Source organism: Semicossyphus pulcher, unplaced genomic scaffold (assembly GCF_022749685.1).
Source record: "Semicossyphus pulcher isolate SPU_LCO1_2020_fin unplaced genomic scaffold, fSemPul1.0.p SCAF_24, whole genome shotgun sequence".
NCBI lineage: Eukaryota > Metazoa > Chordata > Actinopteri > Labriformes > Labridae > Semicossyphus > Semicossyphus pulcher.
The window spans coordinates 12,128,666-12,200,754 of record NW_027211698.1 but is presented as its reverse complement, the minus strand read 5'-3'; the positions used below and the strand labels follow the sequence as shown (position 1 = coordinate 12,200,754).

Here is a 72,089-nt window from a genome sequence, read left to right as displayed (position 1 = left end):
TGATTGGCCGCCCCAAAATTCTAAACTACGATTGGCTATTTGCCTCGTCAGAGGCGGGACTTAAAAATCAACTATTTGGTCTGTGATGCAACAGGATGCTCGTAGCTTTCTTAGCATTTTAATGTGGCGCATTTCCTTGTGTTTGGACTTTAAATCTTCTTTTTAGAAGCTTAGAAGATATATATGTTGCTACTCTAAAAATATACACAGGAACATCTTATAGATACTTAAATGTCAGTAGTCAAAGTAGATATAAGTGGAGATAACGAACTCAGAGTGTCTCCTCATACAGAGTACCACATGATGTAAAAAGGATGCTGCGTCACGCTCGCGGAAAACACTTTGTTTCTAGCGTATTAAATGAATCTGACTTGACCCCTGATGTAGTTTACAACTACATGCAAGACTTTGCAACACTATGCGTTAAATATCTTCCATTACAGTCGCATATTTATGTCCACGTGTGAGCAGAAAGGAGACGCAGATGCTACGAGAGAGACGTGCAGCTGGCGGTGCAGCCGGTGATGCTGTTATTCTTATATTCTTATATCACTAAATTAAGCTATGTAGACATTAAATTAAATTAAATGTAAGACCAGTATTTTAATGAGCTATATAAATAGAATATTAGCAGTGGAATAAAATATAAAACACTGCTGTGGTATTGTTTTGCAATTATGCGCTGAAGAGTCACGATCTTCAACAGATTCCTTCTAGACACGTTTACTTCAGCTTCACTGAGCTTCACCGTTTAATCACCCTGTTACTTCAGCTCGTGTGTGTGTGTGTGTGTGTGTGTGTGTGTGTTTTCAATACCCTAACAACCCTATTACTTGCCGTGTTTGTACCTTAAACTTCTTCCTCGGTTAAACGGGAGCACGGCTCGGGCTTCAGATCGGCCCCCCCGGGGCGATTCCCTTACGTGCTCAGTTAAAGGGGCGGGCGGGAAAACTCTGTAATTCAATTTCAATTAAAGGAGAGGAGAGGAGGACGCTTTAATTGATCGTGGCAGAGCTGTGTGTGTCCTACTTTCTCCTTGCTCGATGACACTCTTGTCGTTCATGATAATATTTCAAAAAGTGTTTAAACACACAACCAAAAGTTAACGATCAGATAAAAAAGGTTATTTTTTTAATTAAATAAAACAAGTCAAACAAACTAAATCAAACTGTTTGTCTAAGCTACTTCCCCGTCCAGAGCTTATTCTAATGTGCCAAAGGCTATCATTATAATACTCCATGCAAATATGGCAGCGTTATTACACCGAGCAGAGTTTGATCCCCAAAGTGATGGCGACTCTCCTGAAAGTCGGCCTGCTGCATTGTGTACAAAACGACACGGGTCAGTGATTAGATGCCGGGAAAAAAAGGCGGCACAGAAGTGCTTTTTACTAAGTTTGTTTTTGCTCTTTTTATCCTTTGTTTGTTTGCATTATTTGTGTTGGGGTTTTTTTTCTCTTTCTGCAGCTCCCTCGTCCCTCGCCGGGGCCGCGTTTTTTGGCTCGGCTACAAGGCGTTAATGAAAGCGTTTCGAGCAAACATGTTGATTTTTTGTTTCCATGGGGATCCAGGAGGCCTGACAATGTCACAGAGGCTTCGGCCAACAGGCTGGTGGAAAACACGGCTGCATTTTCCCCTCTTTTATTCATCCCTCTATTCTATGCTTTCTCTTACTCTCTTCTGTCTTTGCCTTTCCGGTTTCTTCCCCCTTATCCTTCTTTTTAAGCTCCGTTTGTCTCTCTTTCTCCGCCACTTTTCTGACCCTCTCCATTCTCCCCGCCGCCTTTCTTCCTTTGTTGCCGTCTGTGTGTGAAGAGCTGTGATAAATAAAGACAAACACAGCAGTATATGTGTTAGTGTGTGTGTGTGTGTTTAAGAGCAAACGCCAGCTCTCTGATAGCATTGTTAGCCTCTCCACCTCTCCTCACTCCGCTGCACATCCAGCGACAGCCTTTCTTCCCCCTCCTCTCTCTCTCTCCGAGCATCCAGGACCCGAGCCAGGAAGGCGGCTTCGGGGCCAAGTCGGGGCCAGGACGGAGGCTTCATTGTGGGGATGTTAAGGGGGCGTCGGCGCTGGAGGATGAGGACAAGGGGATCCAGGCCAAAGCTCCAGACCCAAGACCCTGATGTGGCTTGCCAAGCGGCCCACTAAAGGGCCTCCGTGGCTGGGCACGACATCAGGGCAAGAGGGGCGGTGGAGGCTGGAGGTCTCAGCAGCAGTAATGGCAGTGGCTAGATTAAGACCTTCTCTTAGAGTCAGCACAATGGAGGAGGTCTACACACACACACACACACTGCGTCTATTCAGCTCCGTCCATCAGAGGCAGAGAAAGCATGAATAAATACATGAGCAGCGTAGAGCTCCATAGGACTGATAAAAAGGAAGAAAACACACATGAATTACAGGAACTGAAAGAAATAATGGTAAATTGAAAAAAAGGGAACAGATGAATAATTTTGATGGTTTTGTACTTCAGTGATTGTGATGGGAGGGGAGAAAAGGAAGAGGGGAAAAGGAGGGGGATGAATTATGAAAGTCCTCCAAGGCCCTGCGCTCAGGAAACGGAATAATTAGGAAAAGTTAAAGAGACAAGTTTGGAAATTAACAGCACAAATGAGCTTTGAGAGGCCTCGAGTCATTATGGATACATTAAGTGGTATCGTGACAGCATTGGATAGTGGTGGGAAGAAATATCGATATGGCAATATATCGCGCAGAATCACTGTATCGTGATATGATAGCTATCGTGGGCCGTGTATCGTGTAATGTATCGTATCGTGTAACGTATCGTATCGTGTATCGTGTAACATATCGTATCGTGTATCTTGTATCGTATCGCGTATCGTGTATCGTATCGTTTATCGTGTAACATGTAACATATCGTATTGTGTATCGTATTGTGTATCGTATCGTGTATCGTATTGTGTATCGTATCGTGTATTGCGTATCGTGTATCATGTAACGTATTGTGCATCGTGTACCGTGTATTGTGTATCGTATTGTGTATTGTGTAACATATCATATCGTGTACCGTGTATTGTGTAACGTATCGTGTAACATATCGTATCGTGTATCATGTAACCTATTGTGTAATGTTTTTCGTGTAACATATCGTGGCGTGAATCATGTATTGTACCATATCGTATCGTGTATCATGTATCTTGTAACGTATCGTAACATGTATTGTATCAGATCGTATCGTATCGCATTATGTCATATCATATCGTATCATATCGTATCGTATATCATATTGTGTATCGTATCGTATCGTGAGTTACCCTGGGATTCCCATCCCTAATATTGTCCTGGTTGTAACAGCACCAAGTTACCACTTTCATTTAAAGATGCTCGGACAACAAAATGTAAATCAAATCACAGAGTGCAGCTGCCTCACTATTACAACAACGAGCATTGATTCTACAACATTTACGACTACAGCTGATACATCTGTTTCTACTTCTACCACAGCTCCTCCTCAACATCTACCACCATCACCACCTCCGACGTCTCCTTCAACTTCACTACTGTTAGCAGTGACACATTTACAACTGCAGCAACAATTCTTACCTCCAAAACTACTAGACTGGAAAAAGGCTTCTACAAAACATATTGACTGACGTTTGTTTGCCTTGTTATTGGTCTACATATGGATTGCAGCTCTGTCCAGTACCTGCGTGTAGCTCAAACCCCTAACGCCACATGAAGATGCATATTTCGACGCATATTTCGACGCATATTTCGACGCATATTTCCACGTATTGAGCTTTGGTCTTCTGGCATCTTAAGGTCTGTTTGGGATTTAAAAGTTTTCCAGCACTACTTAAAGAAAAGAACTCTTCCCAATTTGTTCTGCGGCATCTTTTTACACTATATTTCAAGCATTAAGAGAGCGGCAGGAGCTGAGAACAGCAAAGCAAAGAGAGAAGATGACGAGCATCAGAGTTCACTTAGTATAAATAAACGTACGGTGCCGCCCGCTGTGTCGCTTCATCGAGCGCTGTTGCTCTTCCTTTGTGGCAGCTAATGTCCATGCTTTTGGCCACACAGGAGAGTAGAGGAGCCGAGATACCTGGTAATGTCTGCAATAAGACCTTTTTACCACCTCTTACCTCTTCACCTGTACTACATGCTACTTCTGTAGTCAAAGTGTGTGTGCGTGCGTGCCGGCGCGCATGTGTGTGCGTTTGCGTCACAGCTCTCAGAAAGGACCCTGGGACCCTCCTCGACAGCGAGAGCTTTTAGCTCTTCTTCGCTAATGTCCTGAATAATGGCATCTTGATGGAGAGAGAGGAGGAAGAGAGAAAGGGGGGAGAAAGGGAGAGAATGAAAAAGAGTGCAGAGGGAGGAGGGGGGAGAGAAAGACAGAGAGAGAAACCTCTGCATTCATGTGTCTTTACCTCCAGACCTCCATCAGTAGCAGGACTATCATTATTCCCTCTCTCTGCCTTTCTATTTTCATTATTCCCTTTTTGTCTCCTTTTTTCAGCATGATGGGGATCCACTGAGATTTTACCCGCTCCTGCTAAAAAAGTGCGCGTGTGGACGTGTCCGTCCGCACGCAAGGAGTCCTCGGTGACATGGCAGCCTTTTAGCAAAGTGAACTTTAGATGACATTATTGGGAGGAGAGGTACGTGTGGTTTTCAGGAACATTAGCCGGAGCTCGTACGCGAGTCCTTCAAGATAAGGCTTCTTTAATGGCTGGTAGAAGTTGGCTTCAACTCCAGTTAGGAAAGTTTTCTTTTCAAGTCAGTTTCTTTACCCAACATGTGTGTAAGATTTCCAGACTCTTTGCTCCAACTCAACCAAACTCCAGTCAGAAATGTATTCGTTTTACGCTGCATACTTAGTTTTTCCTCTGAACACATATTAAAGATTTGTTTCTGCTAGATGTCGGCTCCAACTCGACCAAACTCCAGTCAAAAAATCAGCATCAGAATCGGTGTTTATTGCCAAGTAGGTTTACACATACAAGGGATTTGTTTTGGTGGTGTTGGTGCAGAACAATTAACACAGACTAGAATAAAAATAAGTGAAAGACTTAAAAAGAATAAGATCAAAAACAGGCAATAAGAGTAAAAATATAAAAAGCAATATGTATAATACAAAATATGTACAACAGGTGTGAATTTAAAACGTAATTTTGACAGGCAAAGTCAGTTTCTTTACCCCACACATATATTTGGTCTACATGTTTGCTCCAATTCCAAACCAACCAAACCCCAGTCAAAAAAGTGTCAAATTGAACATATTTTAATGTCGATATTTCCGGACTTTATGAACCAAAGACAAAAGTATTAAAGTCTCTCAATATTTCTGCTACAAGTTGGCTCCAACTCCACCAAACTCCATTCAAAAAATGTTAAGTCGATATGGATTACTTTCCCCCCGCTACACCTCTTTTTGATTGTAACATTCCTGCTAGATACTGGCGCCAAACTCACCAAACCCCAGTCAAAAAGTGTCAAATTTAAGTTTCACTTCCAAACATATTTTAATGTCGATATTTCCGGACTTTATGAAACCAAACACAAAAGTGAAAAGCTTTGAAGTTTTCTGTTGTTTTTTTACCTCCATAGATATTTAATATTCCTGCTAGACACTGGCTCCAACTCCAAACCCACCAAACTCTAATTTTAGTTGAGATGGAAAGTAATTATTTGTTCACTCCAACACTAATTTAAATGGCAATATTTCCGCTATCTTTTGGCTCTAACTCCACCAAACTCCGGCCAAACTGTTTGAAGTTTTAACTTAATATGGAAAGTTCGCTTTTATTTCTCTATGTCAATATTCTGCTCTTTGTAATGTCTCTTAAGCGTGATTTGAAACAGCCATGTTGGTTGCAAGTCGCTCTTACAACCTCATCTTCAACCTGACTTCCTCTATCTTTACATGACGTTTGTTCGGCAGCTCTAAACTGAGCCACCGCACCGAAACGGTTCTTAAGAGGTGTGGAGCTGACGTCATTGCTGCCTCGAGCGTGTCTTCTTCGGTCTTTGGTTGAAACAGAAAAGTGGAACTGGGATAAGACCGTTTAAGACTGACGAGATAAAACCAGTTCCTGTTTTTGAGCCACAAAAGGAATCCAGCTCTGCCATATGTGAACATGTGGTTCATGACACGCTGAGCAGCAGAGGCTGGGCGACAAATGTCAGATACAAAATGACAAACGTGTTTCAGAGCGATCGCAGGTGTAGTTTCCTTCCTTTCTCTCGTGTCCCTGCAGCTGAACGCGAGGTGTATTCAGCTGCTGGATTGTCACTGGGTTAAATCCTATAATATAAGGAGTGGGTTTGTTAATCAGAAGCCTTGCAGTGTGAGGTAACTGTCGCAGAGTTCAGGGTGAATAACCGTGACCGAAACAGAAACACTTTCTCGATCTCTCACAGGCTCTTTGTGTGTGCGTGTCTCATTCACTGCTGTGTGCGCTGATGGGGGTCATCGCCACATCGGGCAGGTAAACACAGGGAGGTCAGCCAGTTAAACATTAATACGATTATTTTCCTCTTATGTCTGAAAACAGCTGCTGCAAATAAGCTCAACATCTGTCCTGTAAGTGAAATGAGACAGGTGTTATGTGCGCTTTATTTTGAAATTCAAAATCACCCTGCAATGTGTACAGGAATTTTTCTAATCTTTATATTTCCTGGGGAATTTTTGCAGCAGTTATGCAGCTTGTTTCGCTTTTTTTTTTAATGTTAATTTTCTCCTTTCGTTTGGCTTTTATTGTCTTCTCCAAACGTGCGCACGCTCTCCTCCTGCACGCACGGGAAGTTACCAAACTACAAAACGGCATCACCCAGGGCACCCCTCGCTCAAATAGGTCACAGCTTTAAACGCGCGTTGTTAAATTAAAAAAAGAAAAACTTAAAGTTGCCATGTCTGTGCCAAATAATTGGCGCGGGATCATTAGACAAACGGGGCCTTTTTTTTTGCGTGCAAACGTGTGCAGCACGGAACACATCTGTCTCCTCGGGGGGAATATTTATCAGACGTTTTTCTGCTGTTTTAATATTTATCTGTAATAGAGATGTGGCTGCATGGCACGGCACGGCACGGCACGGCTGCAGAGCGCTTGGAATTATGCTGTAACTTCGTGTAAATGCCGATTGTTCCCGTGCGTAATTAAGTTAAGAGGAGGGATGCGGGATAAGTGGCGCTGCTGATGCGCAGCTCTCGTGCTGCTGGCTTCAGAGAGGGGTCCGCTGATGTTTAATGCGGAACAACACCGCAGGAATTCTGCGTCTGTTTGGAATGACCTCGTTAGAATCAGGAGGAACTCGATGATATAAGGAACTGGTTTAATTCCAAGAGCTCGCGCTTTTATTTATAGTAGGGAATAAAGCTGAAGTGGCCCGCACACACGCACGTGCATTCCTCTGCATGAACACACACTGCATTTACTTTAACAGTCGGTCTAATTCGCTTTAAAATGTTAGAAAAAAGTCGCATAAAAAAGGTGAAAATTATTTATTATTATTACTTTTTCATCTCTTTTTTTCTACTTCCTATTCTGCCTCCTCCTCCTCCCTCACAAACACTCACAATGTTTTTATTCTATACAGAGAATTTTATTTACACTTCCCTCCGTATATACATTATTCTAACAAACCTGCCGGTGCACTCATCAATTTAATTTTACATATCCGTTGAGCGCGTGTGCGTCTACACACGCAGCGTCTTTTCTCGACCTGCGCTCTCATTATAAAGAGCGGTGAATCAGACTCATTAGCGAGCCCTGATAGTGAAGGAACGCGCGTGTTCACTCAGCATAACAATGCAACAGAAGTACACAAACCAAACCTGCAATTTTACACAATTATTCCTATTTTAAAGATCAGATTATTTCGTGGATTATTTTACGCAATAAATCTATATTTAGAGCCGAGTTCATTCTGAGCGTGAAGCAGCCTGTTTCATAAAAAGGCCTCGGTGTGTTTGTCTTCTAAATTCCGCTTCAGCGTGGAGATATAGTTTGCGTATTCCTGTGTTTTTATTTGGATCTCTCTGAAAAAGGAGGACAGCGGTCTGGATTGATGGAAACGGGGTCACCTGGTTCTGCTGAAGTGTCCGTGAGCAGAACGCGGAATCAGCCGCGTGGGTCGCGTGACCTCTGATCTGTAGAGGAGATGAGAGTTCCCCGATCACAGGCGGGAACATTTATTACCTTTATTTTCTGCGTTTTGGGCAACTTTCCCTGATTGACAAGGGGGGGCTCTGCGCATAGACGCAAGGGTGTTTCCAATTACGCACAAACAATTAGAGCTGCGTAAAGACGCAAAGTGTATTTTTGTTGGAGTCTCAGAGCAGAAGAATAAAAAGAAGCCTGCGTTTATTAAAGGACTTAATTAGAGGACTGAGTGCGTGCTGATGCAGAGCGCCTGTACTTTAACATACAGAATAAAAGCATGCAACCTGCATGACATTTAAAGGTGTTTTATTGAAGCGAACAGGTTGGAGGGAAAGTGTTAAATTAGCTGTTTTAATCTGTTAAAATGATGATGTGTTTGGATCACAAATTGGGGGAGAACCTCCCTTTAAAAATCAATTAAAAGAATAAAATAAAAACATGCTTAAGCACAGAAAAAGGACGGCTGTTAAAGCTCTTTACATCCGGTTAAACTTAAACTAGAAGTTTGGTCTAGAAAGCGTTTTGAAGTTTCTCCGCTAAAGAGAAAACCTGACTTTCAGTTTACCCTCCGCTTCATCCTCTGCTCCTCTCTCCTCCCTCTCCCTCTCCGCTCTGCCCGCGCGCTGTTTTCGGGGGAGCTCCTTATAAATAAAATCCAGCGTCCCCGGCTCCTCTTCCTTATTGGTCAGGTGGAGCCGTTACCTCACTCCGGGGCGCGTGACGCAGCGTCTTCACGTATCCTTCATGCGCGTCTCTTCTTGTTTCTTATTGAGAGTCTTGCCGTCGGTCAGAGGGAGAAAAGCGGGATTCGCGGCGAGCCGAAGAGTGTGCCGGACGGACCGGGTGCGCTCGATACTAAACACTTCCCATCCCGGGAGGAGAGCGGCGCACAAGAGCAGCCTCTCTCTCGCTCGCGTTTCTCTGTCTCTCTCTCTCACACACTTTCTCTATGTGTCTCTGCCTCGCACACACACACGAACGCCCGCGCGCACGCACGCTCTGCATACGTCTCCACTTTGCCGGAGTAAATTACGGCATTGATCTTAACGGCGAGCGCGGATCTGTCTCTTGTGCTCGTGCTTTCTTCGACGGAGCGACTTGGAGAAACGCTCGACAGAGAAGTGAGTAGAGACACTTTTATTATTATTATTATTACCACTCGTGGGCTTTTACATGTTATGTGTGTGTGTGTGTGAGAGTGAGTGTGAGCGTGTGTGTGTATGTGTGTGTGTTCGCAGTAACTTTACTTTCACTGTTAGTTCATGGAGACGGTCCATCCTCGTCACACATCGCGGATCCGGATGGTTTTTACTCGTTACTTTCTGCGCGTTCGTCTCGGACTGCTTCTGAGTTCTTCCGACTAAAAACACCTCCCACTGAAGTCTGTTTTAAATTAAGACACTGTTTAGATCGCTGTTTGTGGCTATTCCAGAGTTCGGCTTGCGTGGATTTACGCACACGCCGTAGCTTTTGGATTTTGTGGTAGATTTTAAAACGGTTTAATCGTCTTATTTAGGCATAAAAAAGGGCGCAGGCAGTAAAAGAAAGACAACTCCTCTTGCTTCCACATCAAATAAATCGTTCAACTCTATTATATTGTTTATCCTCAAGTAATAAGGCATTCAGCCTTGTTTTCAAAGAGGCTACTGACCCTTCAATATCGCTACAACAACAAGTCTCTTTCCATTGGCCCCTGAGCTTCAAGAAAACTTTAGCGATTAAAGAATAAAAGGTGAAAATGTTCGCAGCGCGTGCTGGCGGTGATCTCCTGTTTGCTTTTTTTTTTAGACTACATGACAAACACCTCTCTCTGTATCTGCCGTCCAAAAACGCCGTGCGTAAAACTCTGGACAGCGGTGCTCCGCGCTCAGAAGTAATGATCCACTTCACGCTGAAGCTGTCAAAAATATACACGTTATGTGGTTCCTCTTGGAGGCGCAGGAGGAAGCAGAAGGTGTGCTTGTTACATTCCCTTTAAATCACTTTCAGCTTATTTTACCTTAAAGGTATTTGGAGTTTAAGTTGAATTACTCTGCACATCACACACACACACTTACACACCTATTAAACGGAAATATGCCATTTAGAGTTACTTCCTATTTCACTTCTCAATTGCAGCGAAACACCTTCCTGCTCGTTTTAATTCAGATTAAAACCCAAGCGTGTGTTCTGAAACAGAAACCACACACACGCTCTCACATCTCCTTTCAGCTCACCTTTCTCAAACACCATTAAAGCAAAGGGTTTTCTAACTTCCTGTCTATTTAAAACAGCTCATAATGCAGTGTAAGTCTAAGATAATTATTGTCCTGATTGTTCTCCTCCTGTTTGCTTGTCCCCTCGCACACAAACTTCAAAATAACCACGCACCCGAGCTCTTTGGACCCTCTAATCTAAACTGTTTGTCTCGCTCTCTCTCTACCTCCCCTCTGTGTGTGTGTGTGTGTGTGTGCGTGAGGAACCAATAATGCAAACACAGAGCGCAATGTGTGTATGCATGTACCGTATGCGAGAGTGTGTGTGTGTATCTGGGTCACTGCCGGGCCGAGTGTTTTGTTTTTTTGCCCTGACCACCGCTCGTCTGCAGCGCTGAAACTCGGGAGTCACATTTGAACTCAACCTTCTCCCCCTGCTTGGAAACTATTTCATTTGGTAATGGCCTCGCTGGAACACAACACCGCCTGCTTTTGTCTGTATGAGCATCGTCATGTTTTTTGTGTCTCACATTTAAACTCTGGAATTAAAACTGCTCGGCTCTTGTGATCACAGGCACAGTTTGTTGTCGGACGCAGCTTTTAATTTGTGAAATATTTCCATAGCCTTGACCCTGAAATCGTTTGCAAAACAGATGCAAACGTGTAACATGGAAACGCTGACGTGTGCGAGGGCAGGTATTCTCTTGAATCACTTCCCTGTTTAAAAATGAGGCTTATTTTTAGGGCTGCTTCTTACCGACGTGTTTTATTATGTCTTGATTTGATGCCTAAATTATTGAAAAGCTGTGCAGGAAAATCAGGTTTGTTTCTTTAAGGATTTGGAGTTTGTATTCTTCAACTTCAGCAGAGAAAGTTGCTTGTACCGCCTCCACAGGTGTCCCTCTTTACATTTGCCACATAATAAGATTTGTAATGAGTGAGGAAGGAAAAAGAAACCGAGCGTGGAGAGCTTCTAAAAAACGCCAGTATTGAAATAAAATACTCTTCAATATTCGCCGCTTTTAAAAAATGTACTTCTTAGGACGAACAAAAGCAGAGAAGAGTGAAATCCCTCTGACAGTAAGAGCCGATTCTCCAGAGCTCCTCACAAGATGCAGAAATCAAGGTTACCCCCTCAGGGGGTGAAAAGGGAATTATTTTGGTTAGCCCAGGCAGGTGTTGCTTCTCTGTGGGGATATCTCCTTGAACTATTTTTAAGTGTGTGTTTTTTTTTCTTCCTCTAACAGAGGTTCTGTTGGCGTTTTGTCAAGAAAACGCGCTTTGTTTGAATTTGGCTCACAGCGTGGTCGATGAAGTCGGTTGTTTGGTTGGATGTTTGTGACGGTGGACAAGTGGTGATTCTAATATGTGTGTGTGAAAAGTCTTAAATGTGCTGCGGATAGTTTTCCTGAGATTACTACATTTATTGTCCTTGTTGGTAAAATCCTCAAAACACTTATAAGTGAATTTATTTTAATTAAAGTGTCAAAATATTTTTAAGAGTAATTAAATAAAGCTTCAATAATAGGACACAAAAATTCTCTCTTGAAAAAGGCCTCTTTTTGGGAACACAAATTAAAATGCTGTAATTTTTTCGTGTGTGTGTCTTCACTCTCTAGGTAACCCTCTCATCCTGCGTGTCTGCGAGGACCCCTGGTCATGTCCGTTTAGCTCCCCTGCGTGATGCCTGATCATGACAACACCACCCTCTTAACCAGACAGACCAAGCGCAGACGTGTTGACATTGGGGTGAAAAGGACGGTGGGCAGCGCGATATTCGGCCGCGCCAGGGAGACCCTACTCGACAGCATGAACCAATCGCACGGCATCGATCAGGACGGAGACTGCTCGCTGGTCGGCCACGGCCACGGCGGCGCCAACGTTGACGGGGAGAAGTCGAACGTTTTGAGGAAGTTGCTGAAGAGGGCCAACTCGTACGAAGACGCCATAATGCCTTTTCATGGTCCGACCATCATCTCTCAGCTGCTGAAGAATAATATTGGGAAGAACGGAGGAAGCGACTCTGGCTTCCAGGTAAACCCAAACACACTCAGTTACTGGTTTTAATCACCTTTTAGCCGCCATTTCATTCAATCATCCTAGCACCTGCATTTGACTCGTCCAGCCGACCAAACAAGCCACTGAATAGTCTTCTATCCTCATCAATCGATCATTTAAAGTGTTAATTATTGATTAATTAGGTCTTCCTGTCCTCAATTGCAGGGTAGCGGAGCTCTCTCCAGTGGAGGCTCAGAGATCCAGGCTGAAGACGCTTGTAGCAACTCCTCTCACGACCGGGACAGCCCCTCTGACTGCCTCTCTCCCGGGCCTCCTCTTCCCCCTCCACCTTCCTCCTCCTCCTTTGGTCGGCCGCCTCCTCCTTCAGGCCTCAACTCCCACGCTCCCTCTCAGCAGCCTCTCTCCCTCTCCTCCTTTGACTTGGACAGGCTGACGGACGAGCACCTTCGCGCCAAGCGTGCCCGTGTGGAAAACATCATCCGCGGCATGAGTCACTCGCCGCTGGTCCGGCCGAACGCCGGCGACCACAACCAAGAAAGCAACCGCGAGAACGAGAACAGCAGCAACAACAGCAGCAGCAGTAATGACCACCGAGGAGACGGCAACAGCCACAACAACAGCAGCCACAACCATCGCCGGAGCGACGGGCCTTCTTCCCTCCTGAGCTCTCCTGGTTCGCGGGGCGGTGTGGTCAGCGTTGGCGAGGTTTACCGGGAGAATAAGAGGAAGCAGCGTCTGCCACAGCAGCAACACAGCTTCACCCAGCTGGTTTGTTCAAGGCAGGAGCAGAGGCAGGAAGAGAGACGGCAGCTTAAACTGCAACTGGAGGACATGCAGGTTGGTATCAGATGACATTAGGCACACTATGAGAGCCTGGTTCAGTTCAACCGACTCGAGAATAACAGACATACCATCCTATTCCTTTAATCTGTACCTAGAGTAAAACAAAAGCTGCATACAACATATTTTAACATTGTCCTCTTTTGTTTAGAAACAGCTGCGTCAACTCCAGGAAAAGTTCTATCAAATCTACGATTCAGAGACTGAGGAAGAGGAAGAGAACGGCGAGAATGGAGGGCCGGACCGAGGTAGAGAAAGAGAGGAAGACGGCAACTTATCAGAGGACAGTATCCGCTCTGACGGCCTGGAGGAGAGGCACCGAGACAGAGGACGGCATAGCCACGACGACCTGTCAGAACTTGACCCAGGCCTGTTCCTGGACCGGGCACGAGCCCTCCTCCGAGAACAAGCCCTCATAGACGGAGAACTGGAGGAGGACGTGGATGGCAGGGAGGAGGAGGAGAGGAACAGAGAAAGGGCGATGAAGAGGAGAGGAGATGGGGGAAGAGGAGGAGGAAGGCAGTTAGCAGAGACGCTGAAACAGGAGCTGAACTGTGCCGTGTCGCAAGTCGTCGATACAGTCGTCAAAGGCTTCTCCTCGCCCAAGCAGGCTGTCAGTCACCATCATGGCTGCCACAGTAGCACACCAGCTGCACCCTCCTCTTCCTCCAACTCGTCCTCTTCCTGTCCTCCACCTTTCGGTCCCCTCCCCTCCCTCACCCCGGACTCACGCTTTGGTGGTGGTGCCCTGGCCCTCAGTCTGAACGGTGACGGCAGCCCTACCCCGAACTACCACTCCTCCAACCAGAGGCTGCACTGCTTCGGTGATGTAATTGTCCCGAGCCCACTGGATTCGTTCGGTGGCCTGAGCGGCAGGCTGAGTGGTGTGCCTACACCCAACGACCAAACAGAGGCGCTGCCGCTGGTGGTGCGTAAGAGCAGTGGAGGAGGTGGAGAAAACACCAACCCTTCACTTCCTCCTCCTCCTCACCATCCATCCCTCCATCCTTCTCCCCTCACTGCCTCGCTCGGGTTCAGCCCTCCATCGTTTCGCCACCCATTCCCTCTTCCCCTTATGGGTTACCCCTTTCAGAACCCCCTGGCGTCACACGGAGGACCCGGTTATCCTCCAGGGCCCAAGGACCACCATCGGTCCTCCCCAGATTCCATGGACATGACCCGGGAAACGGTCAGCCTCAGAACCAAAATGGCGTCCCTAGGAGGGGGGCATCTCAGTCACCACCACCACCACCACCACCACAGGCAGAGCTCGCCGAGCCAACATGGGCCAGAGGGTCTGTCGCTGTCCCTCATCAAGTCTGAGTGTGGGGACCTGCAGGACATGTCCGACATATCGCCCTACTCAGGCAACACTGTATCCTTGCAACTGTGTGGTTTTGTACCTTTGTGTGTGTGTGTGTGTGTGAGTGTTTAAACCTTCAGAATGACACTAACCTCACCATACAACATTTTAGTCTTGGGTTCGGTTTGTTACAACTCCATTATACGTACCATTCAGCTTACTCAGGCGGTTATAGCGCGCGCTAGGTACGCTCAAGTTTATGCGCGTGCAGTTGCGCTCACGTCAAAAGAAATGGAGGCAACACACAACAAATAGGGGCGTTCGTGAAAAGGCTTCAGGAACATCTAAAACATATCGACTTATTTATTAAAGTATTTACACATCTGTACTTGATTGGCAATTTTTAATGCACATCTTGTAACATTCCCTTTAAGTACAATTGCTAATTACTTTAATTACTACTAATGGCTGGAAATTATACCCATGATTTGTAGGTTATAGTCAATATTAGATGGGAACTTTATGTCCAAAATTACACCTTTTTTGTCCTTATTATATTTCCTGTTTTTTTCAGGGAATTCAATTAATTTTGTACGTCTAATAAAAAGATAATCATTGCTAGCATAAACGACGTCCAGCTTTAAATCTGGAAAGAGTTTGATTATATTTCCTCGCCGCACTAGAGTCACATTTTTAATGCAGTCAAACGCGCCAAGACCACTTAGAGACGGCAGCAGCAGGCAGCCGTCAAAGAAAGTCTTTAATATCAATTAATCTGCATTAATTGGTTCCTCTTTTTTTCCTTGCTGAGTGGGGAAGATGAAACGGGGCGCGATGGGTCTTGCAAGAGGGGGAAGATTAAACAGGTCGCACGCTGCTCTCTCTCTCGAGCTCTTTTAAGTCCGTGCAGCAGGTTGTGGTGTTTAAAGGTGCGGAGAAAGGCGAGTGAGCCCCCTCTTCAGCGCGCACACACACAGTCTGAGACACTCTTGTGCTGTTAGGTTCTCTTTCATCACAAAGACTTTGTACATAAACGCTCAAAGCAAATCATATTTCACTGTGTCTGTGTGCCTGTGTGTGTGGGTGTGGGGTAAGACCTTGTACATAGGAGCTCAAAGCTAATCATATTTCAAAGAGCACGGGGGGAGAGGCACAGGTGAATGCTTGGCCTTATTGATGGAAGCTTTCTAAACGTGTTGACGGTTTGCGTGTACGTGTGGGCGCAAAAAGTGTAACACTTTAAATTCACATGAACGCTCCTCTACAGTTTTTAGCTAGTCGTCTCCCTCCCCTCCGTCGTCGATCTCTCCTACCTGCTTTAATTTGTTGGCCTCGCTTGCAGTTGCTCAGCAGCTGTGTGTGTTTTCCTCTCACACACACTCCTTTTCATGGCGTGTGCATGTAGACAGGTGTTTGCAGGTAGCTGTTTATCTTTTCGTCCCTAACCTTTCATATGAAGAGGGCTTCTCCCGGGGGGCCTCTCTCTCTCTCGCGCACGCACACGCCCACCCGACTCACACGTGCGCGCAGGCGCTTGAAGAACAAAGTGAAAAGAAAAATAAGACTTTGAACCCGACAAATAGGAACTCCTTGCAGCTGTGATGTGGGATGTGATCACAGTGTCATCTTCAAAGCCAATTTAGATGTTGCTTTAATTAAAAAAAGAAATATTTGACACGTCTCTTGATCCTGCTGAGCCGTTTCATTCCAAAATGCTTCTCTATTCATTTAAAGAAAAAAAGAAGTCTTTGAAATCGGACATTAGTATTTCAAAGATGTCGACCACCCTTTAACCCTCCCTTCTTTTATTTTGTATGTTCAAATATCTACATGAAGATATTTTGTTTTAATAACAGCAATCTTTCAAATTTAGTTTCTACAATTTCAAATATGAATTTATTAACTTGTTCTCATACAAATGTTGTTATACTGCTCGTCCTTAAAATATTAACATTATGCTGGATGGACAGAAATATCTAATATCTTTCTATCACTGAAACAGAAACATTTTTTTGGCTTCTAATTTGACTATTTTATAAACTGAACAATTACTGAATTAACTGAAATGACAGTTGCATGGCTTTAGATTATTTAAGTCATGATCAGCCGTAACATTATGACCGCCTGCCTAACGTCGTGTAGGTCCCCGTTTCTGCCGCCAAAACAGCCCTGACCCGTCGAGGCATGGACTCCACCAGACCTCTGAAGGTGTGCTGAGGTATCCGGCACCGAGACGTGAGCAGCAGATCCTTTAAGTCCTGTACGTTGCGAGGTGGGGCCTCCCTGGATCACTCGTTGTTTTTCCAGCACATTCCACAGATGCTCGATTGGATTGAGATCTGGGGAATCTGGAGGCCAAGTCAGCACCTTGAACTCGTTGTTCCTCAAACCATTCCTGAACCGTGTTTGCAGTGTGGCAGGGCGCGTTTTTCCTACTGAAAGAGGCCATTAGGGAATACTGTTTCAATGAATGTTTAGGTTCAGTAGGTGGAATCCACATGAATGGCAGGACCCAAGGTTTCCCAGCAGAACATTGCCCAAAGCATCACGCTGCCTCCGCCGGCTCACCTTCTTCTCACAGTGCATCCTGGCGCCATGTCTTCCCCAGGTAAGCGACGCACATGCAACCGGCCGTCCACATGATGTAAAAGAAACTGCGACTCATCAGACCAGGCCGTCTCCTTCCATCGCTCCGTGGTCAGGTTCTGATGCTCACGTGCCCATTGTAGGCGGTGGACAGGGGGTCAGCATGGACACCCTGACCGCTCTGCGACTAAGCAGCCCCATACGCAACAAACTGCGATGCACTGTGTGTTCTGACACCTTTCTATCAGAACCAGCATCAACTTTTTCAGCCATTTGAGCTACAGTTACTCTTCGGTTGGATCGGACCACACGGGCCGGCCTTCACTCCCCACGCGCATCAATGAGCTTGTCACCGGTTCACTGGTTTTCCTTCCTTGGACCTCTTCTGGTCCTGGCCAGCTGCAGACGGGAACACCCCACAAGAGCTGCAGCCTTGGAAATGCTCTGACCCAGTCGTCTAGGCATCACGCTTGCCCATTTTTCCTGCTTCCAACATCAACTTCGAGCACAGAATGTTCACTTGCTGCCGAACATATCCCACCGACTGAAAGGTGCAATTGTAACGAGATAATCAATGTTATTCCCTCGGCCTGTTAGTGGTCATAATGTTATGGCTGATTGGTGTATATTCTTGCTCAGTCTGTAGTTGTGATTTGCATGGGAGGAACAAATAGGTGTTGGCGTTGCCGGTTGATTTAAGGCTCAGAGAAAGCCTGGCAGTTAGGTTCAGGTGTTTTGCATCGATCACACACACACAAAAACACTCTCACACATACTCTCTCTCTCAGGTCTGTGTATGTTTAATCCTTTGTACGGAGCTGAGCAGATGTCCCCCATTCATTTATGAATTCATCCCCCCCCTCCCAATTCACACACAACACACACACACACACACACACACACCTGGCAGCAAGGTCAAGTTACAGCTGATACAGTGAGCCCGGCACAAAACACACACAGAGGCCGATCACAGATGTAGACCAGGTTGAACGCACACACCAATCGGAAAGAGGGAGGAAGAAGATGACTGTGGGAGCATTGTTTATTAACTGCTCACTTTAGCTGCTATTACACGCTGAGTCATGTTTGTGAGCTTTACTGTGTTTGTCTGTTGTTGTCTGAACAGGGTGTATTACCTGTGCGAGTGACAGGTTGGTATGAATGTTAACGAGGCGATGGTGTTGTTGTCCGGCGACCGGTGCGGAATGAATGATGGATGACAACACGACGCAGCGCTCGCTTCAGTTATTGAGACAAAGTGTACAGTGTGAAGATTTCTTCTTCTTTTGTCAATCAACTTAAGATTTTAATCAACTTAATGACGCTAGCGTTAGCATCTTTTTAGCATGCATGTTTGCACTGCTTCTTGTGCACTCGCAGTGATTTTTGTTGCCACAGATTTTAGACAAACTCTTCTACGGAGAGCGTTTTTCTTGCAAAACTGAACCACTTCCAGACAACTATTATTAGCGCGAGCTCATGCCGCCATATTGGTATTTTACTCCAGTCTGACTGGAACTCTCGTGTTACTACGAACCAGGTGGGATCAGGAAGGAGGTAGCGGCTCTGTACCATAATTCACCGAGCTAAAATGAGATTTCTTTTCTTTTTTAAGCATCATTCTCAACCATAAATTTTTTTTTTTTAAGATTTAAAGAGGGGGAGAAGACGTGTATATTATGTTGGATGTCAAATCTGTAGGCTGCTGTGAACGCCAGGTTTTAGACCGTTTTTTCTACATGCCGCACTTTGTGACATCACAGCAGGCTTCGGAGAGCCGGCCAATCAGAAGTAAGCGCTAAGGCTTTTGGGGGCGGGGTTTCTTAAAGGGACAGAGCAAGACTGAGTCGTTTCAGGCAGAGGCTGAATGAAGGCCTGCACAGAGCACCAGTGTGAGGAGTTTTTATAACTGTAAATTATGCTAAGCTACAGGTATCACAGAGAGAAATATAAAGCTTGAAATTAGCATAATACCCCCCCTTTAAAAGGGTCGCCGGTTTAGCTTAGTGGTTAAGGCGTGCGCCCCTCGGCCCCACTCTCTCCTCCCGTGCTTCCGACGCTTTCCACTGTCCTATCGAATGAAGTGAATGCAAACCGTTAAGCCAGCGTCACTGAATTCAACCTTTATTTTTTCTAAACAGTCTCGAGCAAACAACCAGGTAACAGTTGCACTTCCTGTTTGGCACAAAACAGCTACCAAATATTCACGTTAAAAAGGAAACACTTTGTGTCCACATGCTCTTCTTCCTGAGTCGCTCCCTCTCTCCTCCCTTTCCTTGATTGCCGATGCTCCTCTCTCCCTCTCTCCAGCCATATAGGGCCCCTGGGGTTTCTGTACGAGTGTGTGTACGTGTGTGTGTTTGTCTGTGTGCTAATTGACCTTGCAGGGGGTTCCATTGATTGCCTCATCTTCTCTGATAGATTATAGGGCTGTTAATGTGGTGGGGAAATGGCAGCGTGGTGGGGCACAGCTGTTGTCACACACACTCACTCTGCGTCCCCGCGACCGGGGCCTCCTCCGCAATTATTATTTTGCTTGTTGAGTCGGTGGGAGAGACGCGGGGGCTGCAGAGACGTCGGAGTGAAAGTGGGATTTGATCCAAAGCCAGCAGGTGCTCGTGTCTGCTTCTGCATGCCGATCAGAGAGCTGGTTCTCTCTTGTTGTATCTTCTTGTTGTTGTGAAACGGCAGCGGTTTCACCCTCCTGACCTTTACTGTAGTGGCCGCTCCAATACCCTTCTAAATATGGCACTCAGCACTTTAGGGTGCAAGAGAATGACACCATTATCCAAAAACCTCTGACGACTCTTACGCTTTGTTTCCCCCGCTGTGCGTCTAATCTGTCCGTCAAAATACAAGCACTTCACTCCTGTAGCTGTGTAACCCGGTTGGAGATAACAGGTATCGCGAAGGTGGTTGTGAACTTTCTCTGGCGACCGTCTGCTTCAGTCTGTTTCAATAAAAAGCGATGATAAAAAGTAATCTTTAGATGCCCAGTCCTCGTGGTTCCACTATGTGGATGATCGGCTGAAATTCACCTGAAGCAAAGGGGTCAAACGAGAAGACTGGAGGAAGGGTCATATTCTCTCAAGAGAGGAAAATACGGTGACTTTTTATTGACTAAAACGGGACTTAAATGTTTGGGGTTGTCGTCGACTAAAACTCTAATCTAAACCTGTAAAAACGACTAAAACTGAGACGAGAGATTTTCGCCTGCTTTCGTGGTTGGGGTTAAAGCAGCTTAAGCTTATCCCAGCATGCATTTGGGGGACCTATTGTAGTTCTTCTGAGTGATACTGTGATACCCGGCAACATCTCATAACCCCTAAAGCCCTCTTTAAATGTGCCTCGAGTGAGAGGAAATTGTCTTGTGCTGTCTTGGTCCTTAACGTGTCACCCTTCAGATCCAGGAGGGCTTGTCTCCAAACCACCTGAAAAAGGCGAAGCTGATGTTCTTCTACACCCGCTACCCGTCCTCCAACATGCTCAAAATATTCTTCTCCGACGTCAAGGTAAGCAAACCTGCTGTCGCTATTATTTTATTCCCTTAAAGTCTCTTTATGTTTCGAGCATTTATTTCTCAAGAGACGAGGGGTCGAAGCTCATGAAAGACGCAACTTAACCCGTGCAGTCACACGCAGTCGCTCGCGTGAAGAAGTGAAAGGCAGGGAATGAAAAGAAAATGTCTTGGGGTGTAAAAAAAAAGGGAAAAGTCACCTTTGTCTGCCGTTAATTTACAAGCTGCTCGGTGATTCAAAACTCCACGAGGAAAAGGTCAGACTTTTCTCATTGTGAGCGCGACTGCCAACTCAAACAGACGAGCGACATGAGTGCGTTTTTTTGTCGTCTGATATTATGCTTGTTTTTGTGCGTTATTCCGTTACGCTTTCGACGTGTGTGTCCGTATGAGAGCGCGTACGGCACAGATGGGTGCTCCAGGCTGTCACGTCTTTGCGGCATAATTAGAGTTTCTGGCCTTAATCGGACCGGGGGGTTGGAGGGAGGGACTTTCCCTCTCACACACACATACTGTAACACCCCCAACGCACACACACACACAGCCCTTTCACTCTCACTCTTCTATTCAGGCGTAGATTAAAGACAAATAACGGCAGTTTGAGGGTTTATTTTATGCATGCACAGGTAAAAGGGAAGAAAAAGGCGGCATTAGTTAAGAGAGGAAAAAGGAGGTAAAGTGTGTGTGTGCGTGACGGCGGGGGTGGGGAGGGGGCTTTGAGAAAATGACAGAGGGAGCGCGAGGAGGGGACAAACAAATGAAAGGAGATGACAACAGAACAACAGCTTTAAAACAAAGGCGCTGATTGTTTTGTGTTTACAGGCGGCTACGTGATTTGCAAAGGAGCATACGGCTCCTCTACGGATTCAGGACGCTGTATTCAAATGAGGAGCGCACACACACATGCACACGCACGCACCAGCTGCCCTTTGGCTCATATCGGCGGTGACCACTTCCTCGTGGGTTGCGCCACATCCTCGCCGGCTGCCTGGCTGCGAGGCGGTTGCTAAGCTCACCTGCGCTCAGAGTGAGAGAGTCCATTAGGTGATTAAATGGAATATCACAGTAACACCTCTAACAGCGGAAATCGCTGCTTATTTTCACTGATTATTAACATCAAACATGCTTTAACACCATTAATGAATTTAGTCGTTTAAATATATATCAGCAGTCGTTTTAACCTTCAGCTCGGGGATAAGAACATTTAAAACTAGCTGACTAATCTGTGTAAATATGGCCGATATTTATGTGTCCACTTTGGGTTTAATTTGTTTACTGGGTAAATTAGGAATGATGGTTTAACGCATTATATCAGTGTGTTAGTTCATGTTTTGTAGATTGATATTAGCTGTGATTAATGTTGTGAGAAAGGCGTGCGTTTACGTCCAAATTAATCTCAACAAACATGGATTTGATTCGGAGATACGTGCAGACTCGAGACGGACTCGAGTGGAAGCAGTGGAATTTATCGTAATGAAAAGCACGAGCAAATGCATCTTTAAAGGGGGGGTATTACGCTCACATTTTAAGACATGTATGTAATGTTACAATGTTGGATGTTCAGACTAAACGAGGGTGACGTTTCAAATCTGTAGGCTGCTGTGAACGCCAGGTTGTAGACAGTTTTTTCGACATGCCGCACTTTGTGACATCACAGCAGGCCGATCAGAAATAAGCAGGTTTTTAGGGGCGGGGTTTCTTAAAGGGACAGAGCAAGACTGAGTCGTGCACATATTTCATGCTTCATATTTCACTCTGTGATAGCTGTGGAGTAGCTTAGCATAACTTACTGTTAAAAAAACTCTCACACTGGTGCTCTGTGCAGGCCCTCATACAGCCTCTGCCGGAAAAGAGTCAAGTCAGCTCTGTCCCTTTAAGAAACCCAGCCCCTTTGTGATGTCACAAAGTGCAGCATGTAGAAAAAAAACTGTGAAAGCTGGCGTTCACAGCCGCCTACAGATTTGAAACTCCACTCACGTTTAGCCTGGACGTCCAACATTGTAACATTATCTTAAAATGTGAAACAGCATAAAACCCCCTCTTTAAGGTGAAGTCATCTGTTATGGACGTTGGAGAAGGGTGTAGTAACGAGTGAGGCTGATATCAGAACTGTTTCCAACACGTAGAATCTTAAACAGGATTTCACAGCACATTTTGCAGCAGCTTTTTAAAGAAGTTGGATCCACTGTGAGCGACTGGGACAAACGCTCCAATAAAGCCGACGCTTGGCTGAGCGAGCTGTTTGTCTTCAGCGTCAAGATGCCCCCCCCAAAAAATGTGTAATGTGTGCCAGAGAATCTATTTATCTATGATCTATTACATTTATGCTGCTCTACTCGTTATTTCAGCTGCTGCGGCGGCATAAAACAATCGATAAGAACGCAGGCGGGACACTCTTTGGGATCAGCGTAAATAGGAAATAGGATGATTGGAAAAACATCGCAACTTCCGGAAGGGACGGGGATTTGATCTCATAAAAATCTCTTGCTATTAAGCCGATTCTACTCCTGTCCCGGCCTTTTGTTCTGCGCCTCCCCTGTGAACCTCCTCTTTGACCTCCTCGCCTCGGCCATGATCTCCATACTGAGAATGCCGGGCTAAGACCTGTAACAGGAGAAGTTCGCCTTAAGGGCTTAGCGCCAGAAAGGCAGAGAATCAGAGCTGCTTAAACCTGAGGAAGAAGAGGCATTTAGGTGCCATTAAAAGCCTGTTTTATTAGGGTTAAATATCTGCTTCATGTTGCAAGAATAAGATTTTTCTTATAAACAATTGTGAAGATGTAAATATTAAGAAACCGGCCAAAAAAGTAAAGTTTATTCTCGTTTTTAAAGGCAGGATACTCAAGAGCCAAAAGGGACTACTTCCTGATGCGGAGGAATCCTTGTTCGATGCTTTAGCAGGAAAGTTTATGTGGCATTGACTGAAAATAAAGTGAGCGTTCATTGTGGCTACATGTCACGCAGTGTGACTCATTGATGTGTTTTTAATAGTTGGTGGACACAATGGAGCTCTATGACACACTGGAAGAAGAAACATTGTTGACAAGAAGAGGAATACATGTTGCAAATAATTTAGTTTTAATTGCGTCGTAATCCGAGTTAATCCAGCGGATCTTCACGTGGGAGGAACTTAGATATTGCTGCGCTTAATAAAAAAAGGATAATCCCATTTGTGATGAGCGAGGCTGTTCTTTTCAAGGCTGCATGTGCGAGTGGGAGAGAGAGCACCCTGTTGCTGTCTGCCCGTGCATGTGTGTGTCCCTTCTCATTGTCCCGTTGCATTCATTACCCTCATTATTACCATATTTCCAAAATCCGGGTCAATGTCTCCGTCTCTTTTTCTTTCTCACCCTCTCTCTTCCTCCCCCCTCCTTCCAAGGGGAACAATAAGTAGCATGTGTTAGGAGGATCAGGCAGATTCACTGTAAGGGAATTAGGGCCCTGAATGGCTCCCCCTAATTGGACTTGAATGGACTTTGTCTCTGGGAAACTGGTTCTTAAAGATGAGCCTCTTACGCACAATGGCCGCCTCGCTCCGTGTGGGAAGTGGGTTGAGCTGACAACTGTTTTAGGCACAGACGAGCGAGCACGCACACACATAAAACACACACACGGGGGATCTTAATTATGTAGTGAAAGCTCTTGCCTTCTGACCAGACAATCATATATGTTAGCACGAGACGGCGGGGTCGCTGCCGTCTCGTCTTGAGAGAGTCAGTGAGAGTAATTAAGACCTTGTTAAGACCCGAGGAGTTAGGATTAATTAGACGCTCGCCGGCTCGGGGAGCTCCTTCCGACTCACACGCACTCTCGCATGCGAGTTCCCTGCCAGCTTATAGTCACTCTCTCCGACACACACACACACACGCTGAACATGAAGCGGCGACACATTTATCAGCGAGAGCCCTGAAGACTCTCGCCTTGAGAGGCTGAAGTGACGTCTCGATGCCGCCTCCTCAGCGGGAATCAATTAGCGTCCAACCCGCCTCTCAGCCGTCTTGTCAATTAGAGCTACACCGCCAATTTGGCAACGCGAGGGTGCAAACATGCAGCAGCTCGTCCCGCGATGCTGAACTTCAGTAATTACTATGTTTGGGTGTTTTAATCTGCTAGATGGCGGAGTGTTTTTACAGTTTTGGCTGCTGTAAGGGACTTAACATGAAGTGAAGTGGACATGCATCCATACATTCTATTCACTCAGTTTTCTCGTGTTAAGGAGTCATTTCCGGTTGTTTTGTGGACTTATTTATTTCGTTATCTTGAGTTGTTTTCTCGTGATTACAGGATAATTTTCTGTCAATCCAGAAACAAAACAACAGGCTGGTCTCTGTGATATAACAGACCACGGCATGCCATGCTGCCATTGCCCACTCTAAGGGCCTGTGTCCACTAACAGCATTTTTTGGAGCTGGAAGTGCCCACCACCTCAATTTCAGAGCACTTCTCACCGGCGCTTACTGTTGCTAGGCTACGAAAGTTGTCTCACGGCACTTCAGCTTTCCTTGGTGGTGACCGTTAAGTTTCGTAAAGGAAACAAAACTAACGAAAGGATAAGCTTCTCTTCCGCCACTGCTGTTGGCGAAGTCGATATCAGAAGTCCCGCCCCTTCTTGATTTTGATCGGGGATTTGATTGAGGGAGAAGTGACATTGACGAGCTTGGTTCCACGACTTGAATTATTTGTATCTGAGAGCGCAGCGACGAAATTGGTTCAGTGTAGAAAACGGGTGCTGCCAGTGCAACAAAAGGCTGTCAGTGGACACAGGCCCTTATGAGGTAAATTAAACCTCTAAATCTCTAGGTCTGTTTTGTGCTTTTGCAACTCAGGGTGATCACCTGACGTTACGGTGGTGAAGCGTAGTTAGCTCGAGATAAATAAGTCAAGATTTTGCATATGGACGCATGTCCTCTTAGGGCTTCCGTACACAGGTTCAGGACAAGAGGTCGCCAAGATTGACACAAAAATGGGCATTCCTCATATATTTGTAGTCCTTTACTTCAAAGGTTTCAACACGTGTTGGTTTAGGAAGAAAAAAACTCCATCCAGGAGATTTTAGAAATTTGGAAACCATTGATTGAAACATACACTCAATGAAATTGCCTTTAAACCTAACAACACAAACAACTACCCTGCTCTGCATAGTGTCGAGTGAAGCAGAAATCCTCCAAAAACATGGTTTGACAAAAAGTTCCTGCAGCAGCGATTCTTCCAGGATCCACAGGAAACCTTCAGCGCTACGACTCCTGCGTTTATGTCGACCGTGCACATTCGCGCTGCCCTCTGACAAAATGTGCCGAGCCACGACGATTCTGCTTGATTCTTAAAGGATGTGTGTGTTTGCCCTTCCAACGTGGCCTGGGGGCGGCTGACAACAGCCGCCATCAAGGGAAGGAGAGGAGGGGGTGAGGCGCCGTGACACTTTCTCTGACACTCCCCCCCTTTTTTGGTTGTAAACAGAAAATGGCATTCCTCAAGCTCAGCGTTTTGGCCCCCTACCATTCTCTTTCTGTCTTTTGTTGCTCGCATCTTTTGTTTTTGGTTTGTGCTGATTGTGACGAGCTGGACGGGACGGAGGGCGGGTTGGAGGGCAGGTGGTGGGACGGCATGTCGCGTCCCGTCTACGTGTGGACGCACTGAAACATCCACCTTAAGTCGACTCAAAGAGTTCCAGATTTGAAGGCGCCACCTGCGCTCAAACAGGCCTATTTTGTGGCTCGCGTGTCTTCCAGCAGCTGAGTCATAATTTGATGTTAAATATAGATGGGAAAAAGTTTGCATTCAGCTCTCCGTAGACAAATCCAGCTCTGTCATCAGCCGTCTGATACATGCAAACGAAGAGGAAAACATTAGACAGTAGTGCTGCTGATATTCTCCCCTCATTTGCAAAGTCATATTTGTTTAGTTTTGCGGCTTCATGTTGCATTTGGAGTCTCTGATATTTAGAGCACGGCGGCACGGACTATTATCGGACTTAAACTCGAGCACAATCAAAAAAAGGCAAAGGACACAGATGACATTGTCTTGCGAGTGTTTGCGCGTTAATTGCTGAGTTATCACGTTCATTTCGTGCCACTCTTTTGTGGGTCAAAACACCCCCCCCCTCCTGCCACTATGCTTTTTAAAACCCCTTCCTCCCGTTACGCACACACCAACCCTCCCAATTATGCTCCATTATGTCACCCCCTCTGACAGTTCCTGAAAAAATATCTCTTTCCCCCCCTCTGTCGTCCTCCGCTCGTCTCTTTCTGCATTCCTTTTCCCTCCATTCATCTCCCTCTCTCTCTCTCTCTCTCTCTCGCTCATCCCTTGCTCCTGTGAGACAATGTCTTGCAACAATACCGAGCTTAATCTCCGTATCAAAGCCGTTTTTTCCCCTTCAATGAGCGCACACACGCACTTTCACTGAGCTGTAGCGCAAGTAGAAGTAAAGTCTGATGATCATGAATTGTTGAACATTACCTGTTAGCTTAAATGTTGCTATTTTAGCAGACTTTTTTTGGCAGGAACTGTGCTTGAAGGGGGGTGTTTAATGTTGCTTCAGCTTGGACTCATGGTGGCTTGGCATGGTTGGTTTCTCCAACGATGACGCCGGCGTAGATGATGCAAAATGTCCCCTTTCACAATCTGTGTCCACAGTTCAACCGCTGCATCACCTCCCAGCTGATCAAGTGGTTCAGCAACTTCCGGGAGTTCTACTACATCCAGATGGAGAAGTTCGCCCGGCAGGCCATCAACGAGGGCGTGACGGCCGCGGAGGAGCTGGCGGTGGGCCGCGACGCCGAGCTCTTCAGGGCGCTCAACATGCACTACAACAAGGCCAACGACTTCGAGGTAAGACGGCGACGACGACTAACTTCTTCTTGCTCTTTTATAACAAAGCCTGCTTCTTTTAGGGATGCAGGGTCGCGTCATAAGCGATTAATTTGTTTGTTTTTTCCCCCCAAAATATATGAATTTCTCTTCATCCAAAGCACGTGTTACTTTAACTCTCCGTCCACTTTAAAATCTCAATTCAGCACACCCTCACACAAACGTCCTCTACCAAGTCAGCTGTTCCGAGCGCAACAGTCACCTCACGATTCTGCTGAGGTGTGGATGTCGCAGTATGTGTGTGTGTGTTTGTGTGTGTGTGTGTGTTCGATGAGGCGAAAGAGGACGCCGCTCCAGGCGCGGGTGTCCTTGTCAAAGCGATTTGCAGAAGTCACATTCTCCCCCTCACTTTTTCTCTCGCCCAATATTGGTCTGAGGGGACCTGAGGGCCCTTAAACTATTCAACGTAACATCAGCAGCATTTAGATGTCCATTAGCACACACCTCGCCGCTGACACACACACACACGCGCGGTTCTTTTTTGCTTAGGGAGAGAAATGTTGACGCTTAGTTGGAGCTTAAATGCACAAAGACGAGAGATTTGCACACGCACACTTTAATGCACGAGGGTGTTCTGTTTTGGAGGCATGAATGGCGCCGCTTTGCATCTTTTGCATAACAAGAGTCAGGTAGCTTTTCACAGGTGTGTATGTAAAGAGCCTGCACAGGAAGGACACACAAACGCATGCAAATGAAGCGCGCGTGTTTATTTATGCCGGGTTATTTTAGGGTCTGTAGGGGAAGGGTCACGTCAGGGTCACCGGGGAGTTTGTGAGCTTTCACTGACGTGTTTTAGTTTGAGGTTTTACAACACATATCAATTATCGAGCGCCTTCGCTGCGTCCATTTGTTTCAGTTCATTTCAGAACAATATGAAAATCAACTTCAAGACATTTGAAACCAGAAAGTGAGACAGGCAAACGATTACAGTCCACATGTAGATGCTTTTGTGTAGATTTTGAATATTCAACTTCTGCATTTGCACGCAGCGACTCGTCTGCTTTGGTCAGTGAAACGTGAGATTCAAAGGTTATTGAGGAAGTTGTCGCAGGTCTACTTCTGAGATATGACGTATCACACCAGTAACAATGGACGTTTCCAGCAGTCTCGGCTTAACAGAAATAGTAAAGTTAGAAAATAGATTGTTACAACTTCCTTAAGCCCAGCATGTCTTCAAATCAATGAATCAATCAGTCTTTACCGTTCTAAAAGCAATCAGAAGACAGAGCGCTAAAAGAGCCAGAAGACAGACGGATAAACGGCCATTAAAGTCACCAAACGGGGGGATTTTGATGCAAAGATAACAATGAAAAGGAAGACTACAATTCTGGTGTGTAAGAAAAGGCCTAAAATGCACTAAAGTAAATAAATTCATAAATAAAATAAATAAATAAATGGGTTTTAAAAGTGCGTCAATTTCAAGGAGTTGTTGTCGGTTGCTCCAAACCTCAAAGATGACGACCACCTAAGACTAAGAAAAGTGGCGGAGTCTCACAATTGAGAAGCTGATAAAGATTAATTACGTGATTATCAAATTGGTTTGGGCGTCATTTTGGCCAATTGACAAATGGATTTATCTTCTACCCAACAGACAGTTAATCCAAGAGAGATACACAACGAGTCCGATAACCGACCAAATTCAAAATGTGGAACGAGATCAAAACACCAGAAGCGCCAGATCGGCCCCAATGATTAGTGAGCAGCAACGGCCAAACACACATCGTTTTCCTGAGATGGTTTTGACGCAACGTGCACAAATTCAATTGAATCCACACGTTAATTAGACATTTGACAGCAAGAAAACGGGGCCAAACCAGGACCCAGTTTGACTGAATGTAATCTCGACATTAGCGGTGGGAAACGCACGGTAACTTACGATATGATACGATACGTGATTCGATAAGAGATACGATACGAGATATGATACGAGATACGATACGTGATGCGATGCGATGCGCGATACGATGTACGATACGATGCGATACGCAGCCCACGATAGCGATAATATCACGATACATAATTTCTGCGATAATTTATATGTTTCAAGACAAAACGATGCATCACAATATCTGATGAACTGAATAATACAAAATGCCCCTAACAAGGCAAAGCGCAGGATTAAGAGCGTCTTATATTTGTATACTAAAATATCGCGCCAGCCTGTCGATAATTGTACTGCACGATTAAGGGCGACAATATGTTGCCGCATCGATACTTTGTCGCACCCCTACTTAACATGCCAACATTTCAAGACCACACTCACAAAGCGCACCACAAAGTGTCGTGAAGCTAAGGGCCGCCTGAAGGGGGCGCTAAAGGTGTAGTTAAAGGGCTCGTGGAAGACGCATATTAGGATTTAACTTAAACAGTGTGCGTCCTTCATGCAAAGGTAGGTATACATTTCTTCCCGTACTTTGTCCCCTCCTCTGCCTTCACCTCCCTCCTGCCCTAAGGGAACATTACCGGCTAGGGACCCTCTCTCTCTCTCTCTCTCTCTCTATCTCCCTCCCTCTCTCTCTCTCTCCGTCAAACTCAGAGGCGTGAAACTGGAACCGCGGCCGAATCAGCAAGTCTCCCGACACACACACACACACACGCAGAAGTCTTCTCCTTTAGCCAAATTTAGCATCATCAGAGTTCCACCTTGGTTTGTCCCCCATCACACACACCTCCTTTTCCTTGCTTCCTTTCCTCGCTGCTGAATCTGTCCTCTGCGTTCTCTTCACCTCCTTGTCCTCTTCTTCTTTCGCTCGTCCTCAGCTCCTCCTGAATCCCCGTCTTGTTCCCTCACCTTCCTCTTTGTCACCTTTGCGCCGCGACAGCTTTTATTTCTCCCATAAAAATCCGCCTTTTGTTAAATTGCCTGCTTAAAAAGGTCCTTGCGAGGTTAAATAATTTGCATTTATGATGTTTTTCTTGTTAATCTGAGTCAACACTGTGTTCTTAGGTTTGACGGGTTGAAAAAAAAGCCTGCATCATTAGTCGACGTACACGGTCAGCATTTTAAATAGTCGTAGATTACTGCAGAGGAAAGGTGAGCGTAATTTGTCGGTGTGTGCGTGTTGTCTTCTTAAGTTGGCGTAAACAGGCTTCAGTAATTACAGCAGCTTCATTAATTACCTCCTCCTCTTCCTCTCTTCAGCCACTTTCTTTCAACTCTTCTTCCCTTTCTCTCTCCATCCGCGCCGTCTCCTCCTTCCCTCCCGGTCCCTCGCCTCTCAAAAACTATCCTGTCCTAATTGCGGCTCTGCCCACAAACTAATGAGGGAAGGAGGCAGGAGGAGAAGGGAGAGGAAACAGGGAATAGTGTTCAAAAACAAAAAGAGACAGAGAGGTTTTCTTTGCCAGGACACTCGGGGAAAGGTGTCAGCTTCTACCTTCTGCCAAGAGGAAGAGAAACGGCTCCTCTTTCTTTTTTTTATTGAGAACAGATTGACGGGGCGTTAGTGAAGGCTCCCAGCAGCATTGGGCATTGAAGTCTTAAGTTGGAAGTGTGTGTGTGCCGGGCCTGAACGTTTTAAAGCCGTCTTTTGTACATTTTTAAGGCTGTTTTTTCTCATTATTTTTAAAGGAAAGACAATTAGAACTGTTAAAATCACTGAATAAAGCAGCTGTAGGTGGAAAATCTGCGTCTTTTATGTGGACGCAGCATGCCATGTGTGGGCTAGGAGAGCTAAAGCTAGCATTAGCTTAACTTCTGCACGTTAGGATTCTATAGGGATAGGGAGCTGAATTATCAGCTGAACTCTCCACCTTTAAAAGTCTGTTAGACGTTCAGCAGACGCAGGGCGGCAGGCGGAGCTATTGCCTTTATAAAGAGAGAGATGAGAGACAGGAAGAGAGAGTCGAACCCAGGGCCGCCGTATCGAGGACTTTAGCCTCTGCGTATGGGACACGTGACTTAGCCACTGAGCCAAATTAGCGCCCCATCCAGTCGTTTTTTGTTTTAGTTTTTTGGGCCTTTTAAGTCGTTATGAAGAGAGAGAAGACGGTGGATAGTGTCGGAAACAGGGGAAGAGACACGCGGCAAAGAGGCCGCCACGTCGAGGACTGCATCTCTTATATGGGACGCGTGATTTAGCCGCTGAACTACGCCAGCGCCTTATTCAGGCGGCTTTAACAAGGTCTCCTCTGAAAAACAAACCTGGTGATTGAAAGCTAACTAAAGATGCTTCCTTAAAAATTCGGGGCCTCTAGGCGAGCTGCCGCTAACGTCGCTAACGAGATTAGCCTTCACGTGCAAGCTAAATTCTGCACGGTAACATGCTCTTGATTGGGATGTGTGAAAGGCTGAGATCGTATTATATTTTAGCGCAACCCTTGATCAAGTTTTAAACCTGAGCCGAGTCTTTGTGCGACATTTAAAGCACATCACAGAGCACGCACACTCTGCAGGAGAGTTGGGGCACAGAAAGGGATGAAGTTGTCACATTTTGGTGTGTGTGCTTGCGCGCGTGTGTGTGTCGGCTAAAGAGGCACAATGAGACGTTTTAGCGGAGCCTTCTAGAGGACGTTCTCATCTTTCCAGTTCAAGGATCCTCGCTGCCTCTGTCAGCACCGAACCGCGGCACAGCTGCGCCTCGCACACATGTGCACCCCGACACACACTCGTTTGTGTCGGCCTGAAAGAGCAGCGATCGTCTCTCTTGAAGGGTGGGTGTGGCTGCTGCCAAAATGTGCCCTTTGACTCTCTCACACACACCTGGAGGCCACAGAGTGGTCACACACTCACATTTCAGGGTGATCTGGTTTCGCGAGCTGTGTGAAAGGCTGAGCGTGTCTTTCTCCGCCGTTTTAGAGTCTTTGTCGCCCTTTGTTTCGCCCGTATTCATCGATTCACTCGGCTTTTCCGCTTCCTCTTCATGCTCAGACGGAGGAGGGGGGGAAAAAAAAGAGGGCCGAGCTCGACTGTCAGGAATCGATTCTCGGAGTGGGATTTCAATCGGATCATGTCTGCGCGCGGAAACATCTGCGGCTTTAATAAAATGCTTTGTGTGAAGCTGCTTCTCCATAATTTAATGAATCAACACACGACAAATTAAAGTTGTCCGCCCTTCTAGTTGTAACCTACCCAGAAGGCGCACACACACACACACACGTTTCAAACACCTGTCCTGCTTCCTCTCCTCTCCTACCTCTGATCTCTCCCTCATTCTGACTGCAGAGCTTTGGGCGAACACGTCGTACACACTTGGGTTCATGTGATGCTGCTTTTGAAATGTTCGCCTGCTGCAGAGCTCTTTGCCAAGTGTTTAATAATCCTGAAAAGAACTATTTAGATGCAACCTCTGAAAAAATGTTTATATGCGTCTACATTTGCTCTGCCAGATACGTTTGTGAGCAGGTCAGGTCGCGTGGATCGGCATACGGAGCTAAAGAGTCGGGCGCTCGGGACGAGGATTTGCATCCTGCAACACGATGTTAGCTTTAGGCTACTTAGCTCTCGGTTAAGATTAAGGTTGAGCTGACATGTCAGAGTCAAACGATCGCATCTTACACGTAAAGTCGGCTTTGATGTTGTGACCTTTAAGAGCTTGAATATCATAAAGAGTAACGCTGAAGTGGGTTCAGATTTTAGCCGCAAGGATTTGAGAATTAAAATGTTTGCAGGTACGTTAAACATAAATGTGTGCTTGTTGTGTTAGGAGTAAACTTATAATCGTGGGGCTGCAAACGTGTCAGATAATGCCGTTTAAATTCTATTCAATAAGCTTTATCGGCAAGAAAGTGTAGAGACAAAGTGTCACGTGACGATCAGATTTTACAGTTCCAGCCAGGAGTGTGTCGGTCCCCGCTAGTCAGGAGCGACGCTAACGTCAGCTAGCTCTCGGCGTCTGTAATGTACGGGGGGGAAGCCTTCACCGACGCCCACAGAGTAGCGCTCACCTGCGATGCGAGGACCTCTCGGGCCGTCTAGTCGTTTGTGACATTCACCGCTTACGACATCACGGGCGCCTGGCAGCTCGGGTCTCGTATATTACGAGCGCGGAGAAACTGTGGAGAAAGTTGTACAAACAGCTCGTGGTTTCGCCCATTCTACATTCCTACAACACCCAGCATGCATTGCGCCCCTCCCTCTGAAAGGAACAGCCCAGCGAGAGACGCTGGAGTGAAATACTACTGTTTTCGCTGCAGGCGACGGCTCAGAGCGGGACAGAATCAGAAACACGGCGAGAATATACCGGTGGATCTTTTAAAAAATTCAAACCTGACGATTTTGAACGAGACGTGACATCGGAGGCAGCGTCCTAGATTGAGGAAGTGTAGTTTAGCGAGCTCCCTGGCCTTCCAGGATTTCCAGCGGATAGCGTCCTCCAAAGGCGCACATTCTTCCCTACCATAACTGCATTAGCTCCCCATGATAGCATGATGGCACTGAGGTAACAATTAGCCACGGCAGACCGGAGTAAATCCTGAAATAAGCAACTGTTTGTAAGAAACAGGGAATTGATTGTGAATCGAAAGTGAATCGAGCTGTGAGATATTGAACGATTCACTCCCCTAAAACACAGATTTTAAACAACACACACACACAAGCTCATAATCTATACACACACACTCTTTGCTGCTCCGTCATTAAGTAAGTACGAGCACTAAGTCTCCCTCGCTCTCTCGCAGCCTGACAGAGAGCGGTGTGCCTCAGACAATGCCACCTGCCAGTTTCTGTCACTATAATTATAGCTATCTGCTCGCAGCGTGTGTGTGTGCGCGTGTGTGTGTGTAAAATGTGTGTCTTAGTATTCCAGTTGAGAAGAAGAAGGCATCACCGTTGTCACTGAGCCTGATTGGAGTCACGAGGAGGCCGTGTGCATGCGCGTGTGTGCCTCCACTTTCCTGTATATGTGTGTGTGTGTGTGATATAAGTGTGTGTGTGTACTTGTGCATGCAGTGATTCCCTTCCCCTGCCCCAGCTGTCTCCTTAGCTTTAACAATAGGCCTGCTAACAAAGACGTGGCCTTCAGCCTCCGTCATGTGATACTAGTGGTCTGCAGCCTCTCAGTCAGATGACCCGCGCTATTGTCCTCTATGGGTGACACACACTTGCACACACACACGAGGAGGAACACAACGCGCGCGCACACACACCGAGCCAAGGAAGCGCAGCACGTGCGTGAGCAGACACACAGAAAGACGATGAGATAGTGAGACACACACGTAGACGCAATCTCAGGACGCAGACCCTTCCTCTGGGTCACATGCAGCGGGAACAAAGAGAAACTTTATTGCTATTGTCCTGGTGACAGTGAGATCAGTGACTGATTGACAAAAGAGCAGCAGAGAAAGGAAACATATTGCTGATGTCCTGGAGAACTGGAGAACCCCCCCCCCCCCCGCTGAGCACTCGTACTTTAGGTTTCACAGAGAGATGGATTCGTTATGAAGCAGCTGATTTTGTTTGGTTTATCCTGCACGAGGCGTCCATGACAACGGCTGCCGTCTGCCTGCTGCAAGTACGAGTGATCGGTCCAGCGGCTACGACGGAGTAGTCAAGTCTTATTGACTTACAGTCGCCTTCCTGCTCACAGCGCTAATGTGTAATAAAGCAGCTCCATCCCTCCGACAACAAATGCTTTGCTACACGTCTGAAATAAGCTCGACAGTTAGCCGCTTTATTTCTATTTCAGACTGACGTAAGTTTTCTAGTCCCGCTCCGACTCTCCCTTAAAGATATAATCTCAAACGTTACGTTCTCTCTGGCGCCGCCTGTGGCGATAAACGGTAATTGCGGGAGCACACTTACCAGATATCCAGACAATGTCGCATGTGTGACGGATTTTCACTTCTTGTTGAAGTTGTATCTGTAGTCATCCATCTTTTCTTTGTTTGTTCAGCCATAGTAGATTACTGTTTACTCGCAACACTTGCAGCCGCATAGCTCCGCCTACCCTCTCTGGCAGGCCAACCAGCTAGCAGGGAACGTTCCCATAACATCGGCTAACATTACCTACAAGCTCTAATTACGTTTGGAAGAAAACGTTTTAATCTAATATTTAAAGAGCGTTACAAATAAAGCTCTTGTAACGTTAAAACTTAAACTGAGGATATTTTCAGGACGCCTTTGATAAAACATTTGCTCAAAGGTAGAACATGCTCACTGCAACATCCTGAGGATCATTCCAGGATGTTAGTACGGCCTCACAACGTGATTTATAAAACCTTCCTGAAATGTGATTTGCAACTTCCTGAAAATGGTTTCAGAGAACGTTCCCCGAAAGGCCGACTAAAAACTTCCCTCTCAAAACATTACCAGAACATTGCAGGTAAAACATTCTCAGAACGTTTTCAGCTGGCTGATGGAGAACGCGTCACTAACTGGGCGCCGCTTGTGTTGCACCACCTGCAAAAGCAAAGGCTTTCATCAGTGGGCCATCAGCTCAGTCACCATTGTGTTACCTCATTCGGCGACAGATAGTGACTTCCAGATTATTTCTTTAAAACCACAACACAGAAAAAGAACATCCAATAATCACCTTGACATTCTCAGCAATACAAAAACACTTGAATGCTTTGAGGACCATCTTTCCACCCAGACTTCTCTCACCGAGCCTCGCACCTCTGCAGCCTAAGCTCCAGGAGTAATATCGCCTCACGCTGCAAAGCAGTTGGCGTCCATCGAGCGCGCTGAGCATGATGCCTCCTTAAGGCGGCTCCAGCAGCTCGCCCAGACACAATAACACCTGCCCTGACTTTTGAACCGTCAAACTCCGATCTCCGTCGATTCCCGCCGGCGATCATGCCTTTTCCATCGGACTTCTGTGTGTCCATCGCAGCAATTGATCCTAACTGACCCTCATTGGCCTCGTTTTGGTTCCAGCACGTGATTTTGCCACAAACAGGTAAAACAAGGCGTTGCAGTTATCCGTGCGCCTCTAAAAGGCCGCGTCGCACACTGCTGTACGGTTTGTGAGTGGTAATAAAATGATGCAGCATTTGAACATTTTCCTTTCAAAGCCGAGACGAGGTCCTTTCATCGGCTTAATAATTAAATATTCAAGGTTGATGGGCACGCAAGGCCTGCCCGTCTTTGTCTTGTTACTTTCACTGTGTTTTTATATTCCTCTTTGAAACCTGCGTTGTTTTTAAGTCCTCGTTTCGCTGCCTCAGTGTAGTTTAGTTAGTAGCTTTACAAACTCTCCCGTCACACGAGCGTTACCCTTGAGGAGGCTCTGTGTGTGTGTGTGTGTGTGTGGCAGCAGGAGAGGAAACAGAAGCCGATGCTCCAGGAGCTCGCAGATGGAAAGAGGAGAACACATATGCATGCAGGCGGGGGTGTGTGCGTATTTGGGGAGTTGCAAACCAAAACAACAATGTTTTGGACACAAATCGAGGAGTGTCCTTTGAATGTATGAATCGGTGTTAGGGTGATGTAAGCAGGAAAGCTGGAGCATGCTCAGTGTGGTTTCCACTGCTAGAACAAACAGGGAGAGACGGAGCGGCATCGATCAAGTTTTCCAAGGATTACAGGGAAAAGACGATGGATGTGTGTGTGTTTTCCTGCCAGGGTGTGTGTGACTAAAGCCAGGCCTGATAGCGGCGAGAGAGAGGGAGAGTGAGGGAGGAAAAAGGAAGCAGATGCTTGTGTGTTGGCACAGAAATGATATGTCCACTCAGACACACACACATGCGCGCGTGTGCGCGGGCGCAGAGCGTTTGTCCAAAGAAGGAGCAGCACATGAAAGAGTTCCAGTATTGTCTCAATGCTGTAAAAATACCCCTCTGACCACGGCGAAGTGGACCTCAAGGCCGGAGAGAATGACTGGCGACAAAATGGACAGTGTTTACATGTGCGTCTTGTTCTGTTTGCACATATGGTGTTTGCGCAGTGATTTCTTAAGAGCCTGGCGTGTGTGTGTTTAGTGCAAAGACGGTGTGCGAGGGAGCGTGGAGAGGAAAGCAGAGGGAGCGGTGAAGGAAAGCAGGTGGGGTAACGTACGGGGAGAGTCAACCGAGGACACGCGCGGGCAGGCCTGACGTCTTCATCAGTCTCATGGTGACGGAGAGAGGAGGGGAGAAGGGATTCAAGCCGGTGGAGACGGAGAGGATGGAGGGAGAGGAGGGGGGGAAAGAGGGAGGGAAAAGCAAGAGCAAAGGAAGAAGAGGATGAAACAGGAACTATGAATTTAACAACAGGTATCATTCCCTTCCAGAGTCCTTAATTCAAACCCAACGTGCTGCAAGATCAGCTTTATTTGTTCCTGTTTTTTATCTTCAATCGAGGTCTGCACGATAAATCGTTTAACCTTTGCACTTGCGAGGACGTGCGATTGTGAGGCAAGCTAACTGCTACTTTGTTGTTGCACCAATCTACAACAAAAGCAAAGAGTGAATTGACCGCTGTGCAGCAGAGTCTGCGTGTCACCCATCTGTAAACTGTAAACATGCACGCGACGCTGCTGCCGTCACCGATCGTGTTAGAGGGATGATCGAGGCGGCACCTGGTCCCCGGTGATCGTTAGCAATGTGGCTACACGACGCGGACGTGCTGCGGAGTGGGGTCGCGTGTGCCGTCGCTGAGTTGGTCGACAAGTCTGCCCACAAGTCTGCTCTCTCTACTTTTTCTTACGGGTGTCAGAGTCGCTGAAACAAGAGTGGTAAAAGTTGGGAGGGGGTTTTGTTTTGCGCCCAGATAATAAAAAGTATGTTAGTTTAGTTTCCCTACTTGAACCATCATCAAGGGAACGATCTCGTCTGCTGCCGCGTGCAGGTCGGAGCAAAAAAGGGCTGCGTGTGTGGACGCTCATATCGAGCAAAACTCACCTTTAACAACACTTCACACTTCCTCTTCTGATGTCTGTCTAAAATAAATATAAATTAAACTTATAATGGACAGAGTTATGGACATGTACAGTCAGTTAGTCGTGGAAAGAATCAGTGTTTCTCATCAGAAAGCAACAGTTTGTGACTCCCTGTCTTAATGTGCTGCCGCACAGGTTACACATAAGACGTGTTAAAATAGGGCAGTGTATCCATGAAGAAAGTAACCTACTTTTAAAAGGCTCCCCTTTATGCTAAAAATATTTTGAGTGCAACAATGCCCCTTTGTGCTCTCGTCCTGCACTGTAAAAAAAAAAAAAAAGCGACTAAATTAGCAGAGCGGACGTCACTGTTGCTAAGTGCTCGCTGCTGTGCTGTTTGTGCTCCTCAGGTGTTCAGGTGATGGTTTTCTTTTGTGCGCTCGCTCATGCCAACGTCACACTCTGCCTGTTTATCACTTACAGGTCATGTTAGATATATGAGGTGTTATTTCAGTGAGAAAGAGCTGGATTAAAGTGTAATCATGAGGTAGATGAGAGTAAAGCAGCAGGTGTTTCTGCTGGTTACTGGGAGTGGGTCAAAATATCGATACAGCAGAATATTGATCACAATTATCACGAGGCTGGAGCCAATTATTGGTATTTTAATTTACAAATATATGCAGCTCTAAACAGGTTTCCCTGCCGTTTAGACTCACGATTTGCGTCACTACTTCACGACTCCTCGCGGCGGCGCAAACGGAAATGAATTGGGTGAAGAAGAAGTTGACAGCAGGATAAAAGAAGAAGAAGACAAATTCTGTGAAACTGACACCAAATTGCATTAAATAAACCTTTTTTGGTGCATATCAGATATTTTGATGCATCATGATATGATTGTCCAGAATCGCTGTATCGTGATATTATCGTGATTATCGTGGGCCACGTGAGTTACCCTGCAATTCCCGCCCCTTGTCGTAACGCCTTCAACTGTTACATTTGTTCTTAAAACTTGCCAGAAGCTTCTTAATTCTGGGCGTCCAGTTAATCATGATGTATCTTTATGTAACTATCTTGCAATATATATCAGTTATTGCAGTATCACCGTATCGTGATTTTAACGTAATCGCGTAGTGTGCGTCGTATCGCGTGTCGTATGTTACCCTGTGATTCCCGCCCCTTGTAGTAACGCCTTCAACGGTTAAATTTGTTCTTAAAACTTGCCAGAAGCTTCTGATTTCGGGGCATGAAGTTAATCAGATATCGTTGATTGTTGTGCAATATGTCAATTATCACAGAATCGCTGTATCGTGATATTATCGTGGGCCACGTATCGCGTATCGTATCATGAGTTACCCTGCGATTCCCACCCCTTGTAGTAACGACTTCAACGGTTAAATTTGTTCTTCAGATTCGCAAGAAGCTATTTATTTCAGGGTGTTGAGTTAATCAGATATCGTGATATATCTTGTAATATATCAATTAGATATCGCTGTATCGTGATATCATCGTGGCCCACGTATCGTGTATCATATCCTGCAATTCCCTTCCTTAGTGGTGACTACTGTAACGGTTACATTTGCTTTTTAAGCTTCTTCTTTCAGGGCGCTAGTTAGCTTAGCGGTTAAATCGGCAGCCCATGTGTAGATGCCACAGCCTCGGCCCCGTGCCACATGCCATCCCTCATTTCCAGCACTATCCACTGTGCTCTCTATGAATGTAGGCAGAAACGGCTGAAAAATAACCTTAAATAAAAAGAAAAGTGAAATATTCTGAGGCTTTGTTTTGTCCTTTATTTACTTTGATAAAAGGCTGAAACTTTTCATCCACAGTAAAATCTAAACAAGGCTGCACATCGCTGACATGCAAATGAGACCGTGAGACAGGCGGACATCCAAAAGGCTGACATGCAAATGACGAGATCGTGTAACACGGTTGGAAAAGCTGCAGGAAAAGTAGGAAACGCATCAGGAAAATGTGACGCGTTTGAAGCCGACGACATCTGTTAAAAGCTTTTAAATGAAATACGTAAAAATAAGTTGATTTCTCCTACGAAGAGATGAGAGGAGGAAGAGGGACGCGATGAAGGGAGACAGAGGGAGGGAGGGAGGGCGTCCCTGCAGGCCTCTTTGTTGGGCAGCGATTTAGAGATTTACAGGCTCTTGTCCTTCTGTGTGTGTGTGTGTGAAGAGAGAGTAATTGAGCCTCCCTTCATCCAATATTTACCCACCAAACCGGAGCAATCATGCGAATTATGTTTACTGGGAACCAAGTGTCTTTCTTCCTCTTTATCTTTCTTTCCCTCCCCCGCCCCATTCCTCGCTCGCTCTCGCTCTCCTGGCAACTAGACGCCATATCAAGATCCGAGCCAGGGGTACGCACACACACGCGCGCACACACACACGGGGGAGACAGGCCCATCTGTATTGATGATGGCCTAATTTAGATCTCTTTATTGGACTGATTTACGACGGCCAGACAAATCTGGGCATCTGGACATAAGTGTGTGTCCTTGTGTGTGCGTGTGTTTGTCCAGTGGAGCCGATACCCAAACCTGACGCACAATATCCTCCCGTGCTTGTGTTTTCCTACCTTTCCGTGAATCAGCGGCGTCCTTCTCTTCCCCCCGCCACCGCCGCCGTAGTCTCGTTTCAGCGCTTTGAGTCCTCATGACGCCCGAGACGATGACGCACGTCGACCTGAAACATTTCAAAAACACACAAGTCATCGCGCCGCAGCACAAAAGCAGGAGGTCAGGGATACTTCATCTCTTATTATCCTGCTGCATTTGGGGATTTTAATTCATTTTAACGAGTGTGAGCACAGTTGTTGAAGGACTATCCAATCAGAGCAGCCACAACACCTGCATATTAGTTAGGAAGAAATATGAGGAGAAGGCGTTCTGGGAAGACGTTCATAAGAGTGCAGTCGTCTTGTGTTTTAAGATAAAAGCACATTTGATGAAGGGATGTAATCCAGGAGGGAGGAGACGCCTCAAAGGCTCATTCATCTCCAAGATCAAGCTCAGGTTTCAACTTCTATTTGTCCCACAGGGCAGAGGCGCAGGCAGCTGGCTGCAGCTCTTTGCAGAAGTTAAACAAGAAGGTTCAGGAATCGTTCTGGCACGTGCTGAGGATTAATCGTAAAACATTATTTCCTTGCGAAAAGGAGGGTTTAATTGTCCCGTCACTAATAATGAGATTTTAATAGCTGAGATCTCACGCGCAGCAGCATCAGAAGTCGCAAAACAGAGTCCCACTAAGAGTTTAAAAGAATATCTATGGAGTCTGTGTGCAAATGTTTCATCTGAATCTATGTGCTTTAATGTCGAGACATGTTTACTTGTTGAAACCTTGCTGCTGCTGCTCTTGGCCAGGTCCCCCTTGCAGAAGAGATCTTTGATCTCAACGGGACAAATCTGGAGGTTTATAAAATATAAATACTTTGCGTTGCAGTCGCTCAATACAGATCTTACATTAACAATACGTAAGATGTGATATTGTTTGAGGAGGATATTATGGTGGGGACAAAATGGATGGATGTGTGCATTAAAAATATAATAATAATATGTTAATAACATACAGGATATCCGTTGTTCTCAACTGGTGGGTTGGGACCCAAAAGTAGGTCGCGGATGCGTGCTTGGACAAAAAAGAAAAAGTCGATGCTGCGCTTTTATTTTGAAGGACAGCTTTTTTATTTAGCTTTGTATGCCTTAAGTTTAGAGGGAGGACGGTGGATAGTGGCAGATATGGGGGGAAGAGAGAGCGGGGATGACACGTGGCAACGGGCCGAGGGCGGGTGTCGGGCGTTTGTGGTCACCGATTTAACCGCTGAGCCAAACCGGCGCCCTGCAGTTACATTGTTGATACTTGACGAGCCGCACAGTGGCTGCATTTATGTTAGCATATTTCTGTAGAGGGAATATTTACATTTTGGTTGACTATTATATCGTTGTCTTTTGTGATGTTTTGTTCCGTCATTTTTCACTAAATACATTCAAGTGATTGAAAAGTTTGGGTCGCGATTTGTCATTAAAGAGCTGAGGCGAGAGCAGTTGAGAACCACTGATATATACAGTGAGTTATACAGTATATACGTTAATGTAACACAGTAAGTGTCAGACACTCAGAGGGAGGAGTTGAAGAGTGTGATGAGACTCTCTGACACCGCCGTCAGAGAGTCCAGCTCCAAGCCCAGAACGCCACTGGCCTTGCGAATCGGCAAACAGGACAGCACTAGCCACCATGGAACTTGGCGTCGCCCTGCAGCCTCCTCGGGTTCCTTCGGTGTTCGTTATCCAAGTGTACTCCCAAGTCCTCCACACTGACCCCGAGATTCTCAGTTAGTCTCACTTGTACAGGACCTGACCCCGAGTATTTGACGTCTGGTTGGTGTAAAGTTTGGAACACAGCCTCTGATTGGTCATCAGACTTGACACAAGGCATCAGGAAGTGGCGAACAGTTTTCAGCTCATAAACGTGGATGCATGATCATCAAGCGTCGGATCTATCATCATGGATCTACGGTATAGAGCCTCTTTAAAGGAGGAAGCTCAAGGTCATTAACTTTGACCCTTCATACTTGCTGTAGTTTGCAGAAACACACAACTGTTGGCTCCTTCGCAACCTTTGCGATCCACCGCAGATATCACCTGTTCAGTTTAATCTTTGTGTGTCTACAGTCTAGTCTTTACCAAGACAGTGACAGAGGGCCTCATTGAAATAACCGCGGTCTCAAGGGTCCGGCTAAAAAGAGAGAGAGGGTAGGTGAGAGTAGACGGAGTATACGAGAGTCCAGGGAATCATTTAGGGTGTGTGTGTTTGAGTGTGTGTTTGTGTGTGGGGGGGTGATTCATCCGTTCTGGTGGCGGCTAACCTTGGCATGTCCTGCCACGCGTGACGGGGTTACACCCAGACGGCGCTCGTCCTCTACGGGTGTGTGTGTGTGTGGGTTTGTTGGGGTGTACGGGAGCATGTACCTCGTCTGGAAGAGTTAGCCTCCTTTGTGTGTGTGTGTGTGTGTGTGTGTGTGTGTGTGTGTGTGAAAGTGTGTGTGAGACAAAGAAGAAGAAAAAAGGGAGAGAGGAGGGGAGGGGGGCGGGGGTGTCGTAGGCAGGTTGTTTAGTGTCTTTGAATGATCTTGCCCCCGGGAGAAAGGGCAGAAAAAAGAATGAGAAATGTGTGTGTGCCATTGTTCTGCTTTCAAACACACACACACACACACACACACACACACACACACACACACACACACACACACACACACACACACTTGTGATGACAGTATATTTATGCCCGCATGTGGAAAGGACAATTGTACCCCTTCCCTCTTGTTTAACTCGCTCACACACACACACAAAGTGACAGATCACAGACAACTGTTCACCTGCCATCGCCAAGGACTGTGTGTGTCATCTGTCATATGTGTGCATAAGGAACTCTGACACCACACACACACACACACACACACACACACACACACGCACACACGCACACACACAGCTGGGGGCTGTTAAGAAAGGGGAAGTATATTTAGAGGAAGTTGAGAGCTGAAGAAGAACTTGGGACAGGAATAGTAATATATACGGACACCTGAAACACACGCACACTCAGCCGACTTCTTCATCACTTTCAGCCGCAGAGTGGTTTTTTTTTTTGTGACAAATCAGTGTCTTTAATGGCCGCCGCACGTGTTAAAAACTCAAGCAAAATGCTGAAGGAATGAAAGGGAGGGAGGGCATCGGCACACAAAGTTAAAATATTTATAATATTATATTTTTAATGGCAGGCAAACTATTTGTCACGCTTTTATCTTCGCACTTAAAGGAGCAGCTCCCCCCTGGAAAAAGCCACTGTCAGTCAAAGCTCTCTATAATCAATAGAAGCAATGATAATTGAAATTGGCGCCACAGCTGTGGAGAAAGTTGTACAAACAGCTCGTGGTTTCGCCCATTCTACATTCCTACAACACCCAGCATGCATTGCACCCCTCCCTCTGAAAGGAACGGCCCCAGCGAGAGACGCTGGAGTGAAATACTACCGTTCTCGCTGCAGGCAACGGCTCAGAGCGGGACAGAATCTGAAACACGGCAAGAACATACCGGTGGATCGTCTAAAGAATCTTCCGGTCTGCAGTCTACATTTTAAACCTGACGATTCTGAACGAGACGTGACATCGGAGGCGGGCGTCCTGGACTGAGGAAGTGTAGTTTAGCGAGCTCCCTGGCCTTTTAATTAGTCTGGCCCATTGGAGAAGCTGATAGCGTCTTCCAAAGGCGCAAAGCCAAACTGCATTTTTTTCCTATCATCATAGCGTTAGCTCCCCGTGATAGCATGATAGGAATGAGGTTGAAAGTCGGCGAACTGGCCCTTTAAAAACTAGAGGAGACTGAGGGATTGTCGTTCAGGCTCCTCACTTTTGAAGACATTTCTATCGAAAGTCCTTCTTGTCATTTTTATGTTTTATTCACTTTTTCTCGACCTTGAAATTTTGGCCAATTGTTGCAACTTTCCTGCAAATTTGAGCATCATCCTCTTTTGTCCGTGCGTGTGAAGTCATGCATTTCTGGCCGCATGTGGTGGCCGTTTAGTGGACTTATCTTGATGTGGATTTTTTCTTCATGCTGTACATGTGGTGGTACAGAAGTAACTCAGTTTAGAGCTCTATTTTGAGCCTCTGATCATCATCGATACTGTATTTAAACGTTACGCAAAGAGGAAGGTGATTGAAGGTTCCTCTTCCGAGCAGCTACTAATGATTTCCCTCCTCCTCTGCCCACTTCCTCTTCCTGTTTCTCTCTCAGGTTCCTGATCGATTCCTGGAGGTGTCCCAGGTGACTCTCCGCGAGTTCTTCAACGCCATCGTGGCGGGAAAGGACGCGGACCCGTCCTGGAAGAAGGCCATCTACAAGGTGATCTGCAAACTGGACAGCGAGGTTCCCGACGTCTTCAAATCCCCAAACTGTCTACAAGAACTCCTCCACGACTGACTAGGACAAGAGAGGAAAGAGAAGCCTCCGAGCGGCGTGAGGGGACTGTGAGACGTAGGTTAGACTTTGTTGAGGTTCGGAGACTTTAAGTGATTCAACTCGGAGGCTTTTGGTCAAGACAAAACTGCCCTCAAATGTTTTATAAAGCAACAAAATATTCCTCTTCAACGACGTCTACGAGGGCTCGGACTCACGAGTCAAACACACAAATTATGTTGAGACTTTTATCAATGAAAAGCCAAACGGTGCAAATCGAACTCGAGCACTTACAGAGAAGTTCGTAGTTGCAGAAAAAGCCGTCTCCCTCGCTGAAGCTCGAGGAACGACGGGATGAGGAAGGATCAATCTTCAGCCGGGGAACTCCGGAGAACTAAAAATAAAGAAGATAATATATAAAAATCTTTTTATTGTGGATGTTTTTAAGTTACATGGACATTTTTGACAAAAAAAGTGACGTTTTTTCTGTATTTTTTCTCCTTTGTATAAGCTTCTCTTCTATGAACCCTCACTCACATAGACACACACGCACACACAGACACACACATGAAACTTCTTGAATAGGAAAGCACAGTAGCATTCCCAAATCCTCACCCGAGCCCAGGCACACTGGGTGTAAACAAACTTAGTTGTTGTTGATTTCCCTTCTTTTCCCCCTCCTCTTTTTACTCCTCCCTCTTCTTACTGTACTGAGACATACTGGGTGTTTTTTTGACTGTGTGGCTCTGCCCGCCCCTCCCTCCCCTGGCCGCCCCTCTTGGCTCGTGTTGCATTCAGGTACCCAGAGCATCGAAGACAAAACATTTCACCATCTTATATCATAAAAATATCTCTCAGACCAGTCCTACTTTGTGTTATATTAAAAAAAAAGAGTTGACAAATTTAAAGAGGGGGTATTATGTTGAGATATATATATATATATATATAATGTTACAATGTTGGATGTCCAGACTAAACGTGGGTGAAGTTTCAAATCTGTAGGTTAAAGTACGTTGGAGTAATTCAGCAGGTTTCAGACAGTTTTTTCTACTCACTGCACTTTGTGACATCACGGCTGGCCAATCAGAAGAAAGTGGGCTCGTAGGGGCGGGGTTTCTTAAAAGGGACAGAGCTGACTTGAGTTGTTTCCGGCAGAGGCTGTATGAGGGCCTGCACAGAGCACCAGTGTGAGAAAAATGTAGAGTTTTTTTAACTGTAAGTTATGCTAAGCTACTCCACAGGTATCACAGAGTGAAATATGACTCTTATTAGCATAATACCCCCCCTTTAAAGTGTGCTTTAAGCTATACTGCATTAGATGGATCCTATAAAGTTTTAATATGTAACGTTTCAGAAACAAAATTTCCACAAACAACTAAACCTGTGTTATATATTTAGTTTCCTGTGTACTTCACATGTTCACACATGTTGCCAAAAATGTTAAATCCCAGTGAAATGTGTAATTTTATTCAAGAAAACGGCCGGGAAAAACACTGCAGCGGATATGCCAGGTAGTGAGGAAGGAAGACCGCAAACTGTTTAAGTTAGCCAACTATATTTACGGCCATTTTGTTAGCATGAGATGAAAAGCTTGGCTCAACATTAACATGAATAAAACGTTAATAAGTTACCTCGCCGTTACATATTTTCATCTGCAATGCGGATGTTTAAGAATAAAGACAACAACTCCCATGATCCAATGCATCTTCATGACATCACAAAACTTGTTTTGATTGAAAGGCCTCCTACCAGCAGATGCTAAGTTTGAATTACTACATTATTTACCGCTCTGACTTTCCTGAATAACGACGGCCTGAAATGTTGTCCTGCTCGACAAAGCTCTGCACTGAGCAGGTATTTTATTTTGAAGAATACACTTAAGTGTCTTTGCTTTCTTGTGGACAAACTACAGTATATAATGGTGCCATTGTTTCTTAACATATTGCTGTACTGCAAGTTGTGGTAGGGTAATACACCATTATTGGTTTATTTATTATAGTCGCAAAGCAAGGGTGCTAACAAGTGGATTTAATGTATGAAAGTCAGTGTCGTAATAGCCCCAAATTTCTAAGTTCGTCCTGGTCATGTGGTTCGTTCATTCCTACATGATACAAACACAAGAATCATTCTTCACGGTGCTCTGGGACACGCTCATCATCGGCGATACAATCAGCCGTTATCAAAATCCCAACGCTAAGAGAAGTCACCTTTATCCCGTCTTCATGCCAACAATCTAGAAACAGGAAGCAACCAAACCTCTGTTAGAAAAAAACAGATTTCTCTCTGCTCTCGGGGCCAAGAGGGGCGGCCGCTCCGACCGGGTCATGTGTGAAGTGTTTAAGGTTTTAACAGCAGAAAAAAAAAAGGACAAAATGCTGATATTTGTAGCTTGTATAGATGTAATAATGACTCTGATCACTCTGATATTGTTATTATTTATAATTGAAATAATTATTCCTATTAATGTTATTCTGATGATGATTATTATTAATGCTTGCTACAGATTTGACCAGTGGTTTACTCATTGTTTATCCATCACACTGCAACATGAAATAAATTATTCTTTGACAAAAAAAGAGAAGAAGAAGAAGAAGAGGTTGTTTTCTGTGTTGAGCGCTCGGCGGAGGTGCGGAGGGCGTTGACCGTCGCACACACACACAAAACAAAAAATGGCCATCAACCCAAGCAGTAACCAGGCAACGTGATGATGACCACTTTAACCTCCCCTCCCGCTCGCCGTCTCTCCCTCGCTCTCTGGATCCTGTATGGGGGACATGTGATCCCTTGTTGTTGTTGCTGATGAATTGAAAAGAGGAGCGCTGTGTGATTATTGTCAGCACAAAAGCCTCAAAAAGCTGCTGACGCCTAGATTAGCCAGTACAAAGACACAGGGACACACACGAAAAGACATAGGTGCAGACACACACAAAGGCACGGGGACAAGGCCTGTCTGCCCTCGGTGCCCTACCATCCTCATCCCTCCTCTCTCCTCTTCCCCTTTCTACCTCTCCTATCTCCTCTCTTATTATTTAGGTAGTGTTTCTGTCCTCTCACACCTACCTAATAGTCACAAAACACACACGGTGCCCTCTCTGTGTGAGCGCCAAATGCTAACTGGACTCGCACATGGCCATGAGATAGAGTAGCAGTGCTCAATGTTCCCCTCCCTCTCTCTCTTTTCACACAACAAACTTGTGTGTATAAAACACGGTTACACACATTTATTGCCACAAATCTAACGACCATAACGACACACTGTTTAAAGGTTTCTGCAAAATGACAGCAGAAACATATATTTTATCTTTATCGATAAATTGAATTAGACAAAAATAAAGTAATTCGACAGCATTAAAGAAATTACCAATGCTAAGAGAGCACAGAAATACTGGCAGCTCTGTAAGGCTCGACTTAGGAACAGTGATGCTACTAGCTAAATGCTAATGTCAGGATGAGTCGGCATAATATTTACTGATATTTAAAATGAACACCAAATTAGTTTAGTATGGTAAAAAGCTACACGACTTAGCACTTCACACCAAGTACACCTGAGAATTGTGTTAGTATCCATTCATCCATCCAAAACATTAACAACATGTAGTAGTGATCAATCTTTTACCGCTAACGTGGCTAAAAACAACATGCTGCTACCTTGCTAGGCTAGAAGAATGTTCCGGACGGATCTATTGTTTGCTTCAATTTGATTGGCTCACAGTAAGAAGCAAAGAAAGGTTTGTTTGCGAAAAACTGAGCGGTAAGGATGAACGTGTTAAATTGGCCATATTGATGTCAATATTGCACATCAGGCCTCAGACGTTTTTTGGGGATATTTTCATCCAATTAGCCAGCCACTAGCATGGCTAAAACCAAAATGCTACCTCGCAAAGCTAGAGAGCGATGCTTTAGACGGAGCTATTGTTTGATCTGATTTGATTGGCTCACAGTAAGAAGAGTTTATTGATGTCAGTATGACCCAGTCTTGCACATTGGCCTAAGCATAAACATCTTTTGTCAGGGTCCTTAAAAACAACGTAACGGTTATATTTATTCAGTCAGTTTTCAGCGCGCAGAAATCCCCTGCCTCGTGCCAGTTACGTAAAAATGATTAAATGTCTTCCATAATGTGACAGACAGAAAAAGATCTGTCGTATCAGATCCGTACTGGATATTAGACGACAGAGATGAGGTAACAGAGGTCGTATCAGGAGAGAAGTTGAATCGGTCTCTAATCCACTGATAGTGAACGCTGGTTTTTAAATCCTTCTGTTGAGAAATGAGATATTAAATGATTTAGGCGCATCTTTAAGCAATTTAGGAAGTGTTTCAGACTGCAGGGGTGGTTAACTGTTGCAAATCTCAGCTTTAAGAACAATAAAACAGAGAAATGCAGACGGAGAGATGAGAGGCGTCCTGTGCCAGAGCTTTTCATTACAACAGGAGGAGCTGAACAGGAGGTGGGGTCACTCTTTGCTCTATATGATCACACACACACACACACACACACACACACACACACCGTCTGCCTGTGAAAGCACATCTGAGCAGCGCAACAATAAAACAGCTGTGTTTGTGTTGGCCTGCTGATTGTTTCATTCTCAATCAGCGCGTCGAACACACTCACGCAGACACAAACACACTCGGCGTCCGCGGAGATGGCATGACAACTGATGACATGATGCATCTTGGGTAATGGCTGCTGTTATTATGGAGTAGGGAGAGAGTTTATTATGGAGGAAAATGTCTCCTCGACATAATTCTAACAGCTGTAAGCGTCGTCTCGGTGTTAACTGCTGCTAAAGTGTGTGTGTGCGTTTTGTCACTTTATTCACTTGCATTGCAATAAGTGTAAAGAGATGCTTAATATGAGGGGGGCGCTGAGGTTCGTGTCCAGAGCTCCAAAATGACAGTTTTAACACTGAGAATAATAAAAAAAAAAACGGTCCGAATTGCTGAATTTTGTGGTAGGGATGCACGATATTATCCGCACGTTATCGGTAACACGCCGATATCCGATAGTTCATCATAATATATATATAATTAACCGATAAAATAATGGGCTGCTGCATACTTGATTAAATGCCCGATGTTCCCGGTGTGAAGAAGACCTGTGCGGCGCAGCGTGATGATGTCACATGTGTCTACCTGCAGCATGAGAGAGTTAGAAGCCAACATGTCCGTGGTGTGGAAGTTTTTCAAAGTGTCTGAAATAGATAGCAAAACTGCTATTTGCAATGACTGCTCAGCTTCGGTGATGCGAGGAGGAGCCAAGGCAAAGTCTTTCAACACTACAAACTTGATTAACCATCTCAAGACCCGTCACCCCAACCGCTGTAACAAATGTGATAAGAGTATCACCCTTATACTGTAGGCTAATTCCGATACAGAAGAGAGTTGATGATCTCTGCAATTAGGTGTGCGGGAAAAAAATATCGGTATCGGTAATCGGCTAAATTAGTTGTAAAATATCGGCATATCGGATATCGGCAAAACAGCCAGTATCGTGCATCCCTATTTTGTGGTTTTCGTTGACTTAAGTGTAAAGGATGCACTAAATGTTTAAAGGGACGACCCTCAATTTTGCAGGGTGAAATACAAGTGTTTAATCTACGTACATGAAGCCACTGTGTGCATATAACATTGTAGATTGCAATGACAAAGTACGTGAAGTTTACCATAATGTATGTTACAGATGTGCAGTTAATTAGGTCTTGTTTTAGGGCTGCACAGTTATGGCCGAAATGATCATCACTGTTATTTTGATCAATATCGAGATCACGATTATTAATCACGATTATTTTTATACATTTACTTTCCCATTTGAATAAAAACTTTCAGCTCCATTTCGAGCGCTTGATTTGAGCGAAGCAAAAATCTAAATCGTGACCGGGATTTTAAAAAAGTCTGTCCGTCCTCCAGCGTGTCAAAACCACTTGAGGTTGTGCATTTTTAAGCGTGAGAGTTGTGTTGTTCAGGTGTATAAAAATCTATCCTTTTAATCCTACCAAACTACCTAAAGTCATCACACTATCAGGCGATTCTTACACAAGAAGTAAAGAAGAAGCTACAATACATCTAAGAGTGAGATGACTTTATAGGAATGTGATGTTTTAGGAAATAAAAGAAAATGGTGAAATAATTGTGGAAAATGTTAATTATTTTGGGTTATTTGGGCTGACTGGTCCGAGGTGAAGGCTTTGACATCTGTTTTATGTCCTCAGTGATTAAAAGTGTTTGGTTTGTGACTGGTGCTCGGACAAAACAAGCGTTTTCATGGATTTTATGAAATATTGCAGCCACAAAATTGGTTACAAATAGAGATAAAATACTCGGTACAGCAAACAGCAAAATTTTACATCTTTGAACTTTTGACATCATCCTCAATAAACGCAGATCAATTTGTTTCTTTGTCTAGACTTTATCTGCTGAGCCGATGGAGCTCGCAGCTCTGCTGACTGTATGATATTACTTTTATTGTTTTTCCAGCTGTTCAAGACGAGCTGGATTTAGCCCTCTGACAGGTCAGTCTGAGGTCAAACGACGCGCTAATGATCGCTCGCTCATTTCAACACGCCGACTCTGTAACATCAGTCAAATAAACGGCTGATTGAATCGGACCATCGCCGGCTGCAACGATCACCGTTAGCTTGTTGAACAGACTTTAATCAGCCGGCGCTGCAGGTTTACTTGCATCAGTTCTTAAAGATGGCACCCAGGTGAACGCAGATAATTGTTGTTCGGAGCAGCGCTCGCTTCCTCCTCCCAGCATGCTCTGCATCCCTTCGTTCCTCCATCAGGTCGTCCTCCTTTTACCCCTAGACCCTGATTTTATCGATCAAACATCTTTAGACAGAATTATGATTTGATTCCTTTGTCTGTTTAGTCGTTACATAAATCCTTTTGTTGTAAACACACTTCTATTTGTGAAAACGTTGCACATGTATCGATCCATTGCTCTTCTTTCAACTATAAATGCAGCATATCCATCCTTAAGTTAAAGAATCTATCCTTCCATCCTAACACATATCCATTTCCTCCTCCCTCCATCCCTCCTTCCATCAGCGGTCTGTTCGCTAATCAAACACCATCTGTCCTTCCATCCCCAACCTGTCAGGAACAGCTGCCAGCCGCTCTCTTAACAACACTTTTAACAGCCCCGCCGCATCTTCCACGGCCCGCCGCACGCCGCCCGCCGCCCACCGCCGGGCCGACGTCGCCTACGAGGGACTGCTGCTTCCCTTTTTAAGACGAGTGCGTGATCGGCGGCGTACAGAAGCGTGCACGTGTGGCATATGAGGGATTTAGGGTGAGACGAGGTGGAGGAGAGGGTAAAGAAACTTCTCCTGGCCTCTCTTTGAACCGCAGTACAGTGAGCAAAGTAAATAAAACGATTCCAGAGAACGAAGAATAACGAGCGAGCAGAAGGTATAAACGGAGAGATAAAACAAAGGAGAAATGGCGCTGGGTAAACGAGTGGAAGTCTAAATAGTAATCAAGGGAAGAATCAGCCGCCTGCTCAAAAAAGGGTTTGGAGCTAATGGTGGGAAGTAAAAGCTCCCAACACATACACACAAGACGACGGCGTCCAATCACGCACAAACAGAAGAATACAATCATCTTAAACTCGCCCGCACATAATAGTCTCCTCACACATTTAATACAATCATCCCTCACAGACACGCAGAGCCGATATAATCACACACACACACACACACACACACACACACAACCCGCACTGCTGTTGTCGCGAACATGCCAAGACATTTTCAAGTGTTATATCCTGAGGAACTTCCCCAACCAATCATTGGCACATAGGCCAGATGTTCACTGGTGCTTCAATGCAATGTTCTGCTGGCACACACACACACACACACACATTCAGAGTGTATAACACAGGCTGGCATCTTCGTCTCCCTTTACGCGTATGAGCATTTGATATGAGACTGGAACGCCAAGACTGCACTTTTTCATCGCACAGGAGGGGAAGGGGGGGTGAGGAGGGGAGGAAGAAATAAAGGAGGAAGGGAAAAGTATTGTTGGCGCTGTCGCCTCGCAGCGAGAAGGTTCCTGGTTCGAATCCAGGTGCAGACATGGTGGAGTTTGCGTGTTCTTCCTCCCACAGTCCAAAGGCACGCTCGTTTGGTGACTCTAAGAAAGGTGCCTTCTCGCCCAATGACTGCTTGGATAGCGACCCTACAACAGGATCAGCGACGGATGAAAACGGAGCCGAATTATCCGCAGAGTTCCCCTCATGTATGAAACCAACACACCTGGTGGTGAAAACCAGTAAAAACGCTGAATAAAGAAGTTTAACGTTAAAAACGTGCATTTCTTAAGTGCTCTTTGGTGGCAGAAGAACATCAGCAAAGTTCAGCTTTTTTAATCTGTCTCCCCATCTCCAAAACAATCAGACAGGGTGATCAATGAAGGAGTTTCAAGTTAAGAATCAGTCCTCAGGGGTTTCTGAGGGCTGCAAGCCGAGCTGCTGCAAACCTCAGCTGCCTCCAGTCCTTCATCTGGTTGAAGGATAGAGTTTAAAACAGCAGTGACGCAGCTTGAAACTCTAAGAGTAGTAGCAGGATGCGCATGAATCACCCGCATCATGGCGCATTTTGAAGTGTGGTGCAGCGATGAATTCAAGCTTTGTCCGGTCTGTCGTCAAGAGGAGAAGAAAACTTTAAAATGCTCGTTTGTTTAATGGAGGTCGGATCGATCTGACGCATTCAAGGAAGTCGGGAAATCGTGACACAGCGTCATCTAAAGTTGAATGGTAGATCTAGAGCACATTGTTAGCGGTTAGCATGCAGATGTCTGTTTGTAGAGATTAATAAGAAGCTAAATCGTCGTCAGATCACGCTGATGGGAGTCGGGATGGCATTACGGCGGATTGCGTTCCTCACCGACTGTTTTTCCTGCATGCGCTGCAGCCTGCTGATACGTGATTGGACAATATTACTCGGACTACAAATTAGGGATAGACCGATTATCGGCCCGGCCAATATTTTCACTTTTACTGCAAATGAATATCGGCTTCAAATATCGGTTATCGGCCTCCTTGACTACTAATAATCGGTATCGGCCCTGAAAAAACCATATCGGTCTATCTCTACTACAAATGCTCCTGCTGTTCACGTGCATCTCGCGTACACGCAGCGTTGCTTTTTGAGGACGCGCACAGCCGTCAGCTGTCGCGCGTAGTTAAAAGCACGTTACTTACCTACAGCCTGATTTGGTTAACAGCCACAATGTGAGCATGTCGGGGAAGCAATAAAGATGTGTCTTGATAATTGCTCGCTACATGCATGGAGAACCTAAACATGTACAGGGACAAGGACCACTCAGATTTACTCGCCTTCTTTTCCGTCACTCATTTAACGAACAATCGGCAGGTACAAAGAAAAAAAAAGATGAGAAGTGGATTCATTCAATTCTCTTTGCTCCGAATAATAAGAGGAATTAATCTATTAAAAAATGATGTTTGGAGGACACCTGCATCTTTTGTTGCCTTCAATGCTTTTCAATTAATGCTACCTGACGAGCTTTGCTCAGTGGGTGTGTAAAACCATTAAAACAATGTCATATTGTCAAACACTAAAGAGTGGAACGAGCTGCAGAATGACAGGCAATTTAGCCACTACAAAGATGGTGGATTTTAGAGGTTATGCGGTTTTATAAAAGTTGGTAGCTTTTAAACTTTTACTCGTCAAAGGTTTTTTTTTTCTCCTCCTGTTGCGCGACACCCAGAGGGTTAGACTGACGAACACCCTGCGACGGCAAAACTCAACCAGCGGCGAGAGGAGCCTTCTGGTGCGGCGATCAATACAGGCTCACACAGCGCGGATACGGGGCGGGGGGTGGGGGGCTCACACACACACACATCCATACGCGCTTTTAGATGCACACGCTCTCGGCGTCCGCTCGGACACGCATGCACTTGAGGGAGCGTGTCAGACACGTGTCTCATGTCCAATAAGGGCATTAAGTCGAGTCAATAAGGGCCTTTCAAGAATACCAGGGGTTCTGTCAATGACACACACACACGCATGAGGACGGGTAACACTGCGCACACACAAGGGCCAACTTTGTCCTTTATAAGACAGAAATGGAGTGAAGCCCGGGGGGCGTTCCATTTTAATCAGCTCTCCTGACGTCCTCTTTGTCTCTCATCTTTCTTACACTTTGGTTTCTGTCTTTTGTCCGTTTTTTTGAAGGTTCAGATTCCTTTGATCAGCTTGAATGAGGGCTCTGATTTTCTACTTTTATTAGGGCTTCAGAGACGTACAAGAAACAAGGTTTACAAAAGGATTTACAGGCTTTTTTTAATTTGTTTTAACTGGAAATATTTTGTTTGTGCACGACTTAAAGTCACTCAATTCATGCCTTGTTTTAAACGACTACAATCGAGTGAATATCACGCCTACTGAAGTGTCCTTGAGGTTAATGTGCTGAAACAATACAACACCAGGGAGATTAAAATGGAAAGCAAAAGCATTGTTGTAAAATTAAATGTGTAAAAGACTTTTATATGCTGGAAATTCTGAGTGAAATAATTTCAGATGCAACAAAAGGAGACGTGAGAGCTGCCAAAGACAAAGACAAAGACAGCAGCTACGACGTGCAGCGAGCTGCTAGTACTAGTTAATGAATGCATTAATGCAGCGTTAAAATGCATTGCAAATCTAAAACACTGTAAATAAAGAATTAAAAAAAGATGTGCCCGGGCTGCCGGACAAACATTTTCAAAATGAACGGCCCAGTTCGATTCAGGAGAGAACATAAACGGACTTTTCGTTCTATTTGACAGCATCAAATTTGTTTCTCTTTGGATTTTCACTTATTTTTGAAGTTGTATCTGTAGTCATCCATCTTTTCTTTGTTTGTTCAGCCATAGTAGATTACTGTTTACTCCGGAAAAGCAGCCGCTTAGCTCCGCCTACCCTCTCTGGCAGACCAACCACTGCTGGCTGATGGGAAACGCGTCACTAACTGGGCGCCGCAATCACCATCGTGTTACCTCATTCGGCAATAATGACACAACAGACATTTATTTAAATTAAAATCTTCAAGATTATATCTTTAAAGTATGACTTAATACAGGAGGCAAACCAAAAAACGTGTGCACTGTGGGTTGACAGGTGCTGACACTTGCAGGGCAAGCCACACAGCAAGACGAGCAGAGGACAGAGCGACGAGGAAAATGCTTGTTGAAACGCACGAGGTGTTCAAACTGAGATAAAGAAACCCGGCGATCGCGTCGAGTGTGATTGAGGAGTGTTCTCTCTCTCTCTCTCGGTCTTTACTTCAGGGAGTTTACAGACGTGGATACTCTGACCAATCAGAGCGCATCAAAACTTTTCTCCGCCGGTAGAAGCTGCCGTGTGACCACAAACCAAACTCAAGGCAACATCGGAACTATTTGGTCTTTGATTCAAACAGACGTGAGGTGTGAAGGCAGCCTTACGTTTCTACAGAGCAGCAGCATTGAACGCATTTTGTTGATAAACTGTTGTGAAAAATTAGTCCAAGGTGAAGTTTGCTTGTTGTGCTAACAAAGACAAAGAATCCTGTTTTTCTCCTGATAAACCAGAGAATCTTTTAATAACTTGAGCACTAAAATATAGAAATTAAAGATGAATGTCTTCTTTTCTCTCTTCCCGTCTGAGCGTTTGTGCCCTTGCTTTGAGAGCGTCACTTTGACTGAGAGCAACCTTTAGCGGAGGAAATCTTTAGACTGCCTGCGGAGGAAATATGTGAGCGAAGACAAAAACTTGACACGCGGAGCAGGTGTGTGCGTGGATGTTCCGAGTCTCTTAAGCTGCGTTGTCCTTTTGTTAAGACCCCACAGCGGGCTGAAGAATTTCATTTATCAAGACATGGATAGGGCTCCTACGAGGGCCCTCTTCAGACACACACACACGTGCTATAAATATCGGCACTCGGCGTCGTCTGAGAGGGAAAACATGAGAGTGGAGTGGGAGGAACTTTTTGGTTTATACGCATGAAATTCAGACAAATAAAAAGAGGGGAAATTAAAGAATAAGTGGCATGAAAGAGACGCAGAGGAGGGGAGGAATCTCAGGCCTCCCGCGCCCGTCGCCCCGCACACAAACAAACCACAAATAAGCCCGTGCGGCTTCTTTGAACGCGCGGCGGTCAAGGTTCACAGGCGGGTCACAGCTGAGCACAACACGGAAAACAAAACACACAGAGGGACAGAGACACTTGTGGACAGCTGTCAGTTGGCAGCTAAGCAGGTCTGAGGTGAAACAATGGGGCTGAAGGAGAAGAGTTTTATTGGGGTTAAAACAAGGTTAAGCTCTCAGATTGGCATGTGCGGAGGTGAATCAGAGAGAGACACGCGAGGAATCTTATGTGTGTTTATAATGCGCAAACATCCGAGAGCAGCGATTCTTTTTACTGTTACTGCGGGCATGATGAGGCACGGAGGAGTTCCCTCTTTGCAGCTCCGCGAGCGAGACGCTGAGAGCTTCAATCGGAGAAAGAGAGGAAGTACTGTCCGCAGTAAAGTCTGTAAAAGTAGCAGTGTTCATTACTCAGCTGATTATCCTCCTGACTTATGGAAGGGTTGTTTGGTCTGGAAGATTTTCTAAAGCCCAATGGTTCGGCATGAGATGTACCGTATTGTCTAGAATATAGGGTCTATATCCTGGGTTCTCTAGCCGGGTAAAAGTCGGCCAACAATTGAGGCGTTATGAGGCTAATTTTAAGAGAATGTCATGTCCAAAAACGAGCCCAAAAAGATCATGGCCCACTGTAACGCCGCGTAGCCGTCCTCCTTAGCCCAGCCCTTCACTCCTAAGCTCCTGGGAGTCCCCCAGGGCTGGCCCTGCCCTCCCCAGCCCCCCAAAAAATGTAGCAAAGGGCGGCCTTACGCCGCGTGCAGTCTAACCTAACAGACAGTGACACAGAAAATTGTACCGTGGTCCTCAAAGCGGTTTGACGTTACCAGAGCTGACATCCAGCTGCTTCAGGACTGCTCTACACTTCGATTGTTAATTACTTACTGAAAAATGTGATTTTATTTAAAAAAGGTAAAATAAAATTGTTTCCTTTATAAAAACAAATTTGGGATTCAAAAAGTCTGTCTCGAAAAACTTGAAAAGGAGGGTCGTCTTATATTCGGACCATTACGGTAATTGTTTCGATGCTAATGCTAGCTGCTTTTTAGCAGTCCGAAACTTAAAACATTCAAGAAGAAAACAGATAATCCTGACTTTCTACAAAACTGCTGCGTTAAAAAAGTCTGTTGAAAGTATAAAAAGTCAAGGGAATTTATTGAAGCAGCTTCTGCAGCATGAATTTAAGTATTTTGTAGCTGAATGATGACAAATTTAGCGATATACAGCTCCGGGAAAAATTAAGAGACCGCTCCAAATGTTCCTTAAATCTGCATCTCTCCCGACATGTTACATGTTTGCTACATTTTTTTAGTTAGTTTAAGTTTTCGACATCAACTTTTGAGAAGAAAAGGAGCTGCATCTGTTCCAGGCTCCAGTTAAGTTTTGTAGTAATGTGTTATGATGATGCGACTGGCCTCTTTACTCGTCTTATTCTTTTGGATCGCCTCCAGTTTGTCACGAATCAAACAAAAACAAACCTCAAAAATAAGATTACACACATCCTATCGAGATGAAAACACACTAATCAATTAGACATTGTTTCTCCGCAACAATACGCTGCAGGGTTTTTCCCATTCAAAGCCTCTTACACTGTGTATAATGCAGCCGGGCACGGTGCTGTGTATTACCATGTAATGCTCTTTTACTGCCCCCTGCCTTCCACCGCACCGGATGAGAGTGTAAGCCTCTGTGTGTGGATCATAGAGGGAAACATATGATGGTAATGAAATGTTATGGAAATATTTGTGAGATTATTTTGCTATTACTAAAATAGACGAGGAGAGTGGTATCAGATGGACTCAGTTCAGAGGTTTTTCCTTGTATTATGGCTTTGTAGATTACAACTGCATCACATCCTAATGTACAGCGATTTACGCTTAGATTATTTGTTGTGTTTCAGTACATAAAGAAATCTGTTTCCATGGTTATTATCTTTATTATAAAGATAGCAAACGTGCTCTACTTGCTGCCAACCTCTCTGAAGTTCATTTCCTGTAGTTTGTTCGACACTTTTCCGACTTTTTCCAGCCTCCTTTGATCTGTTGGCTTCAGTTAGTTCCGACCAAGTAATCTGATTGGACGAGAAGCATTCCATAAGTGGTGATATAGAGTACAACAGCACTCCGCTTCAGCCAGGTGTTCTGAATACTGTTAATGAACGTCACAGCAGACCGCGTAAAGCTGGCTGATGGTCAATTAAAACAGATGTACATGATATAAACAGCTGACCTGTGGTAACCCTGTAGACACAGAGTGCAGCGGAATGTTTGTGTTGCCTGGCAACAACAGTCCAGTTTCAGTTAAGTTGTGGAACTAGTTGAGCTGGTGGCGCAAAAAACTATTTGTTGTTGATTTTTCTTACTTTGGATTACTATTTGCTGCTTCTATAACTGTTGTATAAAAGCAATATCACACTCTAGGTTGATTTTTTTTTGTTGTTTTTAGGTTACTTGGTGCTTAGCGACGTTAGAGAAGTTAGTTTTTGTGTGTTTTTATATCAAGAGTTAAGCTTTTTTCCCGCCTTTTCATGTATATATTAAGAAAAATGTACATATTTCTCAAATATCTTTTTAATTTTAATTTTGTATATTACGGCTTCCTTTATTTTATACGTCTTTTATATTTAATATTTTCCCTTTTTTAATGGAGCCTCCCAGCGGAAAAATGTCACTCGATTGACATCTTGACTCAACACAAAACAAACAAAGATTGAACATATAAAAAATTGAGCAGCAAAATTCAATGCTTTATATTTCAGCGACTGGAACATGTTTGTCTATCGAGGGAGAGCTGTGGATTTGTCCTAAAGTTTATCTGACATTAATGTGACGCTTCAACAGTCTAAATAAATCAAATCTAGTGGGCATCTCTCAGATCCAGGGACACAAAGAGAAACATCTTTGCATACTTTATAGACCGTGTGCAGACGTCTGGTGTGATCATAGCATGTCTTAAACATGGAATGGAAATGTCTGTCCTCTATGTGTCTGCAGCTGCCCTTACAGAGTCCCTTCTTTGGATGAAGTATGTATATAATTGGGATATAAAACTTGATGAAATGATGCCTTGGAGATCTTGGAGGAGCTGGTCATAGAACCAGAGACATGCTTGTTTGCTTGCAACAAAACGCAACAGGAAGTAGTAGAACAGTAGCCGTCTTGGTGTTGTATTGCATCATAATGCACATGAGGAGATTACAATGGAAGTACGAGTACTGGAACGCAGCCGGGCTAGGTTTCAACAAACTGTCGATCACACGGTCCGAATACACAATTTAGCAGCAGCACATCGATGTGCTGGATTCTCAGACAGGCCGCATCCTTACTGGGTTAAGACCTAATTTCAAAGCTGAAGGAGAGCAATGCTCTAAAAGCGAGAACACATGGCAGGAATTAGAAAAAAACATTGTTCCATAAAGATAATCTGAGTTTAAGCATTTGGTGACCTGACCTGACGATATAATCTGCCAAGAGATGACGCAGACTTCCTCTGATAATCCAACTCTTTCTCTTTCTCTGCACCATTTATATCTTTTGGGTTTGTGTGTACAGGACAAGAAAGAACGACCGTATGAGCCGAGAGTCGCCCAAGAGTTCTAGCTAATAGACGAGACTACCATCTTAACTTGAGGAACCAATGACCACACCTGCTTTACAGATTTGTAGAGGAAAAATTCACTTCATCACATTTTCAAGGTACTTCTGTTGGCGGCTTAAAAGCTGCACACACCACCTGAAACTCAATCTGATCAAGCTCAAGCGCAGGTTCTGGTGCGGGCTCTTGTCTTCTCACGCCTAAACTATAGCTGTGTCCCAAATCAGGGGCTGCATCCTGCTGTGCCATTTCGAAGGCTCCTTCAGATGCGGTTGACAAATGCGTCCTCCTTTTCCTTGGCCGCGAAGGATCCATCGAGTGCGTCCTTCGTCCCCAACAAGATTCATTGCGCGCCGATTCAAACAAGATGGCCGACTCTTAAACGGCCGAGGAATACATTTTTAAATGTAAAAGTTTTGGGTTTTGTTTTGGTTAGTAAGTTATGATGGCAATTTAGCCAGCTAGCTATCTGTTGCAGTGACGCCATACCCAGCCATACCCGCCTTCAGGAGCAATTCGGGGGGGTTCAGTGTCTTGCCCAAGGATACTTCAACATGCGACTGTAGCAGTCAGGGATTGAACCCTTCAACCTTCCAATTGAGAGACGACCGACTCTACCACTGAGCCAGACCGTTTCATTTCAGTTCGGCCTTAGCGGTCCATGCAGGCTACGAATGACTCATCCTTTGTAGCCTGCGTCCTTCGAAGGATGCAGCCTCCAAATTGAGACACAGCCAATATGTGCGTCCTGCATGCGCCATTCAACCGCTGCAGATCTCTCAAATTGCATCGGCTACCTTGCATCAAACCAAACACCCCGGCCTGTCCACAATATATCGGATCACTTCTTCTTCAGCACGCAAATGGCTGGCTCCAGAGCGGTAGAGAGAGCTTCCTATTGATATCAAGACTGCACCGTGGCTTTGGGTTTGACTTGCGCTCTTTTATTGATGTCACCTTGTTGCACCCTCTTCCTTTGATAGCATCGGACAAAAAAAGTAGCGCTGATAGCTTTGGAATAACTCTCCTTCTTTTTGAGAACACTTGTAAAGTTTGCAGAACATTTAGATAGAAACATACAAACACAAGCTGTTAGGAATCTCCTCTGCTCTTCAGGCGGTTGAAGGAAGAGAGTAATAACACAAACTGACAAACAATATGGCCGCCGAGTGCTCTCCTAAATTGAGTGAACGCAGGTCCCGGTTAAGCCCGGCTGCGTCTTACCAGGGAGAGGTTTCAAGGGGACACGGCGAGCAGATACACTCTGATTGAATGCAGCAGCATCGCCCCCACCCTCCTGTCATTAGAACACAGTTTCTCCTTGAGAACTAAATCTACTTATGATTGTTTTTAGATTTCTTTTTCGTACATTCCTTATCATTTTCTTTAATTCGAAAGGACAATCTGGACGTCGTAATCCATCATGGATTTAACATTTCCCCATACGCTCGGCCAAATGCCCGTAATGATTTAGGACTGTGGGGCCGACTCGAGGGGGATAGAGAGGGATGAAAAAGAAAGAGTGAAAAGAAGAAGGGGAGAGGATGAAAAAGATTTGAGAGAACAGTGAAAATGACAAAAGGAGAAGGAGAGACGCGAGGGAGAGGAGGGGGAGGGAGGGACGGGTTCAAAGAAGTCTCTTATTAATCAAGACGAGGAATAAAAACGAGGTTGTAATATTCACAAATGGGGCCCGAGCTGCGCGCCCCTCCCCCCGCCCTCCTCCCCTCTGCCTTGATAGTATTAGAAAAATGAAAACCAAATCTTTAGATTAGAAAGATTGGAAAAATTGAATTACGGCGGTGGCGCGGGGGCCGAGTGGATGAGCGGGAGGCAAATCTTCATCTGGGACGGAGCGGGAAGGGGGACGGGGGGGCGGCGGGAGGGCGGGTGAAAATGATGAAAAATGAAATGTGGATGGATGGAGGGAGGAGAGATAAGAAGTCGGGGTCATCACCTGGGTGCTTCGGACTGTTTTCCTCCAACTCTCAGTTTAAGCTTTTAGTGGAGGGAACGCAGGAGGGAAAAGGAGGCGGGAGGACGGTTGAGAAGATAAAAGGAGACGCGGAACACGCTGCAAAGATGACAAAGACGCTTCGGACACATGCAACACTTTAAAGATGATTCACGGATATACAAAGCAGAAAGATCAAAGCAGGTCTGTGTTCTTCCTGCTCCTTAAATATCAGGATTTATGTTTTGGCCGAAAGAAACAAAACATTTAAAGACTATTCACAGAAAGCTTCAGCACACTTAATATGTTCCACATAAAAGGAATTAAGACATCTATTCAAGAGATGCATCTAAAAAAAAAACCCCCATCCCTTTACTATTCAGTAACAAAGATGACCCCGTCTCCCTGACCTCACATGTCCTCCTGCTTCAGTCCTGTTTTAGGAGCACCAGCACCCTCTGCAGGTGCGACAGGGTGATGCACGAACAGTGAGAGTTTGCACACTGTTAATATTCAGCAGGAACAATTTAGGGTCAACTCATTTAGCGTCATTTTTTTTAAGTAAAATTCAAAGTATTTCACGGTGTATATATTACAGTATTTTTAAAACCTTTTAAAACGATGGCAGATGAAACATTTTGCCACAAGATGGCACCATACACCTAAAAACAAACAGCAGCTTGCTACATGAGGAATATTATGTGGATATACAGAATAAACTTTCATTAAGAAATAAACTACTTGAAACATTATCCAACATCCACATTAGGTATTTTAATACTGTGTCAACCATCATGGGTTTATACTTACGGCCTTGCCCACTGATTGCTATCTTTGGGACCCCTGATGAGTCAACTCGTCTAAACTCGGTGCAAAAACACCGAATGAATTCACATCTTTACGGGCTGGAAAGCTCCTAACCCTCCCAGTGTTTCACATTTGCTCGAGGATGTGGTGTTCTCCCTCAAACTTAAGAACATTTTATGTACACTCAGAGGAAATACAGAGACGTACATATATATATATATATATATATATATATATATATACATACATATATATATACATATATACACATATACATATATATACACACACACACACACACACACATACATATATATACATATACACACACATATATATATACATATACATATATATAAACATACATGTATACATACATACATATATACATATATACATACATGTATACATACATACATATCTACATATATACATACATATATACATACATACATATCTACATACATACATACATATATACATACATACATACATACATACATACATATATATATATATATATATATATATATATGTATACTGCATATGCATGTGTAATCATATAAACTTAATCCCTTCCTGTACATGTTGATTATTTAAGAAGTCCTAGTTGTGAGCTCTTTTCTGTTGTTCAATTGTACATATATATTTGCCAACTACAATGTTATTGAAGTATGCTTTTAAAAACAGTGAAACTCAAGTGTTTAACCTTGTAAACATCTCCACGTGGTGTTTCTCATGCACTACAAGACATGTCAGGGACAACATCAGCAGTCATCTCCACGGCTGGGCCTGTCTGCTTTTAAACTGCAGTGTACCAAGGACAGGCTGAACAGCATGATTTCAGATCGGCAGGATTGTGTCGTCACAAACCTAAAGAGCCAATCCTGTTAATGGATGGTGAGGTTATGCTTATTATTATGGGCAACCTATGGCAACCACTTCGTCAATGCGCGAGCCAGCTGTAACCGCCATCATGAACGTTAACGTTAATACTACTAATTACTACATTTCAAGCTCGCTAAGTTTCAACAATGGCACAGACTTGTTTTGTTTTGGGTGGTTGGAAATGCACATAGTGGGCGGGGCCTATGCAGATTCAGGAATTGTTAATGAGGGAGAAGGAGGAGATGCCTTGGGAGGATTTTTACAAGTTAATTAAACATATTTTGCAGAAAAAACAGACAAAATGTATTATTTTAAGCAGAGCATTGTATATGTCTTTAAACAAGCTTTTTCAAACACGTTTTTTATTCTCATTTTCATGTCAACATAGCTGCAAAGATGTGTTCTTTTCGAGGTAAAAAGCTGCTATGTAATGCAAACCCAGCTTGCAGTTCCCCGTCTTGTCCACCAGGTGTCCGCCCAGACTAAGTGAAATTTAACCTACAACAGCTCAGCTGCGGTGTTTGTCCCAGTGCCTCTGACTGAACTACTTTCATTCATCATTATAGAACATGATTACTGTGTTACCCCTTAGGTCTGTGGAGAATCTGTAAATGATAACTATCACTCAGTCTTTCCAGTGACAAATTACTGTGCTTCTGTTACATGCAGTGGTAGAGAGAGGACAGTATGAACCACCAGGGGCCCTCAGTGATCTGCACTGATGTGTCTCTGGAGCTGCCAGCAGACGGCTCGGTGCTTTTATTCACAATCAGCTGTGAGAGGATGCAAAAGCAGTTTTTTGTGTCCTGTCACGCAACCTCAGCAGCCATGTTCAGCGGCTCTTTGGAAAGCAGCAGCCGCATCGCCAGGATTATTAATGACAGGGAAATAAAGCAGCAATGTATGTTATTTAGAGCTTCTCCATTCATCCCTTTCATTCATTCAGATAAAACGCGCAGAAAGCTGCTGCCATCTTTGGATTTGGGATTCAAACTTGGCATCTGGAGAGAGGAAAAGAACAAACTGGAGAATTAAAGCTGATAGCGGGGGATTGGTGTTGGGGTTAGGATTGGGTGACGGATTGAAAAAGCTCAATCCTCGTTCAAAAAGGGAGCGAGATTGGCAGGCGGTCAGACTTAAACTGTCAACGTCACGAGTGTAAGTGGTTTCAGTCCCGTCGGGCCAGCGATAGGAGACCGGCACGAAGGGATTCTGCTGCGAGGAGCTTATGTAATCGACTGTACGGGGCCTTCAGGGGCCACACGAGGGGAGGGATACGATGGCTGTGAACAACCTAAAGCTCCAGTAACCTCCCTGTTTCTGCCTCCCTGACATGTCTCCTCTCTGCTGCCGCTCCCTGATTTATGTTGCTTTGTGATGAGCGTTTAAATGATTCCTCCCCTGCAGGGCGTGGAAATGTAAACCCGGATTAATGGGTCATTAGAAATGTACCATTTTTTTTTCATCCTGGAAAATGAATTAAGCTTCAAGTCCCCCCCCCCGTCTCCCTGCGTGCGTGTGCTGGAGACAGACTGAGAGCGAGACGGAGGGAGGGAGAGGGAGATGATTCACTGGCAGATTAATAATGTTTTATACGGCATGTGAACACACTTTTGATGAGATTAGTACAACTCACTTGTAAAGTCCTGCTTGGTTTATGAGATCATTCGTCTGATTTCTTTCGTATACGGTAAAACTTCACATGAACGGGTGAGTCCCTTTTACTCGCTGCATGTTTCACGAATAAACGCCGGTCTCGATTAGAAGCTCGTCTTCCTTTCACTCGAACGCCACGCGACACATTTACAGGTCGCTGTGTGGCTGCACGGAGAAAACAGTCGAAGCTGAATGCTGTCAGGTGTCAAGTTTGCCGGTATGCGTAGCAATGGGAGCAAGAAGGTAAAGGTCCCCCCTCGAGGCATGGACTCCACCAGACCTCTGAAGGTGCGCTGAGGTATCTAGCACCAAGAGGTGGGGCCTCCGTGGATCGGACTTGTTTGTCCAGCACATCCCACAGACGCTCGATTGGATTGAGATCTAGGGAATCTGGAGGCCAAGTCAACACCTTGAACTCGTTGTTCCTCAAACCATTCCTGAGCTACTGGGAATGCTGTTTCCATGAAGGTCTGCAGCAATGTTTAGGTACAGTAGGTGTCAAAGTAACATCCACATGAATGGCAGGACCCAAGGTTTCCCAGCAGAGCATTGCCCAAAGCATCACACTGCCTCCGCCGGCTCGCCTTCTTCCCACAGTGCATCCTGGTGCCACATCTTCCCCAGGTAAGGCGACGCACGCGCAACCAGCCGTCCACACGATGTAAAAGAAACTGCGACACATCAGACCAGGCCGTCTCCTTTCATCACTCCGTGGTCCAGTTCTGATGCTCACGTGCCCGTTGTAGGTGCTTTCGGCGGTGGACAGGGGGTCAGCTACGCAGCCTCATACGCAACAAGCTGCGATGCATTCTGACACCTTTCTATCAGAACCAGCATCAACTTTTTCAGCAGTTTGAGCTACAGTAGCTCTTCTGTTGGATTGGACCACACGGGTCAGCCTTCGCTCGCTTTTGTAGACATTCTCTCGTGTAGACGCCTGTCCCAAATAAAGGCAGGTTGAGTCTATAGATTAAAGCCAGGGCTAATAGTTGATGTTTACGGTATGTCAGCTAAAAGGCCTGCAACTACTCACTGCTGATTATCTTCTTAGTACCTGTAAAGCATTAGATGATAGTTGTATATATGGATCATTTAAATTAATCCATCGTTTCTGCTCCAGTTTGGTGCATTCCTGAGAATAAGTCGAGCACTGACCTCGATAAAATCCTCATCCACACATTCTGCAGGTATTTCATTTTAATCGTCCACGTTTGAGTGCTGATGTTTTGTTTGTTTATGTAACCGCGTCTCAGCTTCACTCAGTTTGATCTAAGCGTGACCCAAATGCATCACAGCGATCATTAAAGTTTGATCATTATGAAATAAACATAACAATAATCCGCCTGATAGGAAGCAGTGTAATCTGAAGGGCCGTCAGTGTTGTGTACTGTGCAGGACGTGTGCTGTATTTCCTGTTGATGTGATGGTGACTTAAACGCTCATCAGACGATGAACGGTGATGCGCGGGGAGTGTCTGCGCTTTCACACACACGCACCAGAACGGACGGATCATAAATCAAGAGGGTGCTCGGGTCCTCTGTGATGATGAGATCAGGAGCTGCAGTAATTCATGGTGTCACACTGGGCTGCTATCTGACAGCTTATTGTGAGTTGACGGCAAAGTGCTACAGTCAGGTGTTAATTGATGAATTAGACGACGGGAAATTAAAGAAAGTTGGTTTTAGGGTTTAAACTGTGAGATTTTGGTGCTTTTTCATTGGTTTTGATTTATCTTTGTTCCAGCTCGTCTTCTTAGGATGCATGACGGCACGGTGGTTAAATTAAAGGAAGTGAAACATCTTAAAAATGATAATCAATCTGCAGGGACTTCCACGTTTGAATCAACAACACATAATGAATAATGCCACGTATGTACTGATAATTAAAAGCTTAATCAAGAGAATAATGGTCAGTTGCAGCCCGATTAAAAGTCAAGGTGAGCTACATGACACTAACAAGACGATCAATACCTCGTTAATCAATCAGTTTCATCACTATTGCACAATGAGCACATGCAGGTATTCCTCTGTATTGCTCTGTAGGTCATTATTATTATTATAAATATTATTACTATTATATTATATTATTGTTATTATTACTGTTGTTTTTGTTGTTATTTTCGTCATTATAAGTGGTGGTGATACTGATGATTTGTGCTTTTTCTCCTCTTCTGTTTTTTCCCTGTTTTTAAACATGAAGCACTTTGGATCAGCTGTGTTGTGTGTAAGGTGCTATGTAAATAAAGTTGAGCTTAACCAGCGCCCCAGAAGAAGAAAGAAAAAAAGATGTATATGTCATGCTTAATCACACAGGGTGCGTTAATCGTACCTATCAGACAGAGCCTTGGGTACATTGCCCAAGCTTTCATACCCTGTAAGATGGAGCAGCAGCCGGCGGACAGCTAGATTAATTGATGTCAAACACAGGTATTATGTGAAGCATGCAGAAGAGCAGGCAGACTGAAGTCATAGCTGATGTGCACGCTTTATTTGGGCGCAGGGTTCGACTCCCATCCTCGGCCCTTCGCAGCATGTCATCCCCATGTCGCATTATTGCATTCGCACCTGGCAGATTCTTCTCATGTCGCACAGGCTTAACTCCACGTCAAACACACAAAAGATAACGAAATGTTACGACTGTAACTTCTGTTCCCTGAAGCAGAGGAACGAGGCGCAACACATATAGTTAGGACGGGATATCCCGCACTTCACTCGGTGTCGTACCGAGCGAATCGACTGAAGGGGAACGAAATGTTACGACTGTAACTTCTGTTCCCTGAAGGAGAACCTGATCTGTTAAAAATCAACCAACTTTATTCAGAGATGGTGTCTGCCTGCACTGCTCCTTTAAACGGTTAAAACAAAAGATCTTTTCTCCCATTGGTTCAACTGAGCTCTCTCTCTCACACACACACACACACACACACACACACACACACACACACACAGAGGCACTTTGTATTTCCCTCACGTTTCCCTCGTCAGTAGTCGGTTTTAGAGAAAGTGTGAGAAAGAGTGAAGAGGAGAGAGAGAATGTGTGTGTGTGTGTGTGTGTGTGTGTGTGTGTGTGTGTGTGTGTGTGTGTGCGTGTGTGAGAGAGAGAGAAAGGGGGGGTCTAACCAACTGTGGTCAGTGGGAGATTGCATAACGCGATTAGACTGCAGGAATCTGAGAGAGAAGTCCTATTGTTCGCGACCATGTGAGGGAGAAAGTGAGAGAGAGGCTGTTGTTCGGGACCATGTGACACGAGGTCAGAGGTCAAACACACAAGAATGACAACACAGAGACATCAAAATCAATCCACTGAAGCGTCCTCTCTTCTTTCTTTAAAGAATATTGATTAATTGTCAACACAGGCGGCACAGTTGTGATCATTTAAATGTTCTTCCGACCCCCTGCTGTCGACGAGAACCGCTCGAATCCGCCTCAAAGATATCGCACGAGGAGCTAAGAGGAAAGAGTAACACGATTACAATATAAAAGCTGAAACAAAGCTGAATATGGATAAAAAAAGACAGCTGTGCTATCACTGCTTTCCCCACGAGGCAGGCTTTTATGGTTCCTTGTGTGTGTGCGTGTGTAGCCCCGGGTTAAGAGCAGCAGCATCAGACCTCCTCCGTCTATTAATAATTAAACTTTAATGGTCAATCTAGCCGGAGAGGCAGAGCGCCGTGCAGGATACACCGGGAGATTTACACGGAGCTGCAGAGAGAGAGAGAGAGAGAGATAAAAGTGGGGCGGAGGGAGAGAAAGGGACGATGTGAGAGATGAGAGGATAAATAAGAAGTCTGATTTCTACACCTTTCTTGTTCCTCTATGAGGGCAAGACCAGAAGCAGCGGCAGGTACTGAGAAATACCTGCAACCTCCTTTACAAAACTGGAGTCTTACGCTGTGTGTGACAGCAAATAAGCGTGTTTACATGCCCTTATTTATTGCTGTGGTCTGTAATGAAACTGGCTTTTAAACGCATTAATACTAGGGATGCACGATATTGGATTTTTTGGCGATACGCCGAAATTTTCCAACCCTTTTTGCCGATTTCGATACCGATATATTAGGAACGTTTTTTTCCACCTAATAACAGAGAACTTCAAGTCTCTCCAGTAGTGGAATTGATATCATGCCTGCTCTTATTGTAGTGGCCATCACTTACGTTTCTGAGCGCACCTGAATGCAGCATCCCCCGAAACACGGCAGTGAGGTTGACATGCCCGGACTTGTTTACCGCACCTACTACAGAGACGTCTGTGATCGCCGAGGATTCTTTTTATCGTATGTGCATAAATGAATATGTATATTATATGTTAGTTTTGCACTGATGTTTATGTGACACTCTATTACCCCTCGATCGATCAAGAGACGCTTCTGGGACGGGGCGGAGACGGACCGCAGCGCATGCTGCGGAATCACGAGCATTGACTTGAATGGGCACGATTGACTCCGGAGGTCGCGGCGCACACGGAACGCGTCGGAGACGGATCCTGTGGAATCGTGGGGTTAGCGTCGGCTTTGGCTGCGAGTTAATTTTCGGTGTGTTTGATGTTGTTAAGTCGGTAAAATGACAAGATTGTGAGCTAACCGTTAGCTAGTTAAGAGTTGTGAAAGCTGTTCAACTTCATTGGCTCGAGTTTCTGTGCATCCCTAATGAATACAACTATTTTGTGCATCACTGAGAGGGCCAGCTTCAAGCAGAAGACATAAATAGAAGATGTAAATATATCTATTTTAGAGCCTTTTTATTGAGCATCAGTCATTAAAAACCACACTTAAGTGTAAATTAACGCCTTGAATCGTGCAACCAGCTTCACAACAGGGCTCCAGACTCCTCAACAATAAACGTATGCCTCACAGTGACAGCCAAGAGCTGTCAAAACAACACATTCAACTTTAATAAAAAGCAAGAGCGGCATAATTTATTCCATAACAATGAACTGGATGAAGCAGAAATAGAGCGGGATGACAGGCTGATGAAAAATGTTACTGATAACGTCAGTAATATTTCAGTGACTTTATTGTCTTTTAAAAGAAGTCGCACAATGGTGGAGAAGAAGCAGCTTTGATTACACGTCTTTATGCAAATGTCAGTTAACACTGCAGCTACTGTAGAGAAAGGGCAACGAGTTGGAGATCGTGAGTTAGCAAGAACAATAAGTCTGCAAACACTACTTCATGGTTTGATCAAAGGAAAGTTTAAACTGCAGCTTTAGCTCTTCTTCCATGCAGATCAAATGCATAAGAAAACAGGTAACTAGTGACTGCTGCTGTGTCATATCAGTAAAAAAGGATGTGATAAGCTGGAGAGACAAAAGGCGAAGAAGATAAAGACAAAAACTGCACCTTGAAGAGAAGCTCCAACGCGCTGAGTCGTGCTTTAAAACTGGGACACTCAATGAAGACAGCGCCTGAAAACTCATGAGGCAGCTGCAAACCAGGCGGCTTGTTTGACTTATTCGTGTCGCACCTTTCAAAGCACATTTAGCAGACGGAGGGTGCGATTGAATTGTCGTTGTGGTTCCCCGAGCCAATCACAGCGTACAGGTGAGTGTGGGTTCAAATGAGCAACTGGGCGAACATGGCGAAAGAGCAAGGCAGAGTTGGTGCCTCAAACCGTGTAGGACAAGCTAAGCGGCAGTTAGCATGCTAGCGCAAAGGTAACCGTGATGCTGTCGGTTTTAGCTTCTGGTGACGAAGAGCCCAGGGGGAGGGGCCCAGTTTGAATGTGCTGTTGACAAAATGTGAACAACTGCAGGAAAAGAGGCGGCAATAAGATGAGAAAACAACCAAATCTTTAATAAAGTTACAGGAGAGACGGCTGGCTTACTTTGTTTGACGTTATTGAGAACCAAAAGACGGTAAGTCATCCATGCTTTCTTGTCGATACCAATGATGCTCTA

The 72,089-nt window shown here is 45.1% G+C and overlaps 1 protein-coding gene across 1 annotated transcript; it reads left to right on the top strand.

Annotated features, from left to right (window-relative positions):
* Positions 1-12,010: 12,010 nt before the first annotated feature.
* Positions 12,011-46,013, top strand: LOC138603521 (prospero homeobox protein 1-like). The gene is made up of 9 exons (XM_069675343.1): positions 12,011-12,361; positions 12,551-12,898; positions 13,037-13,183; positions 13,338-13,410; positions 13,447-13,786; positions 13,829-14,561; positions 20,480-20,587; positions 27,228-27,422; positions 45,000-46,013. The coding sequence occupies exons 1-9, from the start codon at positions 12,011-12,013 to the stop codon at positions 45,183-45,185; spliced, it is 2,481 nt and encodes an 826-aa protein (XP_069531444.1). The 3' UTR covers positions 45,186-46,013.
* The last annotated feature ends 26,076 nt before the right edge of the window (positions 46,014-72,089 follow it).

What these genes read in the sequence shown, in the direction of transcription:
- LOC138603521 (XM_069675343.1), top strand. Translation starts at nt 12,011, where the DNA reads ATGCCTGATCATGACAACACCACCCTCTTAACCAGACAGACCAAGCGC. An exon ending in GTCGTCAAAGGCTTCTCCTC is followed by an intron (nt 13,787 to 13,828) that starts GCCCAAGCAGGC and finishes CTGCCACAGTAG; the next exon opens with CACACCAGCTGCACCCTCCT. An exon ending in TATTCTTCTCCGACGTCAAG is followed by an intron (nt 20,588 to 27,227) that starts GTAAGCAAACCT and finishes CTGTGTCCACAG; the next exon opens with TTCAACCGCTGCATCACCTC.